The sequence below is a fragment of the Schistocerca gregaria genome, chromosome 2 (assembly GCF_023897955.1).
Source record: "Schistocerca gregaria isolate iqSchGreg1 chromosome 2, iqSchGreg1.2, whole genome shotgun sequence".
Taxonomy (NCBI): domain Eukaryota; kingdom Metazoa; phylum Arthropoda; class Insecta; order Orthoptera; family Acrididae; genus Schistocerca; species Schistocerca gregaria.
The window spans coordinates 762,668,115-762,725,451 of record NC_064921.1 but is presented as its reverse complement, the minus strand read 5'-3'; the positions used below and the strand labels follow the sequence as shown (position 1 = coordinate 762,725,451).

The following is a 57,337-nucleotide window of genomic DNA, read 5'->3' as shown; positions in this document are numbered from 1 at the left end:
ATCTTTCAGAACCATAGGGTCCTGCTCCTGGCATAAGAGTTCAAGCAAAATGAAGAGGGGTGAAGGAAAAGGACTGGAGAGGTTTAGGGAAAGGGGTACAGTTTACAAAAGTCATCCAAAGCCCCAGGTCAGTGAGACTTACCAGACAGGTTGAGAAGGAAAGGTGCCGCCGCTTGCTGAGTAGATTTTTTTATCTGTCCATATACATTATATTATCAATAATTCTCTACATTTTTGATGTGTGCGAAGAACTTTTGCCTGCTTTAGGTAATCAGCGAAGCAACTTGATGAGAATAATTCATTTATAATCTCTGTTAGGAGTATTTTTTGCTGCTAATGCAGTCTTTTAATACACACATTGAAACTCCATAAAGACCTGTGAACTTTTTACTCTTAAATGTATGTACAATCCTATTGGTTTTCTTGGCAGTGGTGGATAGCAGCAGCATCAGGTAAGGTACACTGTTATTTGCACCTGTATGTTGTATTTCTGGAAGCATTCCTGGTTTTTTGGTTACTATAGTGCAAAAGTAGTTATTTACAATATTAACCAGGTTCTTAGAGTTATTTATTAAACTATCATTATTTCTAATTTTTATGTTCATCTCCTTTGCCTTTATGTTACCAATTTCTTGTTTTATTATATTCAAAATAGCTTTGCTTCTACTGTTTGAGTTCATTATTGTCGTAGCATTTTGGATTCATTCTGCTTCCTGCAGCAGTTTTCTGTATGGCCTTTTGTAACTGAGAAACAACTGTAAGAAGGCTGGGTCACTCTCATTTTCTTTAATAGAACTTAGATATTTGAGAGTTCCAGAGGATTTTTTGCTATCCGGTGCTTTTACTAGGTTCCCCAGCAGAATGAACTACCTTAGGAAAGATCCTCTTCAAATTTTAATTTGAGTATGTTCATGAATTTGTTAAATTTTTCATTTACATGTGTTCCTGAATGTATTTCTGACCATGTCTGGGTGTCCATCTGCATTGCAAATTCACACCTTTTTGATTCTGAAGACACCCTTCTGTAGCTAAGCACTTTTACTTGTGTCACTGTAAGTATTCTGAGTTCTGCAACGTGACCAAAATGGTCCTATGCCCCAAAGTTTTTCAACAGCTACCTTACATCATTTGTTGTTGATATCTGTTAGAATATGGTCAATAATTGAGGATTATTACTGGTTGTGAGATACCTTAACTGTACAGAATATTCAAGAATCTGTTGCCGACTTCATCCACTTTCATCATATTGCTATTTAAATCTCCACAAGTAACAATATGTCCTTTAGGATTACGTATCTTGTCCAGTACTTGTGTTAATTTAGTGAGAAAGGTTTTGACGTTACCATCAAGAGAGTATAAACAGTTTCTCTTAAGTGTATTTTGTTCTTTTAACTCTTCTGCTGAGAATTCGAAATGTTTTTCTTCACTCAAAGAAAGCATGTCACTTCTATGGACTGGAGTCCTATTTTAACATTAATACATCAGCCTCCACCCCTCTTTAATGTAATGTTATGGTAACAAGCCAATTCATAAGAAGGCAAAACAATGTATTCAATTCCTTTACACCAGTGTTCACTGATGTAGACAACCAAGCTGTCTGCGGCTTCCAGCTCAATTTCTAATTGTTGTGCATTGTTTCATATTGACTGAACATTCTGGTATAATACCATTAAATAATTAAATTTATTTATTGTGAGCTTCTTCCATCCCTCTATTGAAAAGTCCTTCAGATGGGAAGGAGACACTGTCTGTTTGCTCACCCTGCTACATGCTAGTTCTTCTACAGTTGCTGGTACTGCTACTGTTGATTCCTACCCTGCTTGTGGTAATGATACTACTCCCATCAACAATGTTCGTCTCCTTTTGTGCACTTCAATGTGTCCTGGATCTTCTGTTGCTACTGATTTTACATTCCTGCAGCTGTTGATGTTGACACCAATTCCTGTTCAGCCAATGTAATTAAAGCTGCCTCATTTGAAACTGCTGCTTCTGTGGCACCTACATGTACAAGGGCAGGCTCGTCTTCAATGGCCAGTTGCTGGTTACATTCTTGAGTGGATCATTTTCTGTCTGAGTGTTCTGTTGTCTCCAGTGGAACTGGATCATATATTTCACTGTTTATGTAAATAGTTTTCATTAACTCACCTCCTCTCCCTTTTTCTACAACATATTATGATGCTGTGTAAGTATCTTTGTTAAATAGTTGTCCCTTTCTCTATGTCTGTATAACAGTATAACATTCAGTTTTCAAGATTTTGAACTTGTTGCTTAATTTAATCTGGGATATTATACAGGTATGGTGTGTGTTCCTTTGGACATGCAGGCCGGGAAGAACACACACACACACACACACACACACACACACACACACACACACACACACACACCACTTTGACCCACACATATGACCAAAGAAATTTCTGACTTTTGCTTCATTGAAATAACTCAATGGCAACAGATGAAAATTTGTGCCAGACCAGGATTCGAGCGGTCATCTTAATCGCTTTGGCTATCCAAGCAATCTTGTGTACCTCCTGATGCTTAATCGTATTGTTCCTTCCTGCCTGATGAGTTCTTTCAAGCTGTACCTTTGTTTTACTCTGCATGTTATAAGTCTATGATCACTTGAAATTTGAATGCAGTTTGAGACTGTCCCTTACAGAAGAATTCCTTTAAAGCAAAATCACAGGAAACAGAGTTACTGGCCACTACTTACCTTCAGGATGCGAAATAGTTCATCATGCCTACCATGCATTTTTGTAGCTGCATTTTGAATCACTACTCTATCTGAAATATGATTCCTCACTGGAGAATAAACACTGGAATTAAAATTTGCATCCAGTTACCACTGAATAGTGCCTCAGAGATGAGGAGAGATCAATAACTGAGGATGTCCTATCTCATCTGAATTTAAACATCTAGGCTTTTGAGTACCCATGATGAGAGAGCTTCTTAAATAAATGCTAGCAAATTCTACACTAATAATGCCCTAAATTGCCAGGAAGGGAGAGAGATTAGAGCTCATGTCCTTCCAAAGACAAGGTCAAACCATATTTTGCACACTGACACTTTTTTCTTCAGAAAATTGCCTCCAAAATTCAGTTGTGTCTTATACTCCAGAGTAGTACAAAAATTTCCAGTGTGTGATTTAAAATCCCCACCATTCTTAAAACTGGTGTGTACTTGATGCCGCAAGAAACCTATCTCTATTTGGCAATGTTGGATTCAACTGGCAGCTGCAGTGCACCGATGTAACAAACATGGGTTGCTGTGATTCACAAGTTTGCTAACACTGTCTCCCTTCCGACACACAATCACAAACCGAGAACACTGTCTAACCTATCAATCGTCATTGTAGTCTACGGTGACAGTAAATTTGAATTAAAAATGATATGTATTTTCTGTAACAGTACAGTATTTTTGTTGGTAGCTAGTTTTGTAATGGAAAAAGTAAAAGGTATTCGTATGATGCGGGCTATAAATTGAAAGTAATAGCATATGCATAAAAACTTGGAAACAGAGCAGCTGAGTGGCATTTCAATCCTCCACGAACACAAAAGACCATTCGCGAGGGGCGGGCCAGTGTAGAAGATTGGAAAAAATGGGGAAGATTAAATGGGCAAATGGCTGACTGAACGCAAAATGGACAAAACTAGATGATGACATATTGAAATGGATTCAAGGACACCATCAAAATGGCATTGGAATTAATACAAAAATGTCTGAAATACATACTTGTGCTACAGTTGAACTTAACAGACTTTAAAGGTGGAGTTGGTTTGTGCTACAGATTTATGAAGCGTCATGGATTCAGAATGTGAATGAAAATCAAAAATCTCAGAAAATGGCAAACGAGTCTGAAGAGAAAATATTATGTTTCCATCACTTTATTATTGAACATCGAAACAAAAACAGTGTTGAACTAAACCACAGAGTGAACAGCAACGAAGCTCCTTGGACATTTGATGTGCCGGGTAACACATCTTTTGCCATGAAAGAAACTAAAACTGTTGCTATAAAAACAAACAATGGAAATTCCAGGTAAGAATGTCAACAATACAGGAAAAGACAGACTGATACATACCATAAATAAGTCACATTAAGTTGCAAGCAGGCATACTTAAAAGATACAATTATTTTAATTGTGCCTGTCTGCAACTTAACGTGTCTTCTTTACAGTATGTAGCAATCTGTCTTTGCCCACACTGTTAACAATAAAAACAAGTGTACATGAAAAAATGCACTACACTGTTGTCCTTTCATTTTGTGTTGATGGTATTAAACTTAATCCACTGATCATTTTCAAGCCCAAGACAATTCCACCAGACGGTATTGCTCAGATACATGACAAAAGTTGGATGGATGAGGCTGGTAAGAAATTATGGTTTAACAGAATGTGGGAGAGAAGGAAAGATGCTTTTTGAAGGAATTTCTCTTCTCGTGCTGGATCAGTTTAGTAGTCATTTGAAAAATTCTGTGAAAGAGAAATTGAGACAGGGAAATATACACCTTACTTATTCTGGGAGGACTTACTTCACGAATGCAACCTCTTCATGTCTCAAAAAGTAAACCATTTTAAGTGTGTCTGAGAGAGGAGTGGAACAAATGGATGATCAATGAAACCCAACATAAATTCACAATGAAGGGAGCTTTAAAACACACTACCATCAAACAAGTGTGGCAGTGGATAAAACATTCATGGTCTAGAGAGAGAGAAGACATTATTGTTGAATCTTTCAAGAAATGTGGCATAAATAATGCTCTCGATGGCAGTGAAGACTGTCTTATACATGATGATGATGATGATGAGGAGGAGGAGGAGGAGGAGGAGGAGAAGAAGAAGAAGAAGAAGAAGGTTCACGTCATTTTTTCAGAGATTTTAAAGGTCAGTTTGGTTTTATATACTAAGACTTTTTTTAGCCTGGCTTTGCAGTCTAATAAGGAAAATGGTAAAAATGATTTTTTTTAAAACTGCTTAAAAACTAAGGTGCCTCTTGTAGTCCATAGCATTTTATAGTCCATAACATACAGTAAGTGATAGAGCACAAGCTTGGACATGAAAGGTAATTTTCTGTGGCATTTTCAAGAGAGGCATTCTTGTATTAACCTACATCAATGAAAGAAAACCAAAATCACTATGGTCAGATGGGGATTAGAGCCCCATTTCTCCCAAATGCCAGTTCACTATGCCACTTCATTCACACTGAAGACTCAGAGTAGGAGGAATGAGTGAGGGAATTTCTTAGTCAGGTGTCTCCCAGCCCATAATGAAAATTATTATTTTTTGCCAGATATAGCAGGCACAGTATGCTCTTAAATGGTGTATAGACTGGAACAGCAACAGCACATATGTCGTTGATGAGAAGAAGAGCTGGCAACTAATTTGATTCCCCAAGTATTACCATTCCACACTCAGCTCCAACACCAAGAGGTAATCCTTCTGCAAATCCTACAGTCCTTTACCACAGTTTTGATAAAACTTTGGAATCACTATGTTATGTACTTATTCATGTGGTTCTTCCTACTGTTAGAAAGCATAGCTTCTCTACACGGTTCCTGCAACAGTTCATGGAGTCCCTGTTTAGCTTATTTACAGAAAGGAGACAGAGATGGAACGAGTTTATTGTTCACCTCCCCCCCCACCTCCTCATCCTTAAATATAACTTACTGCTGTAGCCCCATTTAATGTGCCAAATATGCCCAGGGTTTTAACAACAATCAAAATAAAACACACAAAATTACCCTGAGCCCCTTGGATCTGACACCTGGATGGAATACATAGAGCAAGACCCTTACATATTTCAGTGGCATGCCAAATTCTTGGTATTTGTAACAACTGAATGGATTGTAATATGGAGTAACTTTTTGATCACAAAACCTACCCTTCATGTATTATGATGGTGGCACGGAAAGGAATAATATGTCAAATCAACAGCCTCTTTTCATTATGTATTTTACTATTGCAACTCTTTCCTATGCACATAATTTTTGCTGTTTAGTGCTTTCAGTGTCATGATAACCCTCCACTTCATAATGTTTTTTGTTGAAGTTAAAGAGGGTACATCATTCTATTATTGTGGAATATCCACAAGAGGTTAATACTTTCAGGAAAACATCTGCCACAACTAAACAAAACAGGAATTATTCAATACCTTTCAAAATACTTTAAGTGTGCATGTTTCTTCAAATGTGGTTTTGTTTATCTCCACAAAGATAAAAATATTGTAGTACCTTGTGCGCCATTACACAGTTGGTTTTCATTTTATTATGTCCTTGCTTGGGCAGTCAAATCTTTTAGGTCCTGATTTTCCTGGGGATTTCAGCACTCTATGGCAGGTCATTGGAAGTGGTCATTGGAAGTCATTAGGAATATTAGATATTAAATTAACAGGGTGTATTTAAGTGCCACAAGTAACCAGGAAAACACATCTGTGCACTGCTTCTGTTAAATACTTTTTGCCTTTCCCTGTATTATAAAAGAAAGGTTTGGAAAAAAATTTAGGATTAACATCCATGTAATGAGAAGATTACTAGAGACAGAGCACAAGCTTTGATGGAGCATAAAATTGGCTTCTGTCTTTTGCCAGGAAACATCCAAGCTTTCACATACAAATGCTAAAGAAAACAACATAAATACCTAAATCTGGGGGGAAAGACTGGGATTTGAATCGTGTGAGGGGTGGTTCATACTGGTAAGGTGCTTCTCCATGTGCTAATATGAAATGTACCATGTGCTGGGGCCAACTGCCTCCTTGCAGAATGTGCTCTCTCTAATTAGCTGTAAAATCCACAGTTGGTGCCAAAGATTCTGTCTCTGCAAGTCAATGATATATCACAGCAGAAGTCTGATGACTTGGTTTCTTTGGTTTAGTACCATCACATGATACACTTCTAAGACCATGAACTAAGTGTAGCCCTACATAAAAAATCACATCTAACAGCTCACAAAATGAATAGTGTGTCATCTTAAATAGATATAACTGTGGTACATGTTAAACACGGGTACAGTGTTAGACACTAAGGAACTACAAATTTACACATGAGGCGAATGTTAACGTTTCATGGCATCAGCTCACCATCTGGATATACACAGTTCATTGCAGGTTGGCTTGTATCGATAACATCACTACAAATGTTCTTTTCCCCATGTTTTGGGACAAGGAACTCAGTCCCAATGTTTATCCATCTTTGTACGAAATCACTCATCTGCAGTGAAAAGCAGATGAAGAGTTAGGTAGTCAGCAGCAAGCAATTTGAAATGGGTATGAGCTAGTATGCATATGCACTATTTAATGCTGAGATAGTGCTTTTTATAAACATTCAAAATAATATGCATAGTCTACGATGAAGATGAGACTACTTTATGAAGAGAACACAACACAAAATGATGTAATGGCTAACAATCACCTTGCATGTACAGTAAAATAAAGAAATCTGCAGGGTAACCTACCAGCTACATGCCTGGAACTGACTTGCTAAATTATTTATTAAAGGTACAAACAGTGGTATCAAAATAAACAATTTCCTTTGTAAGAGCATACAGCTCACATAATCAGATGAATTCATGTTAACAAAGTAAATGTGTTTGGAACGAAAAAATAATCTAATCTAATCTGCTGATGTCTTTTAGAGAGTTCAGGCAAATTTGAAAAGTAAACATAATTATTTTCTCTTTGGTCACTGCCGCCCCTTTTGCTGTGCAGGTGAACTGATCTAGATCTAAGGATGTTACACATAACAGCATGCAGATTATGAAGGGCATGATGCCACCAAGAGGTTGCAACTCGTACACCATGAATTTTGTACAGAATCAGGCACATAATTTTTCAGTTACAACCAGCAGCACAGCAATAGATCTGAGGCATTCTGGTTCCAGTCAGTTTCAAATGTTGGCATATTTCTACAATAAAAAAACTACTATCTGTCATTTACTAATATATAAATATTTCAGTTTTTAATATTTCACAACCTGTACATTTATGTTGCTCATTAGACACTTAAAAATCTGCAAAAGTACAATGCATAAACTAAGCAATATTCAGTGTCAGATGAATCGGAGTTGGAGGTTTCGGGGCAGCTTCTCCAATTACTCGGACTGGAGGCAGACGCCTTATCTTGCGACCATGGCGTCCATCTTTCCTTTGCCATAGTCCAGATCGTGGTCGGTTTCCTAGTTCTCGATTTCTTGTTGCGCTTCCAATTGGAGTTTTTCCATGCATAACATTGGATAATCTACCTGTAAATAAAATACCAAACTGTAGCCCATAATTGCATACTAAGCCTAACAAACAGAAATCTGAAGCACTGACATACAGTGATAAGGAAAAAGAAGAAGAAGAAGAAGAAGAAGAAGAAAAATTAGTTAAAAGAAAACGAATAAATCAGTGAACCACCTCAAAACATAGACTTTAATGTATTTATTGTGTTAAATCCAAACAATTCCTTCTCAGTTTAACGAAAAGATGGAGAATAACGCCATAGATTTGATGAAAATGAACAAAAACCTGAAAGTTACAGTTAAAATAATTACCCAAGTGACATACTCATCTTGGTAGCCTTGCCTGTTAAGAGTGCCACTTCCGGGAAGGGGATGAAATCTACATGATGGATTAATGACAAGGGTTGGTGTGCTGGCCAGCTTGAGTGCAGTTTTAAAGCAGTCTCTCATATTCCATTAGATGAGTATCAGGTTGGTACCCAAGACACACCTTAGTTACATAATTTGCAAACTTTTAGAAACTTTTGCTCACTTCACATGAATAACACTATAAGCAGACAGTTGGGGAACACATATCCTTCCACAGGGAAGGGTGGGGAGGGGTAGTGGTGTGGCAACAGGAAGGTCATCTGGCCATCTCTTACATTAACCACGCCAGATTCATTAATAACCAAGCCGACCCTGCACCAACAGAGGACAAAGGCATAAGAAGAAGAAGAGGAAACAATGTCGTATGTGGCAATGAAAGACTAAATTATCACCATATTTTGTCTCCAAGAATTCATGTGGTTTGTTACTTCTCCTTCAACAAAGAGATGGAACAAGTATCATTTACTTATCTTTTTAGTGCAGTACTGTGATTAATTCACTTTACAACACAGCAGTTTTCTCATTTCTTCAGCTCCTTTTCCTACATTTTTCTTACCTTTCTAGAAAGGAAATCTTCCAATACAAACAATGCATGATTGGTACATTAGCTCTGTGCACAGCTGTTAGGGTGGACAGTGTTTCAACTGTTTTTTTTCATGGTATTTTGATTGTCGTCTAATGCTGTATTTGGTAAACTACCTCTCACTCTTAAAAATAGTACTTCACACAATGTTCATGTTGTTATTCTTTCTACCCTTCTTCTCAGTTATTCTGACTGAATCCTTCGTTTGTAAACTTATAGACACATATTTGAAACATCTTTTATTGGAGCTTTCAAAATATGTTGCCTTTAATATTGCTTTATTGTATGGACAGAACTTCTAAACCTCAATTTTATCAATCTGCAGTATGTTACTTTTATTTCTTCTCAGGATTGGATCTGTTTCTTGCCTCCTAAAAGCACATAGATGCATCATTTTTCAAACGGTTTACATCTGTTTAAGCTTTGACTTCTCTTGTTTGTCAGTAAAACAGCTCTTTAACCTCTATATCTCATGGAAGTGAGTTGATGACAAATTATTAGACAATAAATCCATATAGCAGAGATGCCGAGTTGCAGATAGGCACAATAAAAAGACTGTCACAAAATAAGCTTTCGGCCAACAAGGCCTTTGTCAAAAATAGATGTCACACACACACACACACACACACACACACACACACACGTGGCTACAGTTCCGGTAGTGTGAGCGCGGGGGGGGGGGGGGGGGGGGTGGATGTGCGCGACATCTATTTTTGACAAAGGCCTGGTTGGCCGAAAGCTTATTCTGTGTCCTTTGTTGTGCCTATTTGCGACTCAGCATCTCCGCTATGTGGTAAGTAGGAACAATCCTTTTCATAATACTGTTACATTCCATCCTTGATTTTCCATTGTCTGATTTAGACTATAAATCCAGAGATTCTAAGAATTTGCCTGTCAGTTATAATTTCTTCCTTTTTAACAATGATTTATATATGTAAAAAATTCCAAGTTGAATCATGGTTTGGAGTTAGTTACTGAAGGTCCTTATACACTTAGTTGGGTAACTCAGTTCAAAGATATGGGTGTAACACAACCAGTAGGACCATGTATAACAAAGCATTGCCATGTCAAAACCATACTTCATTTTGAAGACAGTTTGACATATCTCAAGGAAAGGCATTACTTATTTCTTGATACTGTGTACTTTCTGACACAAGATTCACTTATGCTGTCATCAAAGTGGATATCATTGAGCCAAACGTGATCCCTATTTTCACAGGACAATAAAAACTCGAGCAAATACTTTCAAAATGTTACTACACACTCCATCATATGAATAGTGTCTCTCTGTATAGTGAAAACGAGTTTTCATACAAGAGCCATCAAATCTACATTGAACTCCTCATATGTGTGACCACATTTACAGTGCATATACGTACTTTACTGCCACATTTTTGTTTTCCTGAAACACACTTGTGTTAACTGATTTGTAATAAATGGATACAACGTCAACATATAGCAAATGTTTCAAAACTAAAGATTTACCTCCTTGTATTATCACTTAAAAAGATAATATTATAGGTGATGATTAAATTGAGACATTCAAGATCTCAAACCATTAGAAAAAACAAGTACAGCTAGAGCATTAACTCACAATAGAATGCAGTATGCAACATTGCAGTTCTTAAGGTTTTTGTCTAAGTTTTGGCACTCCGGCGTGACATGACTGATGAACAAAAAGTGAAAAGAGAAATGAATGCAAAAGCAAGAGAAACAGTGGCAGGAACAGAAATATTAGGAAGGGAAAGTGGTAAAATAGAAGAACATGAGAGACCAAAGAAGAGAGTAAGGGAGATTAAGGTTTAATATTCTGTTGATAGTGACATTATTGAGAGACAGAGTAAGCTCCAACAGAGGAAAGAAAGTTAACTGTGGTGATTTCCAAGGAACCATCCCTCCATCTGCCTCTGCAATACAGGGAAATGGCAAAAAAGCTAAATCTGAAAAAGCCAGGAATAGAAACTGCTAACCTCCCAAATGACAGTTAAGTGCACTGACCACTGCACCACCTCAAACAGTCAAGAGATAAAAGAAGCATGAGAAGAGAAAAAAAGAATGAGAAAAGAAGGAAAGATATAAAAAAGTTAAAATATGGTAAGGTGAAGCACAGTAAATTGTGGGGAGGACAATAATGAAAAATTGAGAGCGAGTTTGCTTGATTTGGATCCTTTAATTTTTTGGATGGTGGACTGACAGTATTGTTGTTGGAATATCAGTAGCAGTGATCTTTGAAATCTACATCTACACCTTTCAAACCACCTTATGCTTATAATGCGTGACAGAGGCACATCATGTGTCATTTTGCAGTGGAATAGCATTATGCAATATGTGTTGACACTGAAATTAAATTATTTAATGGCTAGTGGTATGTGGAGATTGTTAGGAAAAATGCTGGATGAGTCAAATGTACATTTGTATGCTGGTTAAAAAGTATAAAGAAATCAATTTTATGGGCTACATAAAAAGCCCAAGGTGTCACTGAAATCACCAGTCTAATAACAACAAAGACACTGGACATGAATTTCTTAGTATTAATGAAGACAAAATTGTTTCCACACTTCACTTGTGTGCATCCAATGTTAAGAAACTCAGTTAACACAAAAAAATGGGGAAACCAATGAGCTACACTAAATGGAACCAATTTATTGAATGGATTATAATGAAATCATAAATGGAAAAGATTTTGTGAACTTACCTATACAATTTGTGAAGGAAGTACTGATGTGGGGGAGCAGGAACTGAATCATAACATGCACATCCCTCATAACTACAAAGTTTGTAACCATAATACTTTCAGGTGTCAATAGTTAAACCTTTTTTTCCTTCACTGAGCGCTTAGTTCTCATAAAAATTATAATTATTATTATTATTAAACATATGTTTCTCTCTTTTTCATTTACTTAGTGCTCTCACTACTTTTTGTCATGCTAATTTCAACCAATGGCATCTAGAAACAAAGCCATTACTCATAAACTTAAGCAACTGAAGCATGTTTTTGTAGTCACTGTGTTTGTTATATCTGTGGTGGAAATCTCTTTTATTATGATTGTGACACAAACATGTGACCACTTAAAATGCCTCACAAGTCTTGTTTGTCCAACTGCAGGAGAAATTGTGATACCTGTCCTAAAATCAATGTTTTTTACATTCCTACCTGATGAATATTTAAGACAAATGGATTAAACCATTAACAGGATGACCGGGTCTCCAATAAATAGTTTGTCATAAGTATCTGCACACTTATCTTGGTTAATATACTGTTACATTTTTAATAATGTAATCCTGCAAAACTGAAAATTCTATCCATTAACAGCACTGGTATGCAAAACTTAAGGACAAAAGTAACGTTCACATGATGCACATTGAAACTTTGGCCTATACATAAAAACAACTGCTACAGCATATTACAGAATGTAACTGAAAGAAATTTGTAATGAGACAAACAGAAATAACACTTTTATTCAAAGACAATAAGTACACTGACTTTAATGTTGCCGCAGACACTGAAAAAGGAGGGACATGGCTCATGATAAGATGTGTGATCGCCACAGACAGCAATGTACGCCCTTCAATGTAGTCCCCTGCTGGCTACAAGTTTGCTATGGAATTCTTGTAACAGGGCAATCTATTCCTTCACCAGTGTGGATACAACCACTGGTCTTTGGAGCATGTGAACATGCTCCAGTTCATCGTTGGGAGGGGCCATTGTCCGTTCCTTCTTGCAAAGTTGAACAGTCTTCTTAACTGCTTCCTTTGCACTTCCAGTGCATTATTCCACTGCATTACATTTCTTTTTGTACACTTCTAGGTGATTGGACAGTTTTCTAAATATGATGTCATAATGGCAGATGTCACTGTGTCGTGACAGTTCTCCAAAATCTACTAGATTCTGTATCAAAGTTCTGATCTCAGATAAGGTTGAGTTTGAGGTCTTTCCTATAAGAGTTCCACTCTGTTTTCCTTTGATTCCTATAGGGCATAATCTAACACCCATTTCAATCTCAATGTTAATTTACACTTGGTCACTTAAAGACCTACAACACCAGCTGCCAGTATTTGGCATAGGTACCCATTAGAAAGGACTCAAAAGTTACGCCATTTACTTCTTCCCTTCTTATGTTCCTGAACATAGATTCTTTCTCCTATTCAGGATCTCCAGGTTGTTGTTCATTCTCGACCAGCTGCTTTGATTCCCCCCATGGAGATATCTTGGGCATCATCTCCTTATGCCAGACAACTGTTCCTATTCCCTCACAGACAGAGATTAGAGCACCCTTGTCCAGATAGACTCTCCTAAATTTGGGCACCAGACCTGCATCCTCCCCAAACTTCTCTCATCAAGTCTTTAGTTTTTATTTTGTTTTCCATGTTCTCCATTTGGTCCAATGAGATGGGGGTCTGTTCCTGACACCACAGAACCCCAAGCAGTGCAAGGCTAATTACTCGGGGAAGTTTCCTGGTTTCCCAATGTTAATGATGCATCTTCCCATATGCCATACACCCATTGGCATGGATCACATCATACCAGAATTGGGCTGCTCCTAGTTAATTAAAAACATTTTTAATGGATTAAAAAAGAACATTTTTAGATCATAAAAACATAGGCACTGGTTGCGCAGGATGACATGTCAACATTAAAAGCACTACCTTCATTATTTTCACCTTTATAATCAAGTTGGGGCTTCAAATGTATTCATTGATCTGTAGGAAGACAGCAGCTGAGCTCTTCAAGGCACAATTGTATCAATTTGGGTACTAAAACTTGTTAAGGGTGCCCCTCCAAAGACAGTTCGAGAAAATACGGCCACAGAACCAGACGATCTTGACGGAGTACTGGAGGGTAAATAACGGAAAGGTTGTATCAATGGACAAACCCTTGCGGTGGAAGTCAGCAAAAAAATTTCTGTGAGAAAAGGACTTGAAATTGTACTCATACTTAGCATTCTCATAGTTTTCCATCAGGATAAATCAAAGACATCAGAAACGACCATGCCAGCAAGTTGGAGGCTGCAAGTGTTGCAGATAAACCTCCAATATAATACAAGGACAACTCCCATCCTGAGTCATCTTCCGGAAAGGCAAGAGGTGGACATGGCCAAGATTCAAAAGCCTTATCTACATGGAGGTGGTGTCTGAGACCTTGGAGAAACTGGAGGTAGATTGAAATATGCTAGGAATCTAAAAAACTCAAGAGTATTCACTTATGTTAAGAATGGAATTTCATTCATGCTGATACCAGATTTCTTTTCCATGGACTTGGTAACCCTAAGGATGAAACAACACATGGAAGGAAGGCAGCATGAGGGGAAATGTATTGTCCAAAGCTTACGTTCATTATGAGGACAGAACTACTCCTTCCTAGGAATTTAGGAGACTGGTAGATGGCTGCTCTGAGCAGAATGGACAACCACTGGTTGGTTGTGATGCCAATGACCACTGCCTGTTATGGCAAAGCACTGACAACAACAGCAGAAGTGAGTACCTTCTTAAATTTTTGCTCAAGAGTAACCTGGAGATCCTGAATAGGGGAAATAATTTATGGTCAGGAACATCAGAAGGGAAGAAGTAATTGGCATAACTTTTGGGTCCATTCAAACAATGGCAGGTGGTGTTGTAGCCATCCTTATGTGACCATGTGTGAAGTAACTTTGAGGTTGAAATGGGTGCTAGACTATGACCTATAGGAATTACAGCAAAGCAGAGTGGAACTCTTATAAGAAAAACCTCAACTCACACCTATCTGAAACCTAAACTTCGATAATAAACCTAGTAGATTTTGGAGAAATATCAGACACAGTGACACCTGCCATTATGACATCATATGTAGAAAACTGACTAACACCTAGAAGCGTACAAAAATAATTGCGATGTGGTGGAATAATGCTCTGGAATTCCAAAGGAAGCAGATAAGAAGACTGTTCAACTTTGCAAGAAGGAACGGACAATGGGCAAAATATTGGGAGGCTCTTGCCAAATACAACATTGCAATTAAGCAAGTGAAGCTATTGTCCTAGAAGGTATTCTGTGAGGAATTCTCACCAGGATACCAACTTATCCAGTAGGTATTCTAAGGAACGGGGACAGTGATTATACAAGGACAGCAAATGAGATGCTATATGTGCCTCTTAAGACATTTTCCTCTGTGTACTCTGGCAGACAAAATAGATTCAAGCCCTGAGAGGCAGTGGTTTACACGCCACCAAAGGCAGAACGGGAAATCTGCTACAGATTGTGTCAATTTCCAAAAACAAAAACAAAAAGGATCCAGTGGGCAGTGTGAACATTTCAACCATTTGGATGGAATCTTTTCAGCCCTACTGAAACAGGCAGAAGAGAATTTAATTAGGTTTCAATACGGGCTTTTAGGATCAGCCTAGCAGTAGGAATCAGTCCTAGTGCTTGCAGGACAGTGAGTGTTGTGATTGTTCAGAAGCCACAGAGAAGTGATCATACCAAGGCCAAGGATTTGAAACCAATCAGTTTGGTCTTCATTCTTAATATGTTCGAAAAACTGGTTAATGTGTATGCTACGGAAAAGAGGCTAACTAAGGTTACTCTACATGTACACCAACTTGCATATCTACCATGTGAAACAAAACTTCTCCAACTTGTTGGGATGATGGAAAAAGAACTACACCTTTACAAAATTGCCCTCTGCATCTTCCTGGCTGCTGCTTGTAGCAATACAACTTTCAAATCCATGGTTAGAGCTGTAGCAGAAGAGCATGGCATTGAGACGACCATATGTAGGTGGGTTAAGACAAAGCTGAGTAAGTAAAGGTAGAAATCAATATGATTAATGAAAAACTGGTGATCAACACCATCAGAAAGTGTCCACAAGGAGGAGTTTTGTACACACTACCATGGAACCCAGTGGTGAATGAACTCATTGAAGAACTTAACACTAGAGGCTACTTTTGCCAAGGATACGCAGACGACTTCATCATAGTAATATATGCCAAATTTCCTAATACTGACAGAACTACAGCACAATGTTCATTGATCATTGTGCAAAACTGGTGCAGGAAAGAAGACCCAAGTGTCAGCCCCAAGAAAACTGTTTTAGTACCATTCACAAGGGAGCAAATCCAGCACACATTTTGGTGCCTTAAACTTTTTGATGAAACTTTACCTATAGAGGGGGTAGTGAAGTATTTAGGGGTAACCCTGGATGTGAAAATATTATGGGTTTCTTACATAAAGAATGTGTGTTCTGAGGTGAAAGGTACTGTTATGAGTATTAGAAGAGCCTGGGGATATAACCAGAGAGTAAACCACACAAGTACAAGGGGGATTTGAGCAAAGTCCGAGAGATGGCACCACTGGCATGTATCAAGGTCATGTTTAGTTAGTAGTGTCTTTGGAAAAAACGCACACCAAGTTTCAGCCATATTGGTCTGTTTGTTTTTGGCATTCGTGTGGATCAAGGAAATTGAGTGATTGTCACAAAATGGATGATGAATAATTTCATGCAGTGATTAAACATTACTTTATGAAAGGCAAAATGCCTCATGAGACTAAAGAGAAGCTTGATAAACATTACAGTGACTCTGCACCTTTGATCAGAATAGTTTATAAGTTGTTTCAAATTTTCGGAGTGGCCATATGGGCACAAGTGATGCTGAACGTTCTGGACGCCATGGGGAGGTTACGACTCCAGAAGTCATTGATAAAATCAATGATATGCTGACAGATGACAGAAGAGTTAAGGTGCATGAGATTGCTAGTGATGTGGGCATCTCAAATGAATGGGTACATAATATTTTGCATAAACATTTGGAACATGAGAAAGCTATCCGTTAGATGGCTTCCGCGATTGCTCATGCTTGACCAAAAATGGAATTGTGTGAAGTATTGCAAGGATGGTTTGCAGCTGTTCAGGAAGAATCCGCAGGACTTTAAGCATCGTTTCATCACTGAGGATGAAACATGGACACATTACTCCTGAGACCAAACAAAAATCTAAACAATGGGTTACCAAGGGAGAATATGCACCAAGAAAGATGAAGACCAGTCCTTCGGCCAGAAAGGTTATGGTGACTGTGTTTTGGGATTTGCAAAGGATAATCCTCATTGACTATCTGGAAAAGGGTAAAACTATTACAGGTGCATATTATTCATCATTATTGGACTGTTTCAAAATCGATCTCCAAGAAAAATGCTGGTGATTGGACTGCAAAAAAGTCTTTTTCCATCATGACAATGCACCAGCACACACCTCAGCAGTTGTGGTCACAAAATTAATGGAAACAGGATTCCATCTCGTTTCAAATCCCCCCTATTCTCCAGACTTGGCTCCCTCGGACTACTATTTGTTCTCCAATTTGAAGAAATGGTTGGCGGGACAAAGATTTTATTCAAACGCGGAGGTGATTGCAGCAACTAATAGCTATTTTGCAGACTTGGACAATTCCTATTATTCAGAAGGGATCAACAAATTAGAACAGAATTGGATGAAGTGTATAAGTCTAAAAGGAGACTATGTTGAAAAATAAAAAAAGTTTTGCCCCAAGCACGTAAGTAGTTTTTATTTTTGCATGGACTTTTCAAATGCCCCTTGTATATACAAGATATATACCACTATAATTAGCTCTATGACAGTTTATGGAGTTACAGAATGGTGGAACAAAGTAAAACAGAGGGTGATTGCTGCGGAGCTTATCAAGGTGCACAGAGATTGGACTGCTTAACCACAACAGGCAGGATTAGCAGCACATCCAGTGCTGGAATGGAGACCACGCTGGACATACCGCATTACACCTGGGGAGGCAGTGCCACACAGGCTAAAAACTAGAAATAACTGGATAACCTTAGGATATCCTGAATCCCATACCACTTTAGGGACCGTGGTGAATACAGGATTGGTCGGGGGAATGGCGAGTGCTTCAAAAAACATTCAAGGAAGCAGTGAAAGAATGAACCACAACACAATGGAGGAGACATAATCCATTTTACTAATAGGTCAAAAGCAGATGAAGGTACTGAGGCTGCAGTGTAAGGGGTACAGCCTAGAATGGAGGGAGTGGTCTTCCTAGCAAGTCTAGCCACAGTATTCCCGCTGGAAATATCTGTAATCAGAGTGTGTACAGAGAAGAATTTGCACACACACTATGAAGATTGTAGCATCTACATTTATTCAGACAGTCAAGCAGACCTGAAATCTTCTTCGTCTCCTGCAATAAGACCAAAAATCATTGTAGAATGCCATGAAACCTTTGTGAGACTAGGGGAAAGCAACAGGGTAATCTTGCTGTGGGTCCCTGGTCAGTCAGGAATCAATGGCGATGGACACGCTAATAGGCTAGCCAGGACAGGTGCGATGACTCCATTTTTTGGACCAGAATTTGTCCTAACAATTACTAAGGTGGTGGTTAAATCAAAACTATGAAACTGAATCAGAGAGCAGCATGTAGACTATTCAACCATGACCTGAAAACAAAAACATGGCAAGCCATTGATGCCAAAGCCATGTTTTAAGAGTATTTCTGTACTCCTGGACTTGAATAGTAGGCACATCAAACTTACGGTAGGACTCATGACAGGCCATAGGAACTTAAGAAACACCTGCACATGAAGGGTATAGAGAAAGAAGCCTCTGTGAGTAGGCTGTGTGGTAAGGGTGATGAAACAGCACCACATCTAATCTTCCAATGCAAAGTGTTGGAGACATCAAAAGATACATAATATTCGGGTCATGAAGTCCTGAAGAAACTGTGTCTAATAAAGAACTAGGACACAGGGCCTACTACTACTCTTTAGAGGTACTGTAGTTGGAGTGATGAACGATGGTGGTAGAGTTTCTTGTTCAGCACACCCTCGCGTTCAGCAGTTTTCTGAGTACTCTGGTCTGAATGCCACAGCTAATACGAGCATTAAACACGATAGTTGTGAGTTGTTCAGTGAATTTATATTTCACTTGTTGCAAGAGCTGTCATTGCTGATAGTGGTAGTAAGTAATATATTCTGCATAAGCAAGCGTGAGACATAATTTGCAGGATATCCTTCAAGTGGAAAGCATGCGCATGCGCGTACTGTGCCTGTCGCTTGGAATCGTCAATGATACCATTCCCATCCGTGCCTCGACATGTGAAAGCTGCCATCGTTTGTGGGTCGGACTATAGTTGGCTTTACTAGATCTATAGGGAGTGAAACTGCACAATAAGTCCAGTTTCAGTGCAGGCAATAGTGGGCTAGGACCACTGTTATTTTTATACTTATATGGATATGGTGTCTGTTCCTTCGGACATGTCCAAAAGAACAGACACCATTGATGACCTGCAGCTGTCTAGAACGAAATTAGAATTATATTAATACCTTCAGCTGCTGACAGGCATTGATATATATCAACGGGGACAGGTGAAAATGTTTGCCCCAACCGGGACACAACCCCAGGATCTCCTGCTTACATGGACCTGGTTGGAGCACACATTTTCACCTGTCCCCATTGATATATATCAATACCCGTCAGCAGCTGAAAGTATTAATATAATTCTAATTACTGTTATTTTTATCTCACTTATAAATCAGATCACTCCATACTAGAAGCAAGTAGATCTGAGATGGATGACAATAATGCAATTATCCTAATAAAAAAGCTGTTCCAAACTTTTATGACCCGTCTAATTAAAGATAAAATACATTCACCCCGTGCAATCTTCTGCAGACAGCCCACTTCACTATTTTGTGAATATTCTCCTTTTAACTGGCATGATCAACAACTGGTTTAATCAAAAGGAGCAAAGTCTGTCATTGCCTAACTTTGGTGGGAGCCTGCCTAACTTTGGTGGGAGCCTGAGCGGAAGTCTTTCTTCTCTCACAGCACTGATGGAACAACATGTAATAGGGAAAAAAATGAGCTGCTGCAATATGGTAAGTTGTTGCTTTGCACTTCTTACACTCAAGGCAAGGAAATGAAAACTGGAAGAGTTCTGCCACATATATAAAAATTATGTCAGATTTGGAAAGTTATTAGTGTTAAAACACTGGTTACAGGTCAAAGACTAAGAAATGTTTTCCAGGAGCTGCAACTGTCAATTAATAACATATTCAACATTTTTTGGAAAAATTATGTCACGGTTGTGTTCATGGTATTCGCTAGTGAAATGAAGTATGTCCAGATGCTTCACTCTTGACCAAGCTACTCCTGCATTGACTCATTTTAGTAATTACTAGCTGTGTGAGAAGAACAGAACACAGACAGTTTCCAGGACAGGTTTGGGGAAATATTACCAGCTAAATGGGGAAAATTACCACATGTTGTTACGGTAAGTATTTGACACATAAGAAACATTAAGGGCACAGAGTATGCTGTCTCCTGTATTAAAAGCTAAAGCATTTGTATTTACAAGGACTTGTGATGTTGATGCTGCTTGTTGTGGTATCCAAAACTGAAAAGATACAGCTCCACCAAAGCTTTTACATTTAGTAGCAGATGATTATGATGTTGATGAAAGCAAGGGAAACACTTGACTGTTCACACAAAAAGAAAGGCAAAGTCTGTGGCGCAGGCCTGTGACTGTGATACTGGCCTGACTGCAATCCTCCTTTGCTGTGCTACTAGGAGAGGAAGGGTGGTGGGCCCACTGCCCAGGCCACCTTTGATCCCTGTAAAAGAACCCCAATATTTATTTGATAGCTGGCCAAGTGGGCCTAGGGTCATCCTGGAGAGACTGGAATGAGGAAACTGCCTCCTCATACACGGGATCAAACTTGAGACATCTTGGGCAGGAGTGAAGTGCACAACCCAACAGACCACCACGGGCAACATACGTATACTTAAATTTTCAAAAAATTGTCAAAGAAAGGGAAATTCCATTCCTGCAACATTCAAATCAAAGAAACGTGCTTGTGAAAGTAGTGGCCAATAATATGATCAGACATTTGATTCCTGGATTTCATAGTTTAAACAACCATGCCCTTGACTACATCACGTTAAATAACTTTACAAAGAATAAAAATACATAAATGACACTAAATGTATAACTTTGTACAAAAGGACGAAAAAGTGTTGATATGTGCTGCATCTTCTTATAAAACAATAATTGGCAAATAAAGAAATTTTTGTATTATTTCATAAAATGCTGACATATTCCCTAGCTACCACCCCCTTCCACTTTCTCATTACTGATGTGTGTGAGACAAAATTAATTATGGTCAATATGCTTTTGTGATAATAATGAGCAATTGTTTATTTATCTCCTTAGTGAGTGACAGTATGAAACAGGCTTAGTAGCATTTTTGCCTTTTTTGTATGTAAAAATGCCTATAAATGCTTTAGTTTATCATTTGTGGACTTTTTCTGTAAAAAAAAAAATGGAAAATCCAGGGTGGAATACATAAGAGTTTGTGAATGTCATGTTTTTTGTCTTCAAAGAAAATTACTATCCTCATTATACAGGGCAGTCAGGAACAGTGAAAAGCTTGTAAGAGTGTTGCAGGATAGGTTGCACTGAGAAATATTTATTAAGAAAAATATTTTATACTTTGAGCAGTTAGACTTAATTAGCATTGAAGTTAGCCAATAAAGCCATTGTACACACAAATTCAAACAGACCACCACATATAATTAAAGTCAGTTGTTCTCGTAGTGCAGATGAAATAACAAGCACCATTGGCTTGACTCTTACTACCATTCCATGTCCAATTTTTGTGTTGCTCTCTTGTTACGTTTCAGGTAACCAATCAAAGAGTGCATTTGACAACAGAGCAGATGAAAGCACAAGAGCCATTGGCTTGACTCTTGCTACCGTCTCATGTCCAATTTTTGTGTTTCTCTCTAAGAGTAAACTCATATTTGCAAGGAGGACATGTCGTAAGTGTGTAAAGCTTGATATTACAGATACTTTGCCTTTAAAGATATAGGTTCTGACAATGGAATGACTCACATCTATTATGACACTTTGATGTTTTAGAAACTAAAGCAACAGAGCATACAGTACATGCTTATTCATGTCTATCCTTCGTTACACAGCAACTGAGGTGGCAAGTCTAACACAGGTGCAGTTTGCTAGCAAACTCAACCATGATGTCAAGGTATGCATGATGAGGCTGTTTTCTAGGTGACATGGCGTCAATACCATCATACTTAAACCAAAGAGCTCCAAAGACACAAAAATCTTACTGTTGTAACCTTACAACCTGCTCTTGACCAAACAAATTCTGACTTCACATTTACACCCCAGCCAGCAAGACAAGAGATCTTGGTAAAATAAGTTAGATGCACATTTTAGATTGGAATACTACTAGTAGAGAAACACTGAAAATACAAAAATCTAAAAATGGGGGATCTTATAACAGGCTGGAGGCACAGCTGATACCAAAGTATTCTCATTTTATGTAGTCATTGTTTGGTCTGATGCCATCAGTGATCAGCAAAGTGAAAATGTTTTATGGTTGTACGAAACTACATCTCAAACAATAATAAACAATTTTTTAATACTTTTAAAATGACTGTAGTTACAAAACGGAGACAGGCAAAGCAAAAGACTACTATACATTTGAGCTTTTGGCCAAAAGGCCTTCTTCTCAAGTAAGAAACACACACACACACACACACAGTGTTTCTTTTGTGTGTGTGTGTGTGTGTGTGTGTGTGTGTGTGTGTGTGTGTGTGTGTGTGTGTGTGTGTTTTCATTTTGTACTTTAGAGAAGGCCCATTGGCCAGAAGCTCAAATGTATAGCAGTCTTTTTGTTGCACCAGTCCATGAGTCAGTTTCTCCTCTATATCGTGAGTAACAATCTATCCTTTTCATAATGTTATAGTTAATCTCATAACTACTATACATATGCAGTTACATGTGCAGACAGAAAAACATTACAAAGCAATGTTAATTAAGGAGACAGAAAAGTCGCACACATCAGCCTCAAGAAGTGAAATAAACTGTGTAATGATGTCTTGGTACACAGCACTGTTGACAGTAGTTTCAAAGGAAATTTGGCTCACTATTCGACGAAGTGATATGGCACATTACACTCAAATTTTCTGATAGTACACGGAGTTTTCATGAAAGACATGTTGATTTTCAATTAGCCAAACTTTTGGTGTTGAGTATTAGCTTATCCACTAAAGGGAAACCATGTCTTACCGGGGAGAAAACATGGTACAATTCTGTGACTCAATGTACATCAACAAATGACCATGCTTTCCATTATGTGATGACTTGAATTACAGCATACTAAGAACACGGTTTGCATGAAATTTTAATATCTGAAACATTTTCTTAGCACAATCTTATGAAATTTGAGATTAGACATTAATGCCAATTAATCTCATTGTTGCTGAATTATTCGTCACTGTGGTATCTGGACATTTCCTACGAAATGCACATACAACACATGTATGTGAACAACTGAGAAAATAGCATTGAGCAACAAAAAGTTGTTTGGGGAAACAATTTGTTTACCAAGCAATGAATGTGCAATAACACAGATGTCATTTGATCTGTAACTGTTATGTTGCTGTCTTTGTTGTCAGTTATACCCGCACTGCTATCTAGCAGTGGCTGACCGCATGAATCCAATGCTACTCCTATTTACAGTCAAATTTATTTTCATGTATGCGACTTTTCAAACATACTGTAGAACCAGCTCTTGTATACAGTTTGTACTACTCATTATTTAAGCACAAGAAACAATACCATTAACATACCAACAGTAGCCATGCATTCTTGAGCAAGAGAGACTTCTCGTTTTGATGGCAGCTGTATAATTACTCTATCACCTGTTTTTCGTAAAACTGTTGCATATGTTCCAGCAGCATGAACAAAAAATCCACCCAAACCAGGGTATTTTTCCACACAATGAACTTGTGTGCCTACTTGCAATGCACCAAGGGGATATGCATCGCCTTCATTTGCTCGAACTGTAGAAATTAAAACCACATTAGTAAAATATCACTAGGCCATCAGTATTCTAGTCTTTGTTATTACAATGAAAAGTTATTACAATATATTCATAAAAAAATAGTACATGCTGTCAAATTTAAGATAGTAAAATATAGGTCAGAAACATGAAACACACTCAGAATGCTATTGGTGCTGCTGTTTGCAGGCTCTCGGCAATGGGAGTCATTATAGTTAGAAATAGTAAAGTTCATGTTGTTTACTGAACTGAGTATTAAGGCGTATCTTCTCCTCTCAACACAGGTTAGAAAATCTGAATTTTTCAGTATTTATTTTAAGATATTAAAAACCAAAACATTTGACACCTATATTTGTACTCCATTAGCCAATGTACAATGTGTATTGGAGGCTACGTACTATACTACATTCACACATACACACACTTCCTAGTCAATTCACAGGTGGTAAGAAAAGAGTATTATGGTTTAACATCTCATTAACTACAAGCTCATTACAGAGAGAGCAGAAGCCCAGGTTGGCAAGGAAAGGGAAGAAAATAGGCCTTGTCTTTATCAAAGGAATCAGACTGGTATTTGCCTGAAGTGATACAGGGAAATCATGGAAAACATAAATCTGGGTAGGAATTTCAACCACCATCCTCCAAAATGTAAATCCACTGTGCTAACCACTGCACTACCTCACTCAGTTATGAGGATGTTATATGGGAAGAAAGATTTTCAACAATCCTCTGTAATCACATGGGATTTCTCTAGTTTTGTGATGAACACTATGCAAATTATATGTCAGAGGAAGTTATAAGTTTTTGTATCACTACCTGTAATTTGAACAGCATTTTTACAAAACTTCTTTACTGACTAAATGAACCTGTGATGAATATATTAAAAACAAAGATTCCAAGACTTACCAAGCGGGAAAGCGCCGGCAGACGGGCACAATGAACAAAACACACAAACACACACACAGAATTACTAGCTTTCGCAAGCGATGGTTGCTTCTTCAGGAAGGAGAGGGAAAGACGAAAGGATGTGGGTTTTAAGGGAGAGGGTAAGGAGTCATTCCAATCCCGGGAGCGGAAAGACTTCCCTTAGGGGGAAAAAAAGGACAAGTGTACACTCGTGCACGCGCACGCGCGCGCACACACACACACACACACACACACACACACACACACACACACAGAGACACATATCCATCCGCACATACACAGACACAAGCAGACATATTTAAAGGCAAAGAGTAAGGGCAGAGATGTCAGTCGAGGCGCAGTACAGAGGCAAAGAAGTTGTTGAAAGACAGGTGAGGTACGAGCGGTGGCAACTTGAAATTAGCAGGCCTCAACCTCCGCTAATTTCAAGTTGCTGCCGCTCATACCTCACCTGTCTTTCAACAACTTCTTTGGCTCTGTACTTCCGCCTCGACTGACATCTCTGCCCTTACTCTTTGCCTTTAAATATGTCTGCTTGTGTGTGTGTGTGCGTGTGTGTGCGTGTGTGTGCGTGTGTGTGCGTGTGTGTGCGTGTGTGTGCGCGCGCGCGCGAGTGTACACTTGTCTTTTTTTTCCCCCTAAGGAAGTCTTTCCGCTCCCGGGATTGGAATGACTCCTTACCCTCTCCCTTAAAACCCACATCCTTTCGTCTTTCCCTCTCCTTGCTGAAGAAGCAACCATCAGTTGCGAAAGCTAGTAATTCTGTGTGTGTGTTTGTGTGTGTGTTTTGTTCATTGTGCCTGTCTGCCGGCGCTTTCCCGCTTGGTAAGTCTTGGAATCTTTATTTTTAATATATTTTTCCCATATGGATGAACCTGTGATGAAGTACACAGCTTTTCTTTAAATTTTCTCTCTCACCTTCTTTGATCCAATTTTGCATGGGCAAAAGACCATCAAATATACTCAAGAAATGGTCAAACAAGGGTTCTACTATTTTAACTTAGTAGCCTGTTACCCTGCTTTTTCCCACAGCTAGATTTATGTGGTAATTCTACTTTAATTTACTCAGTCAAATACTCCCAGAGACATGAAGATTGTGACTGATTCCACTGACCCATACACAATGGCCCAGCCAAAAGTCCTTTTATTTATGCAGATTACATTTACTGTATTTATGTTGGATGTCCACACCCCCAACCACTGATCATCTTTAAGATTGTCTCCATTTCATAAATACACTCCTGGAAATGGAAAAAAGAACACATTGACACCGGTGTGTCAGACCCACCATACTTGCTCCGGACGCTGCGAGAGGGCTGTACAAGCAATGATCACACGCACGGCACAGCGGACACACCAGGAACCTCGGTGTTGGCCGTCGAATGGTGCTAGCTGCGCAGCATTTGTACACCACCGCAGTCAGTGTCAGCCAATTTGCCGTGGCATACGGAGCTCCATCGCACTCTTTAACACTAGTAGCATGCCGCGACAGCGTGGACGTGAACCGTATGTGCAGTTGACGGACTTTCAGCGAGGGCGTATAGTGGGCATGCGGGAGGCCGGGTGGACGTACCACCGAATTGCTCAACACGTGGGGCGTGAGGTCTCCACAGTACATCGATGTTGTCGCCAGTGATCGGCGGAAGGTGCACGTGCCCGTCGAACTGGGACCGGACCGCAGCGACGCACGGATGCACGCCAAGACCATAGGATCCTACGCAGTGCCGTAGGGGACCGCACCGCCACTTCCCAGCAAATTAGGGACACTGTTGCTCCTGGGGTATCGGCTTGGATCATTCACAACCGTCTCCATGAAGCTGGGCTACGGTCCCGCACACCGTTAGGCCGTCTTCCGCTCATGCCCCAACATCGTGCAGCCCGCCTCCAGTGGTGTCGCGACAGGCGTGAATGGAGGGACAAATGGAGACGTGTCGTCTTCAGCGATGAGAGTCGCTTCTGCCTTGGTGCCAATGATGGTCGTATGCGTGTTTGGCGCCGTGCAGGTGAGCGCCACAAGCAGGACTGCATACGACCGAGGCACAAAGGGCCAACACCCGGCATCATGGTGTGGGGAGCGATCTCCTACACTGGCCGTACACCTCTGGTGATCGTCGAGGGGACACTGAATAGTGCACGGTACATCCAAACCGTCATCGAACCCATCGTTCTACCATTCCTAGACCGGCAAGGGAGCTTGCTGTTCCAACAGGACAAAGCACATCCGCATGTATCCCGTGCCACCCAATGTGCTCCAGAAGGTGTAAGTCAACTACCCTGGCCAGCAAGATCTCCGGATCTGTCCCCCATTGAGCATGTTTGGGACTGGATGAAGCGTCGTCTCACGCGGTCTGCATGTCCAGCACGAACGCTGGTCCAACTGAGGCGCCAGGTGGAAATGGCATAGCAAGCCGTTCCACAGGACTACATCCAGCATCTCTACGATCGTCTCCATGGGAGAATAGTAGCCTGCATTGCTGCGAAAGGTGGATATACACTGTACTAGTGCCGACATTGTTGCATGCTCTGTTGCCTGTGTCTATGTGCCTGTGGTTCTGTCAGTGTGATCATGTGATGTATCTGACCCCAGGAATGTGTCAATAAAGTTTCCCCTTCCTGGGACAATGAATTCACGGTGTTCTTATTTCAATTTCCAGGAGTGTATTTCCTTAATTTCACCTCCCTGTAATTTCATCATCATCTGCAAACAGTCTCAGAGCATCAAATACAATATGTGCCTTGTCATTTATAAACAATGTGGACAGTAGTGGTACTACAAAACAACCTTGTATACAGGAAATTATTTTCACTTCTGACATGACCTCCTGATTAAGAACAACGTACTATTTGTCAGGACACCTTCTTTGGAATCACATGGCTGTTGTGATGTTTGATCTATACACATTCTGTTTATTTTTAAGTGTGAAATTGTGTTGAAAGCCTTCTGAAATACAGGAAATGGTGTTATCAATCTGAGCTCCACTATCTACTGTCTTTTAGCTATCATAAGCAAACAAAGCAAGCCGGGTTTCACGACTGCTGCTTATGGAAATCATCTTGATTCTTAAAGATGTGTTATTAGATTTCCAGATTGGAGTGATGGAATGAAAGGGTCCAAACTACAGCATTCCATCTTATATGTGCCAGGATGGGAAGAGTCTGCAGAGAGGAAGAATACAGAAAGCAAATCCTGAGGAACCCAACTGCAACTGAGAACCAAGAGAGAGAAGCAAGTAAAAGTGAGAGAGGGGTAAAAGGATGAAGGTGGATGAGTTGTCTCATCAAGAAAGCAGCTGAAGACCCCCGGAACATGTTATGTGATGGGAGGTGCACACTTTGCATCCAACCAGTGTTTCCCAACTCTCCATTACCACACAAAAACTGACAACATAGACGAGTTGATAAAATCTCAGGAAAGAGAACAACAATGACAAGACAGTAAATCAACAACAGATGTAAGAGAATAAGAAGAATTAAAAAGGTGGGAATGGCAGGAGCCAAGCTATCCCACCAAGCTACAGCAGCCATGGGCCCACCTGGATAGCTAGCAACGGGGAAGCCTTCCAATCCCTCAAGCACCCCATGAGGCCAATGTGCCCTACCTTACAAAGAAGAGAAAAACTAAGACCAGATTAGCAACTTTGGTGTTGCCTCCTAGCACAAGAGGCAGCATGTCAGCAAGTTTAAGGTTTCACCTTAAGATGGCCAAATTTGGGCCATCCAGAGAGATGGGCAACCATCAGACAGGTACTACACCAACAGTGGAATGGATCGTAGGATGTGGCCATGGGTCAGCCAAATGTGCCCAATGCCAAGTCAAAAAATAATGGTAGACTCACTGTGAGAAGCATGGAGAGAAGATGGCAACATAATTGTGGACCTCTTCATTGCTCGCAGTTTGATCAGATACACTAGGGGACAACAATCCATATTCCAAGCCTAGAACAACTGATGGAGTAGGGTCAACTGAAGGTCTGGTTCTGGCACCACCACCTCCAAAGTCAGCATCCTGGTAGCATGATCATTTCCTGGATTCCAATATAACCAGGGGTCTAGACAAAGCCAACCACAGTCCAGCTTGATGGAAATCTGATTGGTTGGTTGGGTGTGGGATTGAAGGGACCAGACTGCTAAGGTCATCGGTCCCTTGTTCCACGATAAAATCACACGAAATAAAAACTGTCAGTCGTTAAAAACGGAGAACTGAGAGAAGGGACGACACAATACAAGAAAGGCAGACAAAGACCAGACAAACGGAACTAAAAACGCACCGAGTGTGAAGGTGGTTGGCCGACCATGAAAATAAGGAAAAGCCAACCACCAAATGACATTAAAACCCACAGTTTAAAACCACAGGCCAAAGGCCCAAGTCAATACAGGAAATAGAAGGACAAACACTCAAATCATACGATAAAAACCCCCTGCCCGAATAAAACTCAACACGAGGTCCACCATAGCATCGTCATCACATAAAAGGGCAGGGAGGGTATCAGGCAGCGCAAACGTCTGCCTGAGTCCTGTTAAAAGCGGGCAGTCCACCAAAATGTGGACCACCGTCAGAGCTGCCCCGCAGCGACATAGCGGTGGGTCCTCCCGGCGCAACAAATGGCCGTGCGTCAGCCACGTGTGGCCAACGCGCAGCCGGCAGAGGACGACAGAGTCCTTCCGAGAGGCCCGCATGGAGGAGCGCCACACACGGGTCGTCTCCTTCACCGCCCGAAGTTTGTTGGGCGTGGGCAGGGTGCGCCACTCGTCACCCCAGGCACCAAGCACTTTCTGGCGCAAAAGCGACAGGAGATCACACTCCATAAGGCCGAGTTCCAGAGCCGGTGAACTCACTGCCTGTTTAGCCAGCGTGTCAACCCGCTCATTGCCCGGGATGCCGACATGACCTGGGGTCCAAACAAAGACCACGGAGCGGCCGCAACGGGCAAGAGCATGGAGCGACTCGTGGATGGCCATCACCAGACGGGAACGAGGAAAGCACTGGTCAAGAGCTCGTAAACCACTCAGGGAGTCACTACAGATGACAAAGGACTCACCTGAGCGGGAGCGGATATACTCTAGGGCGCGATAGATGGCAACCAACTCGGCAGTGTATACACTGTTCCCGGGTGCCAGCGACCGTTGCTCACAATGATCCTCTAGAGTAAGAGCGTAACCAGTGCGACCAGAGACCATCGAACCATCGGTATAGGTCACGGCAGATCCGGGAAACTCGGCAAGGAGAGCAACAAAGCGGCGGCGGAGGGCCGGAGGAGGGACCGAGTCTTTCGGACTCTGTGCCAAATCCAGCCGAATGCATGGTCGGCGCACACACCAAGGGGGCAGACGGAGGATTGGCCCGGAAAACAGGCGGGAGAGGAAAAAACTCAATCCCACACAGTAGAGCCCGGATGCGAACCGCGATCGTACACCCTGACCGGGGCCGCCTGTCTGGAAGATGGACGATCGAGTGCGGGAACAGGAGACGGTAGTTGGGATGCCCTGGTAAGCTACAAACGTGGGCAGCATAAGCGGCCAGAAGTCGGTCACGCCGGATCCGCAATGGAGGAACACCAGCCTCCACAAGTAAGCTGTCAACAGGGCTTGTCCGAAATGCTCCTGTGGCGAGTCGGATCCCGCAGTGATGGATGGGATCCAGCAATTGCAACGCTGATGGCGACGCCGAACCATAAGCCACACACCCATAATCAAGGCGGGACTGGATCAGCGCTTGATACAGCCGGAGAAGGGTGGACCGATCGGCACCCCATCCGGTGTGGCTAAGGCAACGGAGAGCGTTTAAATGCCGCCAGCATGTTTGTTTAAGCTGCCTAATATGAGGCAGCCAAGTCAATCGGGCATCAAATACCAGTCCCAAGAACCGATGCGTCTCTACCACAGCAAGAGGTTCACCGTCAAGGTAAAGCCGTGGCTCAGGGTGAACCGTGCGACGCCGGCAGAAATGCACAACGCAGGTCTTAGCGGCCGAAAACTGGAAGCCGTGCGCTACAGCCCACGACTGCGCCTTGCGGATAGCGCCCTGCAGCTGGCGCTCAGCAACTGCAATGCCAGCGGAGCTGTAGTAGAGGCAGAAATCGTCTGCATACAACGAAGCTGCGACGGACGATCCCACCGCCTCAGCGAGCCCATTGATCGCAATTAAAAACAGGGAGACACTGAGGACAGACCCCTGTGGGACCCCGTTCTCCTGGACCCGGGAGGAACTATGGGATGCAGCAACTTGCACGCGGAAGGAACGAGGCGACAGAAAATTCTGAATAAAAATCGGGAGCGGGCCCCTAAGACCCCACCCATGAAGTGTGGCCAGGATGTGATATCGCCAAGTCGTATAGTACGCCTTCCGCATGTCGAAGAAGACGGCAACCAGATGTTGGCGGCGTGCAAAGGCTGTACGGATGGCAGACTCTAGGGAGACCAGATTATCGACGGCAGAGCGGCCTTTGCGGAACCCACCCTGAGACGGAGCCAGAAGGCCTCGAGACTCGAGGAGCCAACTCAACCTCCGGCTCACCATACGTTCTAGCAACTTGCAAAGAATGTTGGTGAGGCTTATGGGGCGGTAGCTGTCCACCTCCAGCGGGTTTTTGCCAGGTTTCAACACGGGGAGGACGATGCTTTCTCGCCATTGAGACGGGAACAACCCCTCAACCCAGATGCGGTTGAAAACATCTAGGAGGCGTTGCTGGCAATTCACAGAGAGGTGTTTCAGCATCTGGCTGTGGATGCGGTCTGGCCCAGGAGCCGTATCAGGGCAAGCAGATAGGGCACTCTGGAATTCCCAGTCGCTGAAAGGAGCATTGTACGACTCCGCGTGGCGCGTGTGAAAGGAAAGCCTCCAACTTTCCAACCGCTCTTTCCGGGAGCGGAAGGCCAGTGGGTAATTCGTAGATGCGGAACACTGAGCAAAATGCGCTGCTAACCAGTCCGCAATCGTGTCGGAGTCAGTACACACCACTCCATTCAGCGAAAGCCCAGGGACAGAGACAGGCGGCCGATAGCCATGGAGTCGCCTAATCTTAGCCCAAACCTGCGATGCAGAGGTACGGACGCCAATGGTGGAAACATACCGTTCCCAGCACTCCTGTTTCCGTTGGCGAATAAGGCGTCGGGCACGGGCACGGAGCTGTTTAAAAACGATGAGGTTCTCCAAGGACGGGTGCCGCTTATGGCGTTGAAGAGCCCGCCGGCGATCTCTAATCGCCTCTGCGATCTCGGGCGCCCACCAAGGCACAGTCCTCCTCCGAGGGGACCCGGATGAACAGGGAATCGCAGATGCCGCCGCAGAAACGATGCCGGTGGTGACCGACTGAACCACCGCATCAATGGTGTCAGGGGAAGGAGGTGCGATAGTGGCGAGAGAGGAGAACAAGCCCCAATCAGCCTTATTCAGAGCCCATCTGGAGGGGCGTTCAGAAGAGTGACGCTGTGGTAGTGACAGAAAGATGGGGAAATGGTCACTACCACATAAGTCGTCATGGACACTCCAGTGGATGGATGGTGAAAGTCCGGGGCTGCAGATAGAAAGGTCGATGGCCGAAAATGTGCCATGGACGACGCTGAAATGTGTCGGCTCTCCCGTGTTTAAGGGGCAGAGGTCAAGCTGCGAGAGAAGAGTCTCGACATCTCTACCCCGGCCAGTAATCGCGGCGCTACCCCACAGGGGGTTATGGGCGTTAAAGTCGCCCAGTAACACAAAAGGAGGAGGCAGTTGTGCTATCAATGCAGCCAACACATGACGCGAGACATCACCATCTGGCGGAAGATACAAACTGCAGACAGTAATAGGCTGAGGCGACCACATCCTTACAGCGACAGCGTGTGAAGAGGTACACATTCGCTGTAGACAGAGTTAAGGATGAAGACGCAGACTCCACCAGATACCCTATCATAAGCTGCCCGGTTCCTGTAATAACCCCGATACCCACGTAGGGCAGGGGTCCGCATTGCCGGAAACCAAGTTTCCTGTAGGGCAATGCAGAGGAAAGGGTGACTGCTGATGAGTTGGCGAAGCTCAGCAAGGTGGTGGAAAAAAGCGCTGCAGTTCCACTGGAGTATTGCTTTGTCCATGTCCGAAAAAGGCGCGAAGGGGCCGAGGAGGCAGATCACGCCACTGGGTCACCTGCTGCCACCGATGGAGGACCAGTACAATCTGCTTCCATGGCGTCTGGGGGTCCGGCGAGATCCAGGTCCTCAGCGGACGCCCGGATCTCCACCTTATCCCCGGACGCAGAGCCTGTAGGGAGCAGTGGGGTGGATGCCACCGCGTGGTCCTTGGCCTTAGAGGTCTTCTTCTTCGTCTTGTCTCTCTGGTCCTTGGGTTTCATTGGCTGGGAGGGCTCCAGCGAGTCAGTCTCCGGGACGGAGGAGGAGCGGGAAGCCCTGCGATCAGCCGCTGGTCTGCTTTTCTTCCATTGGCTGACGTCACCCTTCCCAGAGGCGGAAACCTGGGAAGGAAGGGACCCAAGGGACCCTTTCCGTGCTATTCGAGCAGGGGAAGTTTGAGGCTTCCCCAGCTTAGAAGTGGGGACTGATGTCCCCGATGGTTGGGGGGTTGCTGCTCCTGAGGCAGGTAGTGCAGGAGCAGCAGGGAGTGAAGTGCCCCCCACCATCAAGGGGGCAGGTGTAGCATTCCGGCTCTGAGAGGTGGCAGTCTGAGGGAGAGCCAATGGGGCCATAACAGTAGTAGCCGCGGCGTAAGAGGCAGTCATTCGAACAGGATGGAGGCGTTCGAACTTCTGCCTGGCCTCAGTGTATGTCAGGCGGTCCAGGGTCTTATACTCCATGATTTTGCGCTCTTTCTGGTAGATTCTGCAGTCCGGCGAGCAAAGTGAGTGGTGCTCTCCGCAGTTTACACAGATGGGAGGCGGAGCACATGGAGTATTGGGATGTGATGGGCGTCCACAATCTCGACATGTGAGGCTGGAAGTACAGCAGGAAGACATATGCCCGAACTTCCAGCACTTAAAGCACCGCATCGGGGGAGGGATATAGGGCTTGACGTCACAACGATAGACCATCACCTTGACCTTCTCAGGTAAAGTATCACCCTCGAAGGCCAAGATGAAGGCACCGGTGGCAACCTGCTTATCCCTTGGACCACGATGTACGCGCCGGACGAAGTGAACACCTCGCCGCTCTAAATGGGCGCGAAGCTCGTCATCGGACTGCAATAGAAGGTCCCGATGGAATATTATGCCCTGGACCATATTAAGACTCTTATGGGGCGTGATTGTAACCGGAACATCCCCCAGCTTGTTACAATCGAGTAACCGGCGGGACTGGGCGGAGGACGCCGATTTGATCAAAACCGAGCCCGAGCGCATTTTGGACAAGCCCTCCACCTCCCCGAACTTGTCCTCTAAGTGCTCGACGAAGAACTGAGGCTTCATGGATGTAAAGGATTCACCATCAGCTCTCGTACACACCAGGTAGCGGGGCGAGTATGGTTCGCTGGCATCCTTAGTCTTTCGTTCCTCCCATGGTGTAGCCAGGGAGGGGAACGATTTGGGGTCATATGTAGTTGCGTTGTATTGAGCCCTGGAACGCTTAGAGACTGCTGGCGGCTGGCCACCAGTAAGAGATGATGTACCACGCTTCATTGCGGGTCATCCGCCCTGATGCCACCTACTCCGACCAAGGGCCCTCCCCACGGGCGCCACCCAGCCTCAGCAACGACCACCTGGCAGGATGGCCATTGCCGGGAGTCCCAATGCCCCAAGGAGATAGGCATCTACTCCTTGGCATACGTGGGGAGTTAACGGCGCTGGCATCAGCAGAGCGATCCCTGTGTAGTCAGGGGGCTACAACCAACAGGGTACATGGCGGCCCCACCACAACGGACTGGCTACCGTGCTGGATTTTAGGTGATGTAGTCCAATATCGTCATTGGCGCATAAAGCGACACAGCATAGCAGACTGCAAGAAACCGCACCCAAGAACAAATCCACGCCCAAGAGATGGTAGGTGAGCGGGACTGCTAAGCGATGACGACAAACCTGGCTAGAGATGGTAATGCTTGATGGACACATCGCTCCTTGTAAGGCGCCCTTCCCCAATCGGCTCGCTCTTCGGAAAATTTAGAAGGATGGAGGTCAAACCCGTTAGGGGACCATCTCACAAGGCCAAAACGTTTCAGACTCCTTTTAGTCACCTCTTACAACAGGCACGAATACTGTGGGCCTATTCTTACCCCCGAACCCACAGGGGGCGATAGAAATCTGAGAGAATATCTTTCACATCCATGACCAACTGATGTAAAGGTTAGCATTGGTCGACAGAGTGAACATCGTTCAGGGAGTCACTGGCAATTAGTCTCACTGGTGCAAGAACGAACGTGACTGGGGGTCTCAAGCGATGGCCACCAATTTTAAAATGAATACACTTCATCCATTTGGCAGGGAACACTGTTCACTGCACCTTGCATGACTGCAGGCAAAACCATTTCATCTGTTGAGCATAGGCCCATCATTGTATACCACTTCTGAACCCAGTAAAGCATCAAGGATGACCAGGCACTGGCAGAAAAAAACCATTGGGTCAACAGTCTTTCAGTCCAAAGAATGAGTTGATACAGATGCAAGGACTAGGTATGCACTATGGGCGCATACACAGTTGATCTCTGATGAGAGGTGACAGTGAGGGAGTTGGAGTTCAGAGCAGACACAGTATGTGAACTGTGATTGTGACTCCAGTCCTGGGTCTCTATTGTGGGAGGTGGATCTCCCTACCACGAAAAAGGACACAGTAGGGAAGTGGCGAATGTGTGTTGCAAAGCTGAGCAGCTGCAGTGGAGGACGTCAGCCTGTGTGTGTAGGCTGTTCACAGAGTTGTGCTAAATGACGCCTGTCATAAGCCAGACCCCACATGGTGTATATAGAGCCAGCCATATAGCAGGCTCCCATAATCAAGCAGGCCAGGATCACAGCTTTGTAAAGTTACAAAAGTGTAGAACAGTCTGCACCACAGCTTGTGTTACTGAAGCAGAGAAAAGTATAAGTTGTGACCAGCACGTTCATTTAGGTAGGTGAAGATGGAAAAGGCACATGTCTTGGCAGCTGAAAACCAAAAGCCACAGGTGACTGCCCAGGACTTTGTGTTTTGTATGGCACCCTGCAACTGGCATTGAGCAGCACCCACACTGTAGAGCAATAGTAAATGCAAAATTCATCAGCATACAGGGAGTGTGACACTGTAGACACCACAGCTGCAGCTAGACCATTGACAGCAACTAAAAAAGGGGCACACTCAATACAGAGCGCTGTGGGTCCCCATTCGCTTGTATATGTGAGGTGCACAGCATAAAATTCCAACTTGAAGTCGGAAAATACAGTGCAACGAGGAATGTAGGGTAAGAAGGATGTGATGATGTCATTTGATGTCATAAGACTTCAGCACGTCAAAAAAGACAGCGGTTTGTCGTGGCACAATGCAAAAGACGATTGGATGTCAGACTCCAAGCAGACCAAATTGTCAGCAGTAGAAAGGCTTTGGCAAAAACCAACCTCGATGGAGCCAAAAAACCCCGAGACTTAAGGTACCAACAAAGCCTCAGCTCACCACACATTCAAGCAACTTCCAGAAAACGTTAAGACTAACTGGGCAATAGCTGTCCACATCAAGGGAGTGTTTACCCAGTTTCAGTACTGGGATTCTCATGCTTTGTTGCCACTGAGATGGGTACTCTCACCCACACCTCAGATAAGGTTGAAAATGGCAAGGATGTGACCTTGACAATCCACCAATAGGTGTTTCATAATTTGGCTGTGGATGCAATCTAGCCTTGGAGCTGTGCCACTGCAAAGGGCTATGGCACTGAAGAATTCCCACTCACTGAACAGAGCATTGTATGGCCTAAGGTGATGTATTGGGAAAGGTGAGCAAATTCGCTCTACTTGCTGTTTGAGGACATGAAGTATAGGCTGATAATTCTCAGACCCAAAGGCCCAAACAAAATGCAGAGCAAAATGTTCAGTGACAGCATTGGGCTGCTGTAGACAACACCAATCAGGGAGACACCAGGTACACCTGCTGGGGACTAGTGTCCATAGAGGCATTGTACTTTCACCCAAACCTGTGAAGGAGGGGTACGCAGTTGAACAGTAGTTAACACACCATTCCCAGCACTCTTGTTTGTGTTGTTTTGTTAGGCAGTGGACCTGGGCATGGCATCATTTAAAAGTGAATGAGATTCTCCATCAATGGATGTCATGTATGGCATTAAGAGAGCACATCTACAACCCCTAAGAGCCAGGACAATTTCTGATGCTCACCAAAGTACTGTCTTCCGACCGGTATCCCAAGGAATAGGAGATCACCAAATCTGCTGACGACAGAATGGCTGCAGTTGTGCTCTAGACAGCCACCATGATACTCTTGACAGGGTACTAAAGGCGATGGCGATGGCAAAGGCATCCCAGTCAGTATTGTTGAGAGCCCATCTGGGTGGACGCCCAGGCAAGTGATGCTGAGCGAGAGACAGGATGATCAGAGAATGGCGAGAGACAGGATGATCAGAGAATGACAACTGCATCACAGGTCATCACTGACTGGTATTACAAAGACAGAAATCCATCTCAACAATAAAGTTTCAGTAGCTTTACTATGGAGGTCGTAGTTCCACCCCAGGAAGGGTTGTGATCATTGAAGTCACAAAAATGATGAACGGTACAGGGAGATGAGAAATCTGTGCAGACAACACTGTCTGAGACACTTCGCTATTCAGAGGGATGCACACTTTACAGGCGGTAAAATCCACAGGCGTCCTCACATGAAGACCCAGAGCTTCCAAAGTCGTGTCAAGTGGCACATGTTTGCTTCAGACAGAGTCCAGAACATATGTGTAAACTCCAACTGATGCTCTGTTGTAATCAACTTAGTTTTTAAAATGACCCCAATAAATGCACAGTATAGGGATTTGCAGTGCTGGAAACCAAGTTTCCTAGAGAGCAATGCAGAAAGTGGGGTAAACATAAGACACATTGCCAGGTAGTGGTAAAAACCACTATAGTTCCACTCGAGGATAACTCTGTTGGTATCCTGTGGGGGTGTGAAGAGACCAAGTAGGCGGGTCTTGCCCTAGGATCACTTACTGCCACCAGTTGTGAGGATATACCATCAACACACACTGATTTTGAATCAGGCCATGTAGGGGGATCCAGTGCCATAGGTGCCATCGGGAACTCCTCCTCAGGTACTGATTTGGAATATGTGGGGTCTGGTGATATGGGGATCATCAGAATCTTCTTTGTCTTCGAGGACTTCTTTTTGTCTCTCTTCTCCTTTGATGTTCATGATGGCTTGTCTGCCCTAGTTTCATTGACAGGGAAGGAGCACGAAGCTCTATGACAAGCAACCTGTGGCTCCTTCAGCCACTCGTTGGTATCTTATTGCAGGTCAGCAGAATCCTGGGAGGGGAGCTTCCTGAGGAACTCCTTCCTGATAAGGAATGCCAGAGGAGGCTGTTGCTTCTCTGGTTGGGAATGGGGATCGACACTCCATGAATGGGAAGTCAATGCTCCCAAAGTGCATACGGGGAAACAGGAGGAGAAGGGCCCCCAACCACCAGGGGAGCAGGTATAGTTGAGGAGCCCCAAGGGCCTGATGTGAAAGACACAAAGGTCAGGGGGTTCTGTCACCACAGAGGATGACATCACTGTAGCTGTAGCAGACATCGTAATCATATATACAGGATGCAAATGATCATATTTCTTTATGGCCCCCTCATACATGAGTTGGTCAAGTGGAGGATCTTGTTTGTATTCTTGGAGCTTTTTTCTCTTTGGAAGACAGTGCAGTCCAGTGAACAGGGGGGAGTGACATGCCCCCACGGCTGACAGAGAGAGGGTGGGAGGAGGGGGGGGGGGGGGGGCATTTGTGTGCAACTGATGTAGTCCCTGCAGACATGACTGGCATTACAATGTGAAGACACATGCATGGTTGAGGGAACATGCAGTTTCACGTCACATCGGCATTCCATCAGCTTGATGTTTTTAGACAATGAGTCATCTTCAAAGGCCAAGATGAAGACCCCAGTATCGACCCCTATTGTCCTTTGGTCGCCACTGTACATGACAGATGAAACACATCCTGTCACTCCAAATTAGCATGTACCTCGTCATCTGTCTGTAAAAGGAAGTTTTGGTGGAAGATGATACCTTGCACCATATTGAGATTGTTACTGAGTGATACATAAATGTCACCCAGCTTGTCACACACAAGCAGCACCCACAACTGTGTAGGGCATGCCATTTTAATCAGAACTGAACCACTTCTCATTTTCGAAATTGCTGCTAGTTCTCCTAACCTGTTTTCAGCATGTACAACAAAAAACAATGGCTTTTTATTAAATAAGGAATCTACATCAGTCCTAAAGCAAACTGAGTATTGTGATGTGTACTTCTGTTCTTGCTTCTTAACCCTACATTCCTCCCACAGCGTAGTCAGGGAAGGAAATGCTGTGGGGTTTTATCACTTCACACTGTGCTAGTGCTTTCCTTTAGATAGTGACTGTGTGGGTAGCAATGGAACAAAGGTCGATCCACTTCATCTGCATAGGGATCCCACGAGCCACTAGAGAAACAAATGTCAACCCAGAGATAGCCCCACATGCTTGAGCAAGCCTTACACAAATTGGGGGACAGAAGGTACCGCACAGGTTGCCCACTAGTGACTGTTTTATCTCAACACGCATTCACTTTATCAGCATATAGTACCGGTTGTGTGTGTGTGTGTGTGTGTGTGTGTGTGTGTGTGTGTGTGTGTGTGTGTGTGTGTGTGTGTGTGTGTGTGGGCACGCACGCGCGCGCGTACGCGTCTTCCTTGGCATCTCAGCAATGAAGCCAAGGCCCCCGTTCTCTAAAACACACAACGTTCCGCCAACACATCTAACAATGGTCCCTGAAGTATACCCAGATTTTATCATAGAAAAGGTCTGGCAGCATTGGCCAGTCTGGGAAACCCGGAATCGCCATACCCATACCCAACCACTGCTGGTGGAGTTCCCTGCGAAAAACACAGCCCTCAGTTCCAATTTTTAGAGAGAGAGAGAGAGAGAGAGAGAGAGAGAGAGAGAGAGAGATGAATGCCCAAAATTATAAACCATATCCAAGCATAACCAGCACCAAGAAGACTACCCAGTGGAAGAGCTGAGAAAAGAAAAAAATGGACTTTCAGCATAGAAAGGGGAATAGCACTGTGAGGGCGGGGGCCCCATTTTAGCCAAGCACATATTCACAAAAGAGGCGTGAGCCTCCTGGGGAGGTAGATTTCTGGAAAAGTTATACACAAGTACAAGACACATTTCAGAGTTCCACAACATATTAACATCATTTACATAGACTGCTGACCATACAATGAAGATGTCAGAAAGTAAACTTCAAACGTGACTGCAAAGTGGTCAAAATTTGCACCAAGTTTCATAATGAGGACCTGCTGCAAGATGGTTAGTGTCAGCTCACCAATCTCAGTGTACAAGTCTTGGATGACCCATATTTCTAATACCCTCATGATGGACTGTACCTATTAGTTTCAAGCATGAAGGTTGTGTAAATCCACATGTTCTGCAGCCATGATCATTATCATACTCTCTCACCAAATTAAATCTTAGAAGAAATACCAATTTATTTTCGATGATGGTGGTGACCAAAAAATACAGCAGCCTCTCAAGGTTAACTACCGAGGCCCTTGAGTGCAGGGCACATGTACTTAAATTATAATGAGAATGATTAAAATTTATGTGAAGGGAGAGGATGTTTGAATGCTTGCTTTCTTCATGACTAATTTTGTCATCCGTGGGGTAATAACACTTCCCCTCATTGAAAAGGAAGTTAATGAAATATTTCAGAAAGCCAACAGATGGTTCAAGACAAATGAATAATCAATAAATTTCGACAAGACTCAGTATACACAATTCAGTAATTCTCATAGAGTGCCATAACCTAAATTCTAAGTTTTCAGAAGTACAGATACAATACAATCTAATTGTAAAACCCACTGTCTAGAGATAATGAAGCATTTAGTTCATCTATGTATGCAGGGCATATGATTTCTGACACATGGGATTTAAAAACTAAGAATCTAGTTTATTCTTCATATTTCAGCCTGCTAAAGAGTTATGGAATCATTTTGGGGGAAATTAATAATACAGAAACATAGTTATAATAATTATGTCTAGTGTTGGTTTTTAGAGCATTCTGCTGTGATCTTTCAAAATACTTTACATTTTTGGCAACTGCTTCACAATATAAATGCAGTTTGATAATGCTGTAGTATAAAAACCTTTCATAAATCATGTAATCACACTGGACATCTCAATGGATCAATCAATATACAAGGGTAATCCCAAAAGTAAGGTCCAGTATTTTTTTTTTTTTTTTTTTTTTTTTTTTGTAAGCACATAGGCATGTTTATTTCTACAACGGTTTACATCAGTTTACAACTTGAACATTTAGCTATTTTTTGACATAATCACCATTTCTGCTGATGCATTTTAAACACTGTGGCAGTTTTTGTATGCCCATGTCATACCAGCTCACTGCAATGCTGTTCAGAAATTTATGAGCCTCTTCTTTCACCTTGTCATCAGAGCTGAATCGCTTTCCGGCCAAATGTTCTTTTAACCTAGAGAACAGGTGATAGTCACTGTGCACCAAGTCAGGACTATGGGGTGGGTGATTATGTTCCACCAAAACTGTTGCAGGAGAGCAATGGTTTGCCAAGCGATGTGTGGGCAAGGGTTGTCATGGAGAATGTGTATGCCCTTGCTCAACATTTCTCTTCTCCAGTTCTGAATTGCCCGTTTGAGTTTTTTCAGAGTCTCACAGTACCTGTCAGCGTTAATTGTGGTTCCAGCGATTCAGCTCCAATGACGAGGTGAAAGAAGAAATTCATAACTTTCTGTATATCATGGCGGCGAGCTGGTATTACATAGCATACAAAAACTGCCGTAGCATCTACAAAAATGCATCAACAGAAATGGTGATTATGACGAAAAATAGCTAACTGTTCAAGCTGTAAACTGATGTAAGCCATTGTAGAAATAAACAGGTCTATGTAATTATAAAAAAAATTGACCTTACTTTTGGGATTACCCTCATAATTATGCACACACCAGGTAAGGTCACTAGGGATGGTGTGAAAGGATACACCTGCTGGCACCGGGTCACATGGTAAAACACCAGTGCCAGATTTAATAGCTGCTGAGGACTGCTAGGGTCTCATTTGTACACCAGCCGGTGTTCAATAAAGTACTCTCTCCAGTATATCTATTGATGACAGCACTGCACTATTTGGTTTTCTCCTTGATTGTGATTTGGACTTTACTGTTACCCATAGATGACATTTGGGTAATGCATAGATTTGCCTGACTGTCAAATGTGGGGCTGTCATTATTTGTCATTCCATTGATCGTTGTGCTCTCAGTGAATGAACTCACAGCATATGGGTGCACCATGAGCATAGTACATATTCCAGTGTTTCCCTGTCGAAACAGTGTTATCCAGTGTTGACATGTGAGTTATTCAACAGACTGACCGTGAGGTATCCACCTCAAGAAGTATTGTTTTGTGTAATTCGAGAAGACCCAGAAATGATTACTTTCCATGGTTCAATTGTAAATAACATTTGTTTAATAAAATTTGGGTTGTTGACGAATCAAACTTATAACAGTGGCGACAACACCCCGTAACAGAGGTAAGGAATGAGGAGGTTCTCTGCAAAATCTCAGAGGAAAGTAATATAGGAAAAACACTAACAAGAAGAAGGGACACCATAGCAGGACATTTGTTATGACATAGGGGAAAAACATCCCTGGCGCTAGAGGAAGCTGTAGAGGGTAAAACTGTAGAGGAAGACAGAGATTGAAATAAAAGCAAAGAAGGGAAAGCTGAAAGGAGTATACAGAGGGTCTGTAAAATGGCTCAGTACTTGAGGGCCAATTTATAAAAATGGAAGAGGACATAGAGGAAGATGAGAAGGGAGATATCATACTGCATGAGGAATTTGACAAAGCACTGAAAGACTTAAGTCAAAACAAGGCTCCAGGAGTAGACAACATACTATTAGAGCTACTAACAGCCTTAGGAGAGCCAGCCATGACAAAATCTTCCATCTGGTGAGCAAGATGTATGAGACAGGCAAAATACCCGTAGGCTTCCAGAAGAATATAACAGTCCCACTTCCAAAGAAAGCAAGTGCTGATGGGTGAAAATTCCGAACTATCAATTTAATAAGTCACGGTTGCAAAATACTAACACAAATTTTTTGCAGAAGAATGGAAAAACGTAGAAGCTGACCTCACGGAAGATCAGTTTGGATTCCAAAGAAATGCAGGAACACGCGAGGCAATACTGACTTCCCACAGAAGATAGGTTAAGGAAAGGCAAACCTACGTTCACAGCATTTACAGACTTAGAGAAAGCTTTTGGCAATACTGACTGGAACACTCCCTTTTAAATTCTAAAGGCAGCAGGGGTAGAATACAGGGAGTGAAAGGCTGTACAATTTGTACAGAAACCAGATGGCAGTTATAAAGAGTCGAGAGGCATGAAAGGGAAGCACTGGTTGAGAAGGAAGTGAGACAGGGTTGTAGCCCATCCCCGATGTTATTCAAGCTGTATATTGAGCAAGCAATAAAGGAAACAAAAGAAAAATTTGGAGTAAGAATTAAGATCCAGAAGAAATAAAAACACTGGGGTCTGGCAATGACACTGTAATTCTGTCAGAGACAGCAAAGAACTTGAAAGAGCAGTTGAACACAACAGACAGTAGCTCGAAAGGAAGATATAAGATGAACATAAACAAAAGCAAAATGAGGATAATAGAATGTAGTCAAATTAAATCAGGTGATGCTACGGGAATTAGATCAGGAAATGAGACACCTGAGTAGTAAATGATTTTTGCCATTTGGGAAGCAAAATAATGGACGATGGTTGAAGTAGGGGGGATATAAAATGTAGACTGGCAATGGCAAGAAAAGTGTTTCGGTGCTGCAGAAGAATGCTGAAGATTAGATGGGTCAATCAAGTAGCTAATGATGAGGTACTGAATAGAATTGGAAAGAACAGATATTTGTGGTACAACCTCACTTAAAGAAGGGATCAGTCGGTACAACACAGTCTGAGGGATCAAGGGATCACTGGAGGGAAGCATGAGGGATAAAAATCATAGAGGAAGACCAATGGATGAATGCAGTAAGCATATTCAGAGGGATGTAGATTGCAGTAGTTACTCAGAGAAGAAGAGGCTTGCACAGGATACAGTAGGATGGAGTGTTGCATCAAAGAAGTCTTTGGACTGAAGACCACAACAACAACAACAGGTTAGAGCTACTACTCCAGGATGAAAAGGTGGGCTCACAAGGGGAATTCATGATGGGCCGCAACAAACCAGCCACAAGACTAAAAAAGAAAAAGCCATGCTGGAATAAGATTTGTCGGACTGTTTTGCTGACTGTTCCAACACTAATGGATCAGCAGTATCTTGAGCTCTGATAATGAAAGCTCAAACGCCTACATCTTTACTTTGCAAATCACATTTTAGTGCCTGGCAGACGGTTCATCGAAACACCTTCACAATTCTCTATTGTTCCAATGTTGTATAGCGCGCGTAAAGAACCAACACCTATATCTTTCTGTACGAGCTCTGATTTCTGTTACTGTATCATGGTGATCATTTCTCCCTATGTAGGTCAGTGTCAAGAAAATATTTTCGCATTTGGAGGAGAAAGTAGGTGATTGGAATTTTGTGAGAAGATTCTACCACAGCGAAAAATGCCTTTGTTTTAATGATATCCACCCCAAATCCTGTATCGTTTCAGTGACCTCTCCTGCCTATTTCATGATAATTCAAAAGACGCTGTCCTTCTCTGAACTTTTTCGAAGTACTCTGTCAATCCTATTTGGTACGGATCCCACACCACGCAGCAGTATTCCAAAAGAGGACAGACAAGCATAGTGTAGGCAGTCTCCTTAGTAAATCTGTTACATTTTTTCTAAGTGTCCTTCCAATAAAATGTATTATTTGGTTAGCCTTCCCCACAACATGTTCTGTGTGTTTCTTCCAATTTAAGTTGTTTGTAATTGTAATTCCTAGATATTTTGTTAAATTTATGGCCTTTAGATTTGACAGATTTATCGTGTAACCGAAGTTTAACTGATTCCTTTTAGCAGTCATGTGGATGACTTCACACTTTACATTATTTAGGGTCAAACAGAAGCTCAAGCTCATACAGAAGCTGAAGGATCTGGTGCATATAAAACTGCTTTTGGCAATTGCAACTTTCCAGTCACTCAGTGAAGCTCAAGAAAACTCACAGTTGTATGAGAAACATGTAGCACCTCATTACGAGCCAAGTGATGTTAAGGCTCCAGAATGACAATGAGTCTTCCTATTGTCTACAAAATAACAGTGAGCAGAAATGCAAGTTTAGATGTTCTTGTCAACTATCATATACAGTATCATTAATATGCAACATAGTGATTAAATTATCACCAGTCAGTGAAGTGTGTGCTCATGTGTTGTAGCAGTCAGATCTTTCTTTAGTTGAAGTTTTACACACTGCTAGAGCACTGGAGATTTCTCAAGCAGCTCAGGCTACTATTTTTACAGACAGTGAAATACCACAACTGACATCTCAATTAACAAATGCAGTATGACTTGTTTGATTGTGAAATTGCAAAATTGGTGAAGTGGTCCTCATCTGACAGGAATCAAACCCAGCACCGTAACAGTTTTTCCACCTGTGAAATATTCACAGACTGCCTAGGTGTACCAATTGTTTCTCTCTCCATGTTACATGTAGCTGCCCACACTGTAGTGACAAATGTCAACAGTGTTTTCATTAGGTTGTACATTAGATTTTTGTTACAGCTGGAAGCACTGAAACCAGTCACATGTGCTGATGCGAAAGCAACAATACATGGTATTCAAATTTTATTCCTTTTGGCCTCCACCTTTAACATCCTACATGTCTCAGATTGGAGGCTCTCCCTTAAAATCAGAAGCAGCTGAGCTGCAGATTTACATTCATCTTAAAATTCCGATATTATGGCAGAAAGGTTTTGCAACTAATGTATATGCAAGTCATCAGCATCTTTTTTTTTTTTTTTTTTTTTTTTTTTTTTTTTTTTTTTTTTTAGCAGAACCCTCAGTCGAAAATATTTTTGGGCTGGGTGATTATACAGCCCTTGGGTTTTCTATTCAGCAACCAGTCCATGCAATTCAGGATATCATTTCATGTGTGTAAGTGGATTTTTTTGAATGCTTCCTTATTTTCTCCAGGTCTGGGAATGGCTTGTAACTTTTTGTGACACATTACATTAAAAGAGTTGATAGTACCAAAATTTTTCAAAGCTCACTTGATACCATTGCCAGTTTGTACAAACTGTCTAACTGAAGCACTTCCTTCAGAAGCCTCTCCGGATCTTCTTTATTTCTTTTCACAATGGCATGTCCTTCATCTTTTCAACAGCGTGTAGCAACTGAAAAAAATGACTGTCGGTGTCATGGTGATTGCAGAGGTTCTGTATCCTTGTGCATCACTACACTTTCATCAGCCTCACTAGGACATTCCCAGAATGAAGAATTTGGCCCAGTGATGTGTACTGGCCAAGTACCAATGAGGATACAGCATGCAAGGCTCAAACATGCCAAGCTTCTGAGACACAGCAATCAGCACCTCCCCATGTACACCAGCTATCGCATGCACCTAACACCCAGCCTTGGTATCAGGTGTATGCTGACTTTGTGGGTCCATTCCATGTGGCCATGTGGTTGATTTTAGTAGATCAAAATGCAACAGACCATGATGGAGAACACTTCTAATGCCCTGGCCACTATTTTTTCTCTTGAAGGAGCATAATGAATTCTTGTGACTGACAATGGGCTGCAGTTGACAATCTTGGTTTTCAGCAGTTTTGGACCCAGAAAAGAATCGAGCATATTATTGCACTTCTGTTGCACTCTTCCTCTTATGTCAGGCTCGGAGCACTATGGGACTCAACACTAACCTAAGGACATCAGACACATCCATGCCCGAGGCAGGATTCGAACCTGCGACTGTAGTCTAATGTCAGGGCCAAACATTTTGTGTGAACACTGAAACTACAGAAGGAAAAACTACTAACATCCAAATTTATCAATTCTGCACTGCTTTCCTGTTTCTCATCTTACCAGGCGACATTGATCCAAAATCAAAGCCCAGCAGAACTCTTGCATGGCACCCTCATTGTTCCTTGCTAGACCTGTTGGAGCCTCTACTGACACAAGAAGAAGAAGAAGAAGAAGAAGAAGAAGTCACATATTTTAAGGTGGGTGTCCCTAACTGGGTGTGCATGTTTGGACATATGGCTGATTGGCGGGATACATGACTTCATCACCTTCTAGTAAGACCACAAGCTGCTCCTGGAGGCACACCTCGAGGCATCACTCACTGGCACCATCCTGGAAAGCTCCAACTCCGGATCTGCCACACCAGAAAGGGCAGCACACCTCACTGACCCCAACACTCAAAACCAGCAGATATAGGGTCCGATTCTACGATAACATCCCAGGTGGTGGGCACCTAGCATTCCTTGTTCTCCTGCCGTTATACAGCACCCTTATGGATCTGCACACAGGTGATATACAGGAGATCCCCCAGTCTGTGCTGGGTCTGATTTTAGACCCACAGCTTTCTTAAAATGCAGCAGAAATACCCAAGTCTGAATCACCATCACTTCCTGCCTCTCCAGTGCCAGACATGGGAGCAGCTCCTCTACTGTCAGCATCTGAAGCCGCACCATAGCATTCGCAGCAGGCCATGCCCACCTTGTCGTCCCTCAACTTGTCCAACGTGGTTCCAACCCTATGGGCCGATTCAAATGGGGTGGAATATTGTAATCCCACCAAACATATGGATGGAGCACTCAATGCATAGAGCTGGCTAGGTCGTTAGATTTTGTGTGGAAGGATACATCTGAGAGCACCAGATCATGCAGCACAATACCCATGATAGATATAAGGGCTGCCACAGACTATCATGGTTTCACTTGTCAACTAAAAGAAGTTTATACCAAGCTATCTGGTACATTTACCGTATTTTACAGGCTATAAGACGCTACAGCACATAAGAAACACCTTAATTTTTACACAGCTTTTTTGCCATCTTTATTAATAGACTACAAAGCCTGACTAAAAGAAGAAAAGTTCTTAGTTTATAAAACCGAACTGAACTTTAAAATCCCTGAAAATTGTCATGTGAACTTTGTTGTTGTTGTTGTTGTTGTTGTTGTTGTTGTCGTCGTCATCGGGTTTCACTCATGGTTCATTTGTTTCATTCATCTCTCATATAAACTTTAAATGGCTTATTTATTGAGACATTAAGAGGTTGCAGTTGTGAAGTAAGTCCTCCCTGAATAACAGCAAATTGCGTATTTCCCTGTCTCTGTTTCTTTTTCATAGAATTTTTCAAATGACTGCAAAGCTGATCATGCACAAAAAGAGAACTATTCTTCAATAAAGCACCTTTCCTTCTCTCTCTAATCTGTAATTTGATACCAGCCTCATCCATCCAACCCTTATCATTTATGTGAACAGCAACACCTGGTGATATATCAGAAGATTTTGGAATTGTTTTGCACTTGAAAATTATCATTGGATTCAGTTTAGTTCCATCAGCACACCATGAAAGGACAACAGTATAGCACCATTTTTTCATGTCCACTTGTTTTTATAGTTACAGTTTTAGCACCTTTCATGGCAACAGTCCCATTACTCAGCACATCAACTGCCAGAGGAGTTCAGCATATGTACACTTAGTTATACACTGATTTTCTTTTGACGTTGAATAATGAAGCGATGGAAAGATAACAATTTTTCTTCACACTCTTGCAACATTTACTAAAATGTTTTGGTTTGCATGCTAAGTCCATGACACTTCATAAACCTGTAGCACCAACCAACACCATCCTTAATGTCCGTTAAGTTCCACTGTAGCACTAGCTTATGAGTGTGTATTTCAACAATTTTTGTACTAATTCCAAAGCCCAAAGCCATTTTAACTGTGTCCTTGAATCCATCCATTTCAATACGTCATCATCTAGTTTTGGCCAATTTGCATTCAGTCCTCTATTTTCACATTTAGTCTCTTCTTTTTTTACTAGCCCACCAATCGCGAATGGTTTTTTCTGTTGGTGAAGGGCTAGAATTCACTCAGCTGCTCCGTTTCCATGGTCTTCCGCATGTGCTATTACACTTGCGTTAAAAAAAACTTGAACAACTAGAGATAGGGCACTCACATTCACAAAATGTGTAAATTAGTATGTTCTGCAGAAATGATTAGTATTTGAACCATGTCGGCCCTCGGGTTCAAGGTCAACATTGATATTGCAGTGCAACACCACCTACTGGTAAAATGTGCCTACGTCTCACACTGTCACTATAAACCAAAAGTAATGAATCAATGGCATTCGGGAGGACGACGGTTCAATCCCATCTCCAGCCATCCTGATTTAGGTTTTCCGTGATTTCCCTAAATCATTTCAGACAAATGCCGGGATGGTTCCTTTGAAAGAGCACGGCCGATTTCCTTCCCAATCCTTCCTTAACCCGAGCTTGCGCTCCGTCTCTAACGACCTCGTTGTCGACGGGACGTTAAACACTAACCACCAACCAATCAATGCAACTTGAACAGACATGCAGGATGCCTCACAGATGTATACATAAACAATAGCATCAAATCAGTGAGTTTGAAAGAGGGTGCATTATTCGCATGAGAGAACATGTTGCACCCATCTGGGCAATTGCTAATCATGTGGAATGAAGTGTTTCAGCAGTGCAATAGGTGTGTGCAGAATGGTTCATGGAAGGTCAGATGGGTCAGGTTACACCATCCAGACCAAACCCTGAGAAGATCGACACCTCAACCAAATGACATTGCAGGACAGTTGTGTGTAGTCCTCCCTCTGGAACAACAGTGGAACACATTGTATGCTAACAGGGGTGACAGTCCATCGCTGTTTATTCTGGCATGGGTTACATGTGTGTCGTCCACTTCTCCACCGACCTTTGACGAATATGAAGAAACATGCTAGATGGTAATGATGTATGGAACAAAGTCACTAAGGACAGGAATGGCATCAGATAGTGTTTCCAGATGAATCCAGGCTCTATTTGTTTGAAATCAATGGCCGCATTTTGGGCTTCCAGACAGGGGGAGCAGCATCACAGCGCATGCAGATGCGCACAAGCCATACAGTGCCAACTCAAGGCCTTATGATGTGGAGTACTATTGGGTACAACCACAAATCACAGCTGGTGCTTGTCCAGGTCATTGTGACCTACATGAATGACATCCTGTGACCCGTAGCCATACACTTTCTGCAGATCACCAGACTTGTCGCCAACTGAAAATGTGTAGGATACGGTGAAGCGATGAGTGCACCGCTGTGACCCAATGCCAACCACCACAGATGAACTTTAGAACCTGGTGAATGCAGCATGGATGTCTATACCACAGGACGCCATTTGCGCCTTATACGTGTTGATGCCATCACGCACAGAACAAGTTATCAGTTCCCATGGTGGATCCTGTGCCTACTAGGCAACAGGACACATGCTGAACTGAGGTGACTGAAATGCTAATAATTTCTGCAGAACATACGAGGGCTATCCACAAAGTACATTATGTTTTGGAATTAAAAATAAATAAAGTATTGGAATTTTTTTTATTATATAGAGATGAAAGCCACACTTATATACTACTTTTCTACATAGTTGCCATTTAAATTAAGTCACTTATCGTAGCGATGGATGAGCTTGCAAATTCCTTTGTCGCAAAATTCGGCCGCCTGCGCCTTCAACCACGTGGTTACCTCTTCTTGAAGCTGTGCGTCGTCATCAAAACGCTGCATAGCCAACCACTTCTTCATTGCTGGGAATAAGTGAAAGTCGCTCGGTGGCAGGTCAGGACTGTACGGAAGATGAGGAAACAACTACCACTTAAAAGATTCGAGAATTTCACGAGTGGCATTTGCCGTGTGGGCCCGGGTGTTGACGTGAATCAGCAAGATCTGTGAGCCCAACTTTCCCCTGCGCTTGTTTTGTATTGCTCTTCTGAGGTTGTGCAGAGTTTGGCAATACCTTTGAGAGTTTTTTCTTGGGTTTAGGGGGGAATTTGTGTGTCTCCACTGGATTGACTACAATTTTGTCTCGCAGTTCACATGCTAACCCATGTTTCGTCACCAGTAATGATGTGATCGAGTACTGAGTCGCCATCTTTCTCGTAAGCGTCCAAAAACGTTAAGGTAATGATTTCGTGCAACAAACTTTGTGAAATTTGTGGAAAACTCATAGAGAGTTCCGTTATTGTGAAATTATGGTTTTCATGGACCGCGGCATCGACTTTTACGATAAGTTCGGATGTCACTATGCTGGGTCTTCCACTTCGCTCTTCGTCGTGAACGTTAGTTCGGCCATTTTTAAATTTTATGACCCATTGACGCACTCCACCTTCAATGACTATGTTGTCCCCATACACTTCACAAAGCTGCCAATAGATTTCTATCGGTGTATAGATTTTTGCAGTCAGAAACCTTATTACAGCACGCACTTCACACATCGCAGCATTTTCAATTAACGCTGACATTTCAAACTGTCACAGTAACTCAATGGAGTACAGCACGAACCTCTCACTAGCTTGGCAGGATGCCAACTGAGCAGCAGAATGCTATGACACCAAGATGGCCACGCTAGCCCCGCCCCTAACGGACACAAACGATAACGTAATGTACTTTGTGGATAGCCCTTGTACTAATGTACATGTCCTCTGAACATGAACGTCCTATCTCTAGTTGTTTAAGGTGTCCTGTTTCTTCGGAACACGAGTGTACTTTTAATTTATACCTTTTACTTTTTTCCATTACAAAACTAGCTACTAACAAAAATATAGTACTGTTATCAAGAACACAAATCATTTTCAATTCAAGTTCACTGGCACCATAGACTGCAATAACACACAAAACGCTAAACAGTGTTATGGGTTTGTGATGGCAGTGTGGAAGGAAGGTAGTTTTAGCAAGCTTGTGAATCCCCACAACTCATGTTCATTGCACTAGTGCACTGCTGCTGCCAGTTGAATCCAATGTTGCCTGAGAGAGATAGGTTTCCTGTGGCATTCAATATATGGCCATTTTTAAGACTGGTGGAAATTTTAAATCGAACACTGGACATTTTTATATTAATTTCAAGTATAAGATGCACCTGAATTTTGGAGGCAATTTTTTTAAGAAAAAAATGTGTGTTATTGCCCATAAAATATGGTACTGATGATGGCCCTGCACTTCACGATTTTCTACTGGACTATGATTCAGAGATTGCTGTTACCCACCAGTGAAGTTCAGCCATCGCTGTCTGCCTGATACAGTACTGTCTTTGCTCGTCTTTCCACCAACTGTGAACAAATCGAGAACGATATGGGTGCACCAAGAGTGTGTTTCATATCCAAGCGGTTCCCAGTTCAAACTACAAACAGTTTTCTCCAGCATTGATTTGAGTTATTCAACAAACATTCAAAGTACTGTATTGGCCATGAGGTATCCACTTCCAGAATTCTTAGATTTTGTATTTTTCCAGAAGAGTCAGGAATTATTACTATCTGTGATTTAATTGCAAACAAGTTTTGCTTAACAAAAGCTTTGTTGTTGAAGTATACTTGCAATAATGATGTTAAGTAGGAAGGAAGGAAGGGGGATTAAGATTTAATGTCTCATTGACATCAAGGTCATTAGAGATGGAACATATGCTCTAAATGTTCCTTTCAAATGCACCCTCACCTGCAACGATTTAGGGAAGTCATGCAAAACTAAATCTGGTTGGCAGGATAAGGATTTGAACCATCATCCTCTTGAATGCAAGTCCAGTGTGCTAACCACTGCACCACCTCTGTCAGTAATAATAATGTATTCCATACATGTCCTTTCTACATTCCAGAGACCACACTCCAGAGAATATGAGCAAAATTCATTCAGAAACTATATTCCCGAAGTCTTACTCTTCCTTCTTTGCTTTCAATTGGTTTTAATCACAGCTATCTCAATCTTTGATGAGGGATGTGGTGGTTTTATAGAAGCATCATTTTGAGATGTCTGCCTCCTGAGTAATGGATTGGACCGGGTGACTCTCACAATAATGACCACTGCAGCTGCTTTACAGCATTGTCTGACCTGGTTACTAATGCAATCTGGGAAGGATGCTTGTAAATGTAAGTACTAGTACCTACTTCACCTGCCTGTCTCTGTATGTGTGGGTATTGATACCAAGGTTAGCAGAAAAAGGAGTGCACTATGTTGCAATAAAAATTTTTGATCCCTTATCCAAGGATATGAAATGGTTGACAGACAGCTTTGAAAACAAACCGAAAAAGAGCCTCTTCTTCACAACTCTTTCTACTATGTAGAAGAACTTTCTGTTATCGTAATGTGGATGAGAATTATTAATTCAGATGTGTACATTAATAAATAATCTTATAAATTTTTTAATGTAATCATATTCACAAATTAATTTGTGATGGAATGTAAAAGACTCATTCCACATCATTACAACTTATCTTGACAAATTATCCATAGAATATGAAACTAACTAACAGAACCAAATTAACATTCAATTATCAGCAGCATTCAACAAATATATTTATATTTACAACACAAACCTGCAATCCTTGGTATCTCTGATGATGTTTTTATGAGATCACCTTCTTTCATGTTTTCTGTGGCTAGAATGTACCTAAGGTTATCACCACTGCCAACAAGAGCAATGTGTGCCGTTCTGCAACCATCAACCAAAATCTGGAGAACTCTTTCAACCAGAGGTGGCCCTGAAGAAGGGCCTATCCTTTTCCAATCAATCCAGTGATACTTGTGTTTAATTCCTCCACCTATACCCTTTGCAACAAGGCGACCTGAAATCATATGATTTGTTTAGAGGCAGTGTCAAAATTGTACGGTAGTAGATGAATATGCTTTAAACAGTAAAATCAGTATTATCAATAACAACAAGTGACCAATAATAATTAAAAATTAACACAGTTAAGCACTGAAAACATGACAAATGTATACCTTATTCATATTTTTCACATAGCCTAGATATTTGTCAAGTTTTCACCATCAATCCCCATATTTTAACTACATATAAAGCACGTGTTACACCGAGGTGACAAAAGTCATGGAATACCTCCCGATATTGTGTCAGACCTCCTTTTGCCCAGTGTAGTCCAGCAACTTAGTGTAACATGGACAAGTCCCCTGCAGACATACTGTTTCTATAGCAGTGTATTGGCACCCATAAAAATTCCACTGTTGTTTCGGAAGTTCATGAATGGCTGCAAATAGTCTCCACATAGCCGAACATAACCATTTTCAATCAATGATAGGTTCAGTTGGACCAAAGGACCCAGTCCATTCCATGTAAACACAGTCCATACCATTAGGGAGCCACCACCACTAGCTTGCACAGTGCCTTTTCGACAACTTGGGTCCATGGCTTTGTGGGATCTGCGCCACACTTGAACCCTGCCATCAAGTTTTTCAAATGAAATTGGAACTCGTCTGACCAGGCTATGGTTTACCAGTTTTGTAGGGTCCAACTAATATGCACAAGCCCAGGAGAGGCCCTGCCGGTGATGTTGTCTATTAGCAAAGGCAAAAGGCCATCAGCTAGTGCATTGTCCTCAGTGAGAGGTAATGCTTCAATCCGATATTCTCAGCACACTCTTGAGACTGCGGACCTATGAATGTTGAATTCCCTAATGATTTATGAAATGTAATGTTCTTTGCCTCTAGCTCCAACTATCATTCTGCATTCAAAATCTATTAATTCCCGTCATGCAGCCATAATCACATCGGGAATCACCTGAGTGTACAAATGACAACACCGCCAATGCACTGTCCTTGCATACCTCGTGTACGCGATATTCATGCCATCCGTATACATGTATATCATCATCCTATGACTTGTCACTCAGTGTATAGTAATAATAACAATAATAATGGAATCTGTTGGATGTAAAATTATGTAAAATATGGGAAATGCAACCACTCCTCTTAAGCGGGCTGATGCATGGGGCACAGAAACATCTTAAAGCAGTATTCACACTAGCTTTTAAGCTAGATAGGCTACAACCCCATCTTACTACTGTCTCATCTACAGCTTCCCTCTCAAAATCTTCGACTTTAATAAATTTAGTCTGTATAATTTGTAGTAACTCAGTGGTATCAGCACTTGCAATATTTCTGTATGAAGTTCCACAAATCAGAAAGGTGGAAGGTGCTACAGGTATTGTTTAAATATATACACCATGGTACTCAAAATTCTTTGTTAGTCGTAGCTAATAAGAAAAATCAATTTCAGCTTAAGTGACATTCAGATTACAGATTTAATGAAGCATTCAATACCATTTCACCAACTCATAAATATACTGTTCCCTTTTGACCTGAGATCTATGCTACAGATCAGTGTGACCCCAGTCCCCAGAACCTAAAATTCAAAAACTAAGACAGGTACAAAAGAAATTGCCAGCATCTTGTTCTCTTTCCGCATGAGCACCTATGACATAATACGTCACAACAGCATTATGCTAGTGGACAAATCCAGCATGCGGTTTCGGTAGGTTCAGCTGATGCCAAGTTACAATACTAAATTGAAAGAAGCTAAAATAATTTCCATAATTACTTTACTCTTTCACAGTAGGGTCCAGAATAAAATATTAAGAGGAATACTTTACATTAGTCATCAGCTTCCACCAGTGGCATAATATTGGCTGCTGTGACATCACCTTTGGTCCCTATTTTCACAGTTAGTTGTCAGTGTATGAAGCCAAAGAATGTAAAACAAAAAAACTTGGTAGTGGGGACTGACTGATCTGTAGCTTAGCCTGAAATCTAGGTTATACTTGTTTGGTTGTGAGTTGGCAAAATTCAACAAATGTGAAAGTCAAACATCTTGGTTGTGGTGAGACTGATCTGTAGCTCAGTCCATTTGAAAGAAATCACTGCATATATGACATTATAATTACCACACTGTTTACGACATTTATCGCACATTTCCTACATCATTGATCAAAGGCAGTGGTATGTATCAAACGTTCCTCATTATTCAAAATGTCAACAAGTTTAGGTTTACACACTACTTACAATGCATCATAAACTTGAACACCTAGTCCAGTAATTTTTGCTGTCTGTGTGTGTGTGTGTGATTAGAGCTTAATTAATGTATGTAATCAATTCCAGTTCAGTTTAGTGAAATGTTTTGGGTAGGTACCATGCAGAAGGCCTAATGCTGTGAAGACAACCAATAGCAAACGGATAGATCCTCTATGGGAATTACACTTCATTCATACACGACTTGAAGCTGGCCACACTTTTAATGTCAAGTAATATTCTAAAAACGCTAAAATCTTCTTGTATTTATTGCATTTCTAATATCTGGTTAGTTAAACACAACAACAAAGGGCACAGTGAGTTAGTGTATGAGCCATCATTGCTACGGCAACACACAATGTAACATCAATGGAAGATATCTAGAATACGACCAGATTTTTTGTGTTTTATTATACTCAGTCAGTAATTCATTTCATTTACTCCAATCAATAACAGAACTTCAAGCAAACTATACCTGTAACTGGATCACGTCCACCCAAATTTGTGACTCTGAGGGGTTTAACAGTATACTTTTCTTCGTAATGAACTATCCGACGGTATGATTTTCCTTTTACTCCTGGTTTTGGAACTTCAAGGTGACTCACTTTTGATTTCCATCTTACTGGCACATTTTCAAGGGGTTTGAGGAACTGATTCAGTCCACATACAACATTTTGTAAAGAACGCACTGAAAGTTTCTGAAACCACGACATTAGTGGAAATGGCAGAATAATCCTATATGAAGAATGTTCCTTATGCCAGCCCCAAAATTATAAAATAGTTATCTGTCAACGTATAACTAACCCATACACAACATCACTTCACTATTCATAACAAACATCCGCCCCCTCCAGCAGTCGAAACTTCGGCCAATGCACATTGCAGCCATCTGCTCGAAAACAAAAGTTCCTCTCAGTTTAAAAATAATTGTTCATATACATGTATACAAAATTACAACAAAAATAATGATATGCATACGTTTTTTAATTATAGTAACCTAAAATTTTATCTAAGCACATTACAACAAATTCTGGTCATAAGTAATTTTCATTAAAAGAGAAATATAATTATACGTCAGTCACTACCTCAGAACCATCAACATAATCCGTAGTGGAAGAAATTGTGTCAAGGCCTCAGTGACAGAGGAATGGTGTGTGACTAGTTTAAATTCTCTCTGTGAATAGTTCGTAATTTCTACGCTTTAGTCTCGGT

At 42.0% G+C, this 57,337-nt stretch overlaps 1 protein-coding gene across 1 annotated transcript; it reads right to left on the bottom strand.

The window, feature by feature from the left end:
* Nucleotides 1-7,922: 7,922 nt before the first annotated feature.
* Nucleotides 7,923-57,014, bottom strand: LOC126334983 (39S ribosomal protein L2, mitochondrial). The gene is made up of 4 exons (XM_049997783.1): nucleotides 56,601-57,014; nucleotides 53,641-53,889; nucleotides 23,818-24,030; nucleotides 7,923-8,236 (listed from the first exon to the last, which is right to left on the bottom strand). The coding sequence occupies exons 1-4, from the start codon at nucleotides 56,836-56,838 to the stop codon at nucleotides 8,028-8,030; spliced, it is 909 nt and encodes a 302-aa protein (XP_049853740.1). The 5' UTR covers nucleotides 56,839-57,014; the 3' UTR covers nucleotides 7,923-8,027.
* Nucleotides 57,015-57,337: the final 323 nt, after the last annotated feature.

Excerpts from the sequence above, each read along its gene's own strand:
- LOC126334983 (XM_049997783.1), bottom strand. The coding sequence starts at position 56,838 with ATGTCGTGGTTTCAGAAACTTTCAGTGCGTTCTTTACAAAATGTTGTA. Across the intron at positions 53,890-56,600 it reads TGGACGTGATCCAGTTACAG|GTCGCCTTGTTGCAAAGGGT; the intron begins GTATAGTTTGCT and ends ATATGATTTCAG. Across the intron at positions 8,237-23,817 it reads AGAATGCATGGCTACTGTTG|GTAGATTATCCAATGTTATG; the intron begins GTATGTTAATGG and ends TTTTATTTACAG.